The sequence below is a fragment of the Euprymna scolopes genome, chromosome 17 (genome assembly GCF_053919585.1).
Source record: "Euprymna scolopes isolate OS-2025 chromosome 17, ASM5391958v1, whole genome shotgun sequence".
Lineage (NCBI taxonomy): Eukaryota > Metazoa > Mollusca > Cephalopoda > Sepiida > Sepiolidae > Euprymna > Euprymna scolopes.
In genome coordinates, this window is record NC_136498.1 from 31,095,542 (window position 1) to 31,167,630 (window position 72,089).

Here is a 72,089-nt window from a genome sequence, read left to right on the forward strand (position 1 = left end):
CTAGGTATGCTGTACACTTTAACCACCATATTTTCAGCCATATTACAAAACAATGTCTAACCACGCCTCTCCTGAGTCGACATTGTTAAATACGAGTGGCAAGTGAAGTACCTGTACAGGACGACTGGAAACAAATGCCGATATAAGCGGAGAGCACATACAGCGCCTAGAATTCCCAAATGGTCACCCATCTGGTACTAACCAGGCATAACGTTGCTTAACTTCGGTGATCTGATTAGAACGGGTATGTCAAGGCGATTTTTCCGTATATAACATGGAAACAGTACAATACCTATGCTTTTGCATGTGGTGTTAGTTTTTACTTTAAGTCGGAAAACACCGGCTAACCTTTTCTAATTTATGTATACAGGGTTTTCATAAAGTCTCTGTGCACTTTTATTTGTGTTTGCAATAGAAATTATCTAAAAAAAAAGGATTAGAAATAAATAAATGTATATTTTTTATGGTTTCATTGAAATTTTCTTTACGTTTCAACATGTCATTCATCATTAGCAATACAAAGGATAATCGGATTTTGCAGTTCACAAAAACATTTGCCAAATGATCTAGAGTAATACAAGAAATTCCATTATTTATTTTAGATTTCAAATCTTCTAATGAACAATGTTGGTTGTGGATACGGAGTCGTTTCAAAAGTAATATCCTCAATTTTTTAAAGAGTTGAAGAGCTTCGAAGGAGGGAGGAGTACTATGAAAACAGCTAGTTTTGTGTCCCATAATTTATTTCTCTACATAGTTACCTCCATAAGTGATGTACTTTTGTCACTGATAAACGATGGCTGTGCATGAACGTTTGGAGCGTGCTTTGATATAGGTTGGTCGTTCACAAAGTAAATGCTTCTATTTTTTTAAACTAAAAATCTTGAAAATATATAAAGAAGGAAGCGGCACCATTGAAACAAGCAACATTTTGTGCCACATAATTTATTTTTCGACATTGTAATTACCATTCTCCATGCACCTTTCCATTGATGGACAATGGCTAATGTATGGCCATCCGAAGCGCACTTTGTCATACGAGAATCTTTCCAAAAGTGAAACCTCCTATTTTTTTTAAAACTCCAAATGTTAAAAAACGGAAGTGTTACTATTAAAACCAAGGACCTTTTGTGGCCCAGAATTTCTTTTATTACATATTTACCTCGATTCGCAATGTACTTTTACCAGCGATGAAGATTGGCTTCCGGAACGCACTTTGGCAGATAACGGCCGTTCCAAAAGTAAATCCTGCCATTTTGTAACTTATAAAGTTGAAATGTTATGAAGACAGAAGTGGTACTATTGAAACGAGTGACATGGCAAAAAAATAAACACTAAGATAAATATTGTTTTCAAGATTAATGCTTTTTTATATCTACAGATGTCATAGTGCTGAAATAACTTAGTGTATCTCATAAAAATTGCATCTAACAACATCGAAGCATGCCACGACCAAAGGAGCATCATATCTATAAGAATTTCTGCGAGGACGAATCATTGGTCAACACAAAAATGGGCTAAGTCAACGCAAAATAGCAGGAAATCTTTTAATCCGTTTCTACTGTTGATAGAATGATCTTACAATTCACAAGAGAAGACAATGAATGCATAAAACCTCATCAAGGTCACCCCGGGCCCTCTGAAACTACCTTGCGTCTTGTGAAAAAAATGTTGAAAAAAATCCTCGGTGCATAGCCTATGACATTGCAATACAAGCTGGTGTCAGTCCCAGAACAGCTGTCAGTTATCTTCAGAAGCTATGCTACTATAGTACAGCCGCGAGAAGGAAACCTCTTCTCCATTCTGCCAATATAAGTGCAAAAAAGATATGGCCCATGAGAATGTAGAGATACCTATATCAGTGAAAGAGTATGTGTATGGAGGCTCCTTCAGCAAGAGTTTGCCTTAAAAAGAGTGCAGCCATAATGTTTTATTATTACATAAAAGACTCTTACCAATATGCTCAAGTAGTAAAATGAACCAAGGTAACTTCCTATTTATAAAAGACTTGAGCTCCTTGTCACTCTGTTAGGGTGACACAATATTGGTTGAGCCAAAATAGTAATAATAAACTTCCATGGCCAAGTCAGTCCCCGGATATGAATCCATTTGAAAACCTTTAGGGCATATTGGACTGGAACCTTCACACAAAAAAGGAAACCATTATCTAAGCCTGAACTTTTAGCATAATTGCATGGCAAAAATTCTTCAAAATGATATTCATCTACGAATCAATGGCATGCCTAGAAATGTCCTAGTGTTACAAGAAAATAGCCCTTTTCTTGTAAGTAAGAAAAACATTAGAGAGACCGAGAATCGAACCTTGTAAGCAAGGTTCAGAAATAGATTCAGAAATGAAATTTAGCATTGTTCAGCATTGTTTCATAAAATAGTTTAGGTATGCTGTAGTAAAAGGAATTTTGATTATTAAATTCTTTTTATGCAAACTGAATTAAAATAAGGTCATCGAAAAAATAACGAAAATTAGTAAATTAAAAAGATATATTGAAAAACAAGTTAGGTCGAAAATAGGTTAGTAAGAATTCTTTGTCTGCAGAAATGGTGTGAGAACATGTGCGAACCACGCATGTTCAGGCCACGTGGGTTCACGTTTTTGGACACACGTATGACGTCATGGCAGAAATGAATTGTCAATATAGGAGCTACCGTCGAAGATGAGTTAGAGTCGAAGATGAGTCAGACAGAGAGAGAGACAGAGAGAGACAGAGTTCAGAGTTGAGTCTGGGTTGAATCAGAGGAGGGTCCCCCTTTAAAAGAGAAGGGGAAAGTTTTAAACATGTAGAAACAACTTTGAATTCCTGGATGTGATCATCATTTTGACCGGTCAAATGGAATAAAAGAACATCTCATATTTTGTAACTGCCGTCTTCGTGTCGTCTTTCTACCAAATTGAATGTAATGTGAAATCATTTATATCAACATTGTTCCCACTCATCTTTATAATGAACATTGTGTATAACTCATCTAAGTAATGTATCCCTCTCTCCATCTAAGTAATGAGTGTTCTCTCCGGTGTTAAAGAACTGACAATCTCATTCCACTCTAATATATGTTAAAAGAAGGAATATCCACAGAACTGTAAAAGATATAAATGTCTTTTCTCTTCTCTCTCCCTCTGTAATATCTGTATAAATGTATCTTCCTCTCATCAATATGAATGTCACCATCCGTCTCTCTCTAATATCGTCTTCTATGCAACACATAAAGAATAAAATAAAATTTGAATTAAAATAGTCAATAGTAGGTTAAGCTAGAAAATATAACCCTAGTAAATAAAAAATGAGATTAGGATAGACCGAGATTCGAACCTTGTAAGCAAGGTTCAGAAATAGATTCAGAAATGGAATTTAGCATTGTTCAGTTCACATAAAATAGTTTAGATATGTTGTAGTAAAAGGAATTTTTATTGTTCAATTCTTTTTATGAAAACTGAATTAAAAGAAGGTCATCTAGAAAATAACGAATAATAGCATTAAAAACATATTAGGTCGAAAAATAGGCTAATAAGAATTCTTCGTCTGCAGAAATGGTTTGGGAACATGTGCGAACCACCATGCTCAGGCCACGTGGATCGATCACCTTTTTTGGACACACGTATGACGTCATGGCAGAAATGAATTCACAATGTAGGAGCTAGAGTCGAAGATGAGTCAGACAGAGAGAGACAGAGAGAGACAGAGTTCAGAGTTGAGTCTGGGTTGAATCAGAGGAGGGTCCCCCTTTAAAAGCGAAGGGGAAAGTTTTAAACATGTAGAAACAACTTTGAATTCCTGGATGCGATCATCATTTTGACCGGTCAAATGGAATAAAAGAACATCTCATATTTTGTAACTGCCGTCTTCGTGTCGTCTTTCTACCAAATTGAATGTAATGTGAAATCATTTATATCAACATTGTTCCCACTCATCTTTATAATGAACATTGTGTATAACTCATCTAAGTAATGTATCCCCCTCTCCATCTAAGAAATGACTGTCCCCTTCGGTGTTAAAGAACTGATCAATTTCTCTCCACTCTAATCTATGTTAAAAGAAGGAACATCCACAGAACTTTAAAAGGTATAAATGTCTTCTCTCTTCTCTCCCCCTCTGTAATATCTGTATAAATGTATCTTCCTCTCATCAATATGAATGTCACCATCCATCTCTCTCTCTAATATGGTCTCCTATGCAACACTAGCATTAAAATAGCACCGGGAATGTCAACGAAGTATTAGTTATTAGATTTGCGATCATTTATTTTTTAATTTTGTTCTATAAATTTTATGTTTATTGAAATAAACTGTTTCTATGAATGTCTATTCTTTTCTGTCACGTCCGTGTATTTTCTACATAGCCACCGCCATTCTCAATGCACTTTTACCAGGAATTCAATGACATATACCCGTATCTGACGCACCTCCATGACAGGTGTTGCTTTCTCAAAGCATCACACCGTCAATATCTACAACAGATACATGAAACTTTCAGGCCATGAATGGATACGTTAGTCATTAGAACAATGCATTTTGCAATCCACTCTGATCTGTTCGGGCGGAATAAAAATAGGAAGGTATAGTTTTGGAATACTCCTCCTAAATACCTGATACTATGACATTTTTACAGATTATTTCTATCCTAAATATAAATAAAGTTAGACATTTTTAGTCACCACGGACTTTATGGCAACCCTTTATTTTAAAATAAATTATTTCGTTCACAGAGCTATTGATATATGTGTGATAACTAGTTGCCAAATGCTATTGTTCCTTCGAGCATTTCCCAAATATAGCGACAATATTTCTGAACAATCCCTTTTTGTGCAGTTGGTTTTCGAAATGACTGAGAGGAAAGTAAGCTGGAATAAATTCCAATCTTCTGAAATTCGCATCGGTAAAATTATTCACTTTTATTCTATGTTTGATTCTGGGGCTACCAGATCAGGCTGTCTGAAGATACCGGCTTTTTATTTTACGTTTTCCATAAGAACTTTGCAGGCCGGATTAAAAACCTTGACCTGCGGGCTGCACTTTGGAGATTCCTGAAATATAAAAATATGGTAACATGGAACGTAAGTAAAAGTTAATCTGGACTATTAAAATAAAAACAAAACACAAAATTATTGAAAAATCTAAACATATTACAAACAGAAAAAAATAAGAAAGAATTGTAATTCTTGATTATTCAGATTACTATTCTAATCTTGAGTGCTAGTTTCACAACGTTCCAGCCGTTGTAACCGCTAACCTTTTTCGAGTGTATCTTATTGAACTCGGGAATCTGTTTTTATCGAACTCAAGGACGTGCGGCGTAACGAATAAAGTCCTACATATATTCAGTTCGAAGTGACACTCTTCTGAAGGTTGGACGTTCAACTGTCAGTGTGGGTGACGGATTAGCTCCCTCACGGATTCAAGGTACATATATTAGATCTACTGATGTGCTTGTGTAACATCATTTCACTTCCAATCATTTCTTTTGAGCCATATCCACCGTTTCTTGGATCTCCTTTAGGATTTACATAACTTTTCTTTGTGCAGTATGTCTTCATAAGGCATTGTAAGTACAAAATACGGTCACGGAAAAGGCCATGCTTTGGGCGATAACCTTATGTCAATAACCACATTTTCTGTAAATTCTGTAAGAAACAACTCATTTAGTCTACCTCCGCAGGAAAGTGAACAGCTTACCATCTGTTACATGATAAGGGCTGTCCCCTTTTACTGTAAGTATAAAAAAAATAGAGAAATTTAGTTAAAATGAAAATGAAATAGCATAGACGAAATTCGAACCTCGTAATTTAGGTTTAGAAATAGATTACGAGAGAGAATTAGCAATGGAATGTGAAAACAAACCATTGTTTAGCTTAGAGATAAAATAGTTTCAAGAAAAGAATGTGCGTTGTCAATTCTGTTATGAAAATTCAATTGAGGAATGCAACTGTAGGATAATTTAATAAACATGTTTTTAACATATTGGAAATATAGGTTACTGGGAATATAGGTTAAAATTCCTTTTTTAAACAAAGAAAAAAGTTTTGGACACGCATTTCCAGAACACGTGAAAGAAGACATGTTTTAACATGTGTATGACGTCATGGAAAACGGGAAGTTCTCGATATAGTTAGAAACTTTAGAGAAACTGATGGAGAGTCAGAGGGAGTTTGAGGACGACAGACGATAGTCGGCAGTTGGGATTCGAACGTCTAGAAGCGAGACGGTCACTTTTGAAACTTAGAACGTGAAGCTTTGAATTCTTGACTCAGAAAACCACGGCCAGTCGGGAGAAGAAATAAACCCATCATGTGTTTTTATAAACGTCGTCTTTGTGTTGTAATTCTCCAAAGGTAAAGTGAAAATTGTTATTATATGTCTTGTATATCATGGGTTTTAAAATGTCATTACATACACATCTCATATCTACAATGTGATCACTAAGACTTTCTCCTCACTCTAAGAGCTTCAACACCTCTAAGTATGAACATTTAATATATATGAATCGCTTTATAACACGAACAATCTCTCTCTTACAACATCCCTCTTAATAAGACTCTAAGACTCTCTCTTAATAAGTCTCTTAACATCTCTCTCTTTCTCTTAATAAGACTCTCTAAGACTCTAAGACTCTCTAACATGCACTTTTAATAGCAACGAATAATACCAAAAGGCAAAGTGAAAATTGTTATTATATGTCTTGTATATCATGGGTTTTAAAAATGTCTTTACATACACAATATGAACACTAAGACTGTCTGAACACTGTTTCCTCACACAGAGCTTCTATTACAAATCTAAGTATAAACATTTTATAAATATGAATCGCGTCATAACACAGAACGCAACATCTCTCTCTAAGACTCAACAACATCTCTCAACAACAAGAACAATAAGAATAATGATAATAATAAGACTCCTATATATAACACATCGAACATCTTCGAAGTCATTAACCAGACCATCATATCGTTCATCTTTGTGCAGTATGTCTTCATAAGGCATTGTAAGTACAAAATACGGTCACGGAAAAGGCCATGCTTTGGGCGATAATCTGTTCACTGTAGATACTCACTACTTGGTCCACATTGTATCACATGAAGTCTTGTATCTCATATAAATTAAACCTTTGATTTTGTATTGATCATTTAATGATAAAATTTTTATGGAATTTACATTTCCAATTATTTTATCAAATTTGATGCGTAGCTCTGATGATTTTTTGTGCAAAGTTTCAGCTTAATCAGATTAATAGTCTCAAAGTTATTATTTTAGTAGGAGGGTGTCGATTATGTGGGTTAAATCATGAAAAATGATTGTCGAAATTTGTAACATATCCAAGAATTTTGAAAAATTATGAAATGTGAGTTATTTGATTGGTGTGTTTGTAATGAAATAACCAGCGTAGACAATGTCTCCAGGTTATGATTTTAGTATGAGGAAAGGGATTATGTGGGTTAAATCATTAAAAAATGATTGTCGAAATTAGTAACATATCCAAGAATTATGAAAAATGATGAAATGTGAGTTATTCGATTGGTGTGTTCGTAATGAAATAAACATTCCAGATGATGTTTCAAAGTTTTTATTTTAGTAAGAGGTGGGCGATAATGTGGATTAACTCATGAAACATGATTGTCGAAATAATTAACATATCCAAGAATTATAAAAAGTGATGAAATGTAAGTTATTCGATTAGTGTGTTTATAATGAAATAAACAGCCCAGACATAGTCTCAAAGTTATTATTTTAGTAAGAGTGGGGCGATTATCTGGGTTAAATCGTAAGGACAGACAATGTCTTTAAGTTGTTGAAGTTTTCATGACTTCATCTATCTATCTATCTATCTTCTACTTATATATAAAAGCACTTTGTCTGTGTGTGGGAGTTCGTTTCCTACAAACTCCAAAACAACTAGGCCGATTTTTAAAAAAACATTCGCACATGTACCTTTTGTGCTTGGGAGTGGTTGTAGATAGATTTTGTATCGGAATACCTCTGATAAGTATCCAAAATCGATAATCGAAGAAAACTGATTAAAGAAAAAACAACTACATTTTGGGCAAATTTTACACTTTTATGCAGCCTACCAACACAATTGCATTCAAGAAGTTTGATTACCACACAAGCAGAATGGCTCGGCTTATAAAATCAACGGTAGGCTCTTTGATAAGAGAAAGGCGTGTTCAAAATGAACGTTTCTGTTTAGAGTATAATTGGACCATTGTATTTAACTTTTGCATTTTAAACTTAATTCAAGTCAATATATAAAATTAAAAAATACATTTCATAAAATCAACAGTAGGTTCTCTACAGTGCAATGTAAACTACAATAAATTGTGGACTAAATCACTATCGGGATGCATGTGGAGCTTCCTCCAAGTGCACAGCGGTGAGTTCCTGACTAGAGCAGGCAATCAATTGATTTTATTGACGAATGAGCGATTTCACCGATTTCGATGACTATAAAAGTATTAGAAGTGTGGAACATTTGTTAACCCTCTTTTAAATCACGAACAACGTCGGGTCGCCCTGCTAATATAATATAAAGAAATAAGACTTTGAACCATCCTTACATTCTCAGGTGGAAGTATATAAGATCACAACTGACTAATGTTCTTATTATATTAAACATATCTTTATTTTAAATATTATTAAACCTTTGTGCTAATATAAACGACTAATACACTACTGTTATAGATAAAGTTAAACTACCTATCACCAAATAAAAAAATATAAATCATTGAAAAATACGTTGCCAAATGGGAACATCCACATTGGCAGGAAGCCTCACATGAACTATTATGAAAGAAGTGTGTCTGTCTGTGTCTCCCTGTCTGACTGATATCGACCATTTGGGACTATAGGCGGTGAATCATAAGCGCGTTACGATCGGATATTTTGATTTATGCGTCTATTTGTTAATTATAAAGACCAACACGATCGATACTTTGCGATGATATATAATATGTGAGATGGCTGTATCTATGTCTATCTGAGATTGCTAAGTAGGGGAAATTGGCTATAAATGGTATTTTACATACTTATGTTAATAATGTACACGCATATATATATATATATATATATATATATATACATACATATATATATATATATATATATATATATATATATGTATATATATAATTATTTACCATAATAATTATCAATTAAATTATTTTATATATATATATATATATATATATATATATTTTGGCAGCAAGTCATTATTACTTGAATGAACACGACAGAGTAATTTTTTTCCGATTTTTTAAAAATATCTTTTCAATTCGCCGAGCGGTCTTTTTTATTCATTATGGCACCCAAATGTTATTTTTGAGTGCCATAATATATACTATGCTAGCTGAAATAAAAGTGACCGTTCGGCGACTTGAAAAGATAACTATATATATATATATATATATATATAGAGAGAGAGAGAGAGAGAGAGAGAGAGAGAGAGAAAGAGAGAGAGAGAAAGAGAGAGAGAGCAGTTGCTTTTTACGTGAGAATAACTAAGTAGTAAGTTATAAGAATAGATATGGCAATTAAGTTACAAAAAATGGGACGTGGAAAAGTCTTTGTAGCTTAATTGCTATATACATGTTCATAACTTACTATATATAGTCTTAAATAGTTTAAATAAATACATAAGGCTAGTCAGAATCAAGAATAGATTTGACAGAGACCTTGCTGTTGTGATCTAATTTTAAAAATGACACCTACTTAATTTAATATGTACATATAGATATATGCTTAGCTCTATTTCACTGAACGGTGTTGGCATATTAATGATTGATTTTCTTATTTAACTCATTTAATTCATATGTATGCATATGTACATCTATATCATTAGGTTATATATAAATTTACTCTAATATATGGAAAACGAACAAATTGTTGATATGTTAACAGACGTTTCGTCTTTATTGAAAGAATATCTCAATACGTCTAATTTGAAGAAAAACACAAAAGTTTGTAAATACATGGCTCGTTTATGACGTGAAATCTTTTAGATACATATTTTTCTCGAAAGAAACAAATACATTAACATTATAAATCTAATATATAAACGGTTATATATCTGTCTGTCGGTCTGTCTTCCCGTCTGTCTCTCTGTCGCCATATTTTCTATCTTCTCCGAAATTAAAAGTCGTCTTACAGGAAAAAGGGCTGTCCCCTCTTCCTGTAAGTAAGAAGAACATTAGATAAGTAGAAAATGAGGGTATAGTGCTGAAAAAGCTCCAACCAGAACTTGCCCCCATACTTACAGAGCGTTGCCTTAAGGAGAAGTGCCTTCCAACACCATGGAAAACCTCATCAGTATGCCCTGTATTTAAAAATTCAGGCGAAAAGTCATCTCCCTCTCAGTACAGACCAATAAGTCTCCCGTGTGTCATGAGTAAGTTGTTGGAATCCATATTAAATAAAGACGTATCTAGGCTTCAGCCTCTGTCCCATCGACGAGATATTGCATCCCTCTGTCTTTTCTACAAATACTTTAATGGTGAATGCTCTGACGAACTGAAAACACTTGTACCTCCTCGACGTAACTATCCCCGACAACCCTTTACAGTAGAGATTCTTAGGTGCAAGAACGCCGTTTACTCCAATAGTTTCTTCTCCAGAACTGCAGGTCTTTGGAACTCCCTTTCGGGATTCTGCTTTCCCAACTGTACTGATATGCAGAAGTTCAAGTGTAATGTGAACAAACATCTTTCTACTCATCCCCCTTCATAATGTCCCTGCAAATTATGTCCCTGATAGTAGCCCCCTGCTTTAAAGTTGCACTGTGCCTTGTTTGGGTTGAAAATTGAAAAAAAAGACAAAACAAAAAAAACAACCTCAGCAGAAATAACCTTCTTAGTGACATGCAATATGGTTTCCGCTCCGCAAGATCTACAGCAGATGTGCTAACGGTTATATCTCATAGGATTAGTGAATATCTTTAAAAATGCTTCATTTCCAGGACAATTGCTCTTGACATATCGAAGGCCTTCGATAATGTATGGCATAAGGGCCTACTTCACAAGATTTCCAGCTACGGAATCACTGGTAATGTTTTCTCAATCATTAAATCATTTCTCTCCGATAGGTTCATAAGAGTAGTGGTTGATGGGCAGAAATTAGAGGCCAACAGTATTAATGCTGATGACACGACCATCTATGGCAACACATCAAAGGCTGTAAATGATAAGATTCTCTCTAATTATCTCTCTTCTGATCTTGAGCGCGTGGTACAGTGGGGGAAAGAGGTGGCTGGTTACTTTTAATGCATCAAAAACCAAGCTTCTATCTTTACATCATCAACGCTCTGATCCACATCTGGCATCAATTGAAATGGATGGTTCTCGTCTTGGGGAGGCTCTATGTTTAGACAAGCTTTTGGGTTTGACCTTTACTCCTGATCTGGAATAGAACACGTACATCAGGTTTGTTGCCAAAGACGCTGGGAAAATGGTGGGATCCTTCTACCGCTCCAGAAGATATCTCACTACTGATGCAATTCTCCATCTATATAAAAGCCAAGTACGTAAAAGGATGGAGTACTGCTGCCACATCTGGGCAAGATCTTGCCTTTACACAGTACAAAATAGACTTCGTAGCTTAGTGGGGGGTGTCCTTTTCTCTTCCCTGCAGCCTCTCTCCCACAGAAGGGACGTTGCGAGCCTGTCTTTGTTTTATCATTATTTCCCTAGCGAGTGCTTGTATGAGCTCCAAGATCTCGTCCCCCCTCGCAAATGTCTCACGAGAAACACCCGTCTGGCTGAAGCAACTGTCAATGATTTTCCCCACTTCTTATCTGTTCCTAAATCAAAACGTAGATTCCATGAAGTACACAACTGTGGAGCTCTCTTCCGTTTGCCTGTTTCCCACCTGACTACAACTTGGATGTCTTCAAGTCCAACATAAACAAATTCCTGACAAACAGCCCTCTTAAGTAAGATACTTTATCAAATCTCCAATACTAATGATTACAACAATACTATCTCATTGATTACTATACACGCAATAACTCTTATCCCTGACTGGCCTCCGGGCCTTGATAAGTGGTGATATTCATGTAAAAAAAGGCTGAGACTCGAACCTTGTAAAGAAGGTTCAGAAATAGAAATTGGAATGTTAGATTTTTTTTGCATTGTAGAAAGGATTTGATTGTTCGTTCTTTTATGAAAACTGAATTAAAAATGTCAGCTAAAGAGAATGAACAATACAAATAAAAAAATATATTGTAAAAAAATAGGTTAGGTTAAAAAAATAGGTTAGTTGAAAATTCTTTGTTCGCAGAAGTGTGTTTTGGACAAACGTATGCACCAGCCACGTGAGTTGGTCACGTTTTGGAACCACACATCTGACGTCATAGCAAAAAGGGAATTCTCAATATAGGAGCTAGTTTTAGCCAGATCAAGGCAGTCGGGCAGTCAAGCAGAGAAAGCACAACAGTTAAGTCTGCTAGTCAGAGAGAGAGAGAGAGAGAGAGAGAGAGAGAGAGAGAGAGAGAGAGAGAGAGAGTTGGAGTCAGAGTTCTTGGAAGCGAAGGAAAGAACATTAAATTATGTAGATCTCGAATTTGAATTCCTGACGTCATTATCATTTCGACCGGTCAAATGAAATAAAGAATCACCATCGATTTTTGTAATTGTTGTCTTCGTGTCGTCATTCAACAATTTAAGGTAATATGTTACTCATCTTAATATTAATTTTGTATAACCCCAAGTAATGTTCCCCGTCCTCCATCATAATATTGATTGTCCCCTCTAACGTAAAAGAACAGTATCATACAAACCCTTCAATAATGAATCCCCATCTCTCATCGTCCCTCTCATCATCGTCAATCCTGTATTACATGTACCTGTTTTATGTTCCCTGTCATTTCTTGATATATGATCCCCAATATGAAACCCCCTGCTATATAACAGTCGTAAAGCGGGGCTAGAGGCCTCAAATAATTGAATTTTTTTCGGGCTGTTCTTTTACAGGTCTTTAGCCGACTAAAATTGTTTTTAGAGGCTCAAAAGGGGTAAAAATTGAAAACAAAATCGTTAAACATTTGTACATTCATCATAGTTTATTTTTAATTCTTAATTTTGAATCGGTTTATATGAGTGTCTTGTTTGTACAGTGGTAACGTCACCAACTTTGATGCTACAGTTTCGATTCTAGCTTATAGCACCTAAATACTTCTTTTTACTTTTGAAATCACGACTCTATAATAATATATAAGAAATCGGGAAAAATTAAAATATCATATTTAAGCATATTCTATGCCCGTCCAAAGCCGATCGTCCCCTAGTATATATATATATATATATATATATATATATATATATATATATATATATATATATATATATATATGCGTGTGTGTGTATGTTTGTGTGTGTGTGTTTGTGAATTGAAATGAATGCTTTTAATATCAAAAGTGCAAACATTTTGTAAGCATAAAAATAACTTATGATCTTTATTATTAGCTTGCTGATTAAAAGAGATATATCTAGGAAGCAGTTTCTTTCTGATACATGTTATATAAATATGTATATATATAAAAGTGGGAATGTGTGTGTGTGTGTGTGTGTGTGTAAGGAGACTTCTCAACCTATATAATCAACGGGTTGTTGGTCTACAGACTTGAAATTTGGTATATAAGATATTTAGATATGTAGAAGCCTTTTTAATTGGCTTTTAGCGAAAAAAAAAAACAAGCAAAAAAAAAAAAAAAAAAAAAAACGGGCTAGATTTTATCTGTTTGCTAACTCTTTCAGGGATGCGCATGCGTGAACAGCTCACATTACAGAATACTTATGTAAAGAATAAGTAGATTGAAAAAACCTCAAAAAGAAAGTATCGCGCTGGTATAATGGTTATATTACTTGACTTATTGTATTAGGGTTTTAGTTTCAATCTGAACTCGAGTATCTTTTCTTTACTTACAAGATATAAACGGCTCAGAAAAACATAATACTCGTATGCCTATGTCTCAGTTTCTGTATGAATAATTATATAATATTTATGCATATTATACGATTATATATATATATATATATATATATATATATAATTTTATTCAATTTAGGTAAAAAAAAAACCATAAGTCGCTGCAATAAATTTACTATTTCAGTCTTAAAAGACATTATCAGGCAAGAAGAGACTTCTGGTCTTAATCGAGGCCAGTCATTTATCGCCTGACGATGTGTTATTAAACTGAAACAGTCAATTTATTTTAGTGACATAGGGTTATTTTGTTTATCTACATTGAATAAAATAATATCTTGCTCCTTTTTTAGGGAGCACTATCAACAATCTTATTGAAATTAAATAACTGTTGAGTTTTTTTTAAAAATCTGATCTATATAGGAGAGGTTAACATTTGTACTGCTTTCAAGAATAACAATACATTATAAAACAAAATAAAGTTTCAGGTTCAAAGTTTCACGTTTACAATAGTCCAAGTACGCATGTTTGAACTAAAGTCGAACACATATTTGAGGAAGGAAGATTTCCAGAAATATCAAGCGAAACAGAACTTTCATCAGACCATATTAACGTGTCAGGACATAATGCAATATTGAAAATATAAACAATATCCCCACGCCCTTATATATATATATATATATATATATATATATATATATATATATATATATATATATATATATATTTTATTTATAAAAAGTGAAATCGCGTAGCTTATTGTAACGGTGCTTCTGTTTGTCTCGACCCATTACACCTCTGCATTCCATTGCCTCCTCAAAATTACCCCCCGCTTTTATTTGTCTGCCCACAGTATATATATATTATTTCATGATATGTATTTTTAAGCCGTAATTTTACCTCGATTTAGCTCTGTGTAGCAAGGTGCAAAAAAAAAAAACCCAAAAAACCGGTTAGCTTGCTCTTTCAAATTTAAAATCTTTTAAAAGTCATTATATTAAAATTTCGTCTTTATTTAGCTATTATAGAATTCTGTACCCCCAAAAGCTATATATATATATATATATATATATATATATATATATATAAGAGCAAATGTGTGTGTGTACATTTGTGTGATATATATATATATATATATATATATGTGTGGTGTGTGTGTGTGTGTGTGTGTGTGTGTGTGTATTTAATGTAACTTAATTTAATACACTTTTATGAGGATCTAAGTGTACAAAATGGAAATTTCTCTCATCATACACTGTTAGTGTAGTTATATGTTCACTAAGTTCTATATCTTTCACTCTTCATTTTTATCTTGATTGCTTAGAAGTATTTTAAAGCCCCTTTAACCTATTATATAGTACCAAGGTGACTTATTATTATTATTATTATTATTGTAATCGATTTGTGACATGCACTTCAGTTATTGCATTCATAATGTTTCCATTCGACCAGTCACCTGACTATTAGTGTATGCACTAATTCAAATAAATTGTATTTTTTCTGGTCAAATATTCGAAGACGCCATTATTCTGCGTCTTTTCATGACCTTACAACATCTTATGAATAAAGTGTATATACCTTCACGTTAACTTATGGAAAAGTACCTACCATTTTCTCCGTTTTTTTTTTTTGTCGAACAAAAATCTTTTATTCATAACATCATTATTCAGTAATTTACCCAACCTTCCATGACTCGACGTCACCTTTCAAATATATTCCATTATCTATCATCGACATCCTGGCTTAAAAAAGAAGCCGATTCGTGTTTCAATGCGCATCTCAAACGAACTTTATAAAACGACTAATACAAGGGTAAAGAATAAAATGCGCATTTTCTTTAACTCATAACTTTTTTTTTTAATATGCATGTTATCTAAGGAAGAGAATTGTCTTGTAAGATTAAGGATGATTTATGTGTCAAAAGTTGATCACGCAAATACTCGTCGTTCACAAATATCTTTTCACTTTGTAAAGAAAAGATGAAAGCTAGACAGACGGAAATTCTGATGGTAAATTAACTTTATATATAAGTTGCACAATATGACAGCTGATATAATTAATTACACAGTCAAACAACATCGCAGCTCAAAAGAGCCGTAACAGCCATCAGACCGGAAGTTCAAGACTTGAGTTAAGCCTTCATTTGGGCTAATTGCTTGAATATATCAGAACTCAGGATTCGAAACCCAAATCTCCTGTTTGCGAGGAGAGTACTCGGTTACTTGAGCAATCGTATCACACACAAAAAATCTATTATCTAATACAGATCAAGCAAATTGCGGCTAAGTCCGATTATGGAATGTATCTAATTCGTCTCGAACAAGGGGTGTGGTCATATAACCAACGAGAACTCTAGCCGATGACTCACAAGTAGGAACTTTACACTCGCTAAGACGAAATTCCTACTTGTGAAATATCGGCTTGGGTTCTCGTTGGTTGGATGACCACACCCCTTGTTCGTTAAGCGATATTGAACCTTGTCAGTACAAGATGAGTGAGAGAACTACTGCACCTCACTGAAAGAAAAACCACACAAAACAAGTGATAAGGGACTACTTGTGAATTTAATATTTCCTTGAGACATTCTGTCTCGGAAGAAGACGGGTCTAACCGCCCAATATGCGTGACACACTAAATTCCATTCATCTGAGATGAGAAATGTTTGTTTCTATTATTTTGATTAAGTGGACGAATGTTCTAATCTTGTGTGTTATTTCCACAACGTTTCGGTCGATGTAAACTCGGACCTTCTTCAGATGTATAAGTCGCCGTGTTTGATATTGGGCAAAAAGTTTACTTTGTACTTCTGAGATTTCGTATTTAGATTTTAGTTAAAAGTACAATTAGAACCAAAAACGATAGAAAATTATCAAAAACATACTAGGATATATCATTTCTAAATTATTTATAACAAAAAATTTAGAAATAAATGATTCACAAATAATATTTCGTTGTGTTTTGTTTGATAATTTTTATTATTTTTAGTTTTTGATTTTACCTTTAACTAGACTATAAATGTTGTATAGCTGGAATGGTTCATATTGGGGATCATATATCGAGAGATGGCAGAGACATGTAACGGGCACATATAATACAGGATAGACGATGATGGGAGAGAGAAGTAGATGACATTTATACAGTTCTGGAATGTTTCTTCTTAACACATATAGCGAGGAGAGAGGGTGATCAGTTCTTTTTACACAGAGGGATATAATCATTACTTATGATGGAGAGACACATTACTTGGAAGGAGGTTATGATCAACACATTACCTTCAACTGTTGAATGACGACACGAAGACAAACAGTTACAAAAATCAATGATATTCTTTATTCCATTTGACCGGTCGAAATGATGATTGCCGTCAGGAATTCACATTAGATTCTACATGGTTAAATGTTCTCCCCTCGCTTTTAAAGGGACCCTCCTCTGAATGCTTTTGCTGACTGTTCGAACCTCTCTGCCCGACTGCTCTCCGGCTTACTCATCTGCTAATCCTAGCTTCTATTATTGAGAATCTCCCTTTCTGCTATGACGTCAGATGTGTGGTTCAAAACGTGATCGACTCACGTGGCTAACCGTTCTCCAAACACACTTCTGCAACAAAGAATTCTCACTAACCTATTTTCAACCTAACCTATTTTTCAATATATTTTTAAATTGTATTGATCATTATTTTTTAGCTGACCGTTTTAATTCAATTTCCATAAAAGAATGCACAATTAAATTCTTTTTACAAAACAAACAATATCTAAACTATTTCATATGCAATTTAACAATAGACAAATTCTAACGTTCCATTTTCTGAATCTATTTCTGAACCTTACCTACAAAGTTCGAAGCTCGGCTTATCCTAATCTCATTTTCCACTTATCTGTAGTTCTTTTTACTTACAGGAAAAGGGGACAGCCCATTTTCCTGTAACATGAATACAAAACTTCATAAGTATTTGCCAATTTTAAACATGGCAAGATACACCTGAAGAAGGTCCAAGGTTACTTCGACTGGAACGTTGTAAAAATAACAATCAAGCTGAAAATATTAGTCTAATTAATTCAAACAATACAAACTAGGTATGAATGTTTTCATATTTTCTTTAAGATTATTGCATTTCAATATACATGTTTCACCCATTCATCTTTTTTCATATAATTTATAGTTGTTTTCTTTATGATTTTGTTTATGTAAGCATCGCTGTAGTTTCTTTTGATTGTCTGTTTTATGTAGCTGTCAGCAATGATGCCGTTTTACTACTACTACTACTACTACTACTACTACTACTACTACTACTACTACTAAGAATATTAAAAACAATAATAATAGCAAAAATAATCACAATAATAACAAAAATAAAACACAATAATAAAAAACAATATTAACAGCAGTAATAATAAATATAATAATAACAAAATTACTAATGGTAATAACAATAATTGTAACAATAACAACAAAAACAATAATAATAGTAAAATAATAAAGAAACGTAAAAGTGATAATTGTAATAATAATATTAAAAACAATAATAATACTAATAAGAGTAACAATAAAAATGAAAATCCAATTATAATTACATTACTACTATTACTATTACTACTGATACTACTAATATGTATAATAAAACCAATAATAATAATACCGCCCCCCCTGGTTCCGCCACTCTCGGCTGAAACCACAACAAATGATCAAGAGGAGTCAAGAGGAGAAAGTGTATGAATCAGATTTTCATTGGAAGAGTTAAGGAGAAAACTAGGACAATTGGGTTGTTGAATAATTAACATTGTTAAAAGTTAATTGGTTATTATCGATCTATCTGTCTATCTCTCTATTTATATATCTATTCAATGATATTCTTAAAATAGTTTATATTGGGAGTTATTTGCTGTTTATAGAATAAAGTGTAGCAAAAATGTTTACATAAATTAGCTAGGCTAAATATAAACAAAATAACCTTGAGAAAGTATGTAAATATGAACTGTAATATATACCCGTGTGATAACTCTCTGATACAACATGACTCAGTTTATACGTCGATATCATATCCTCTGGTTAAACAACATACATACACGTTATACGTTTATAACGGGTGATCTTATAAGAACAATATCCCCCACCTCGTTATGTAATATGACTTTTTTGATATCAATCCACCTCCTTATTAAACAGACTGTCTTTTCACTATCCAAGCCCCAAGGTATACGAATGACAGTTTTCAGCGATAAATCAAGGGCAATAAACAAAAATCTTTTGCAATAGTTAATGATAGTGTTAGAAAGCACTGGAAATCTGGGGAAACTTGTCACTCGGACTCCAGGGAACATCACAGTTTTTGTCAATAAGCGATCGCTGATCATAACCTGTGAGAACGACGATTATTATTATTAATAATAATAATAACAATAATAATAATAATAATAATAATAATAATGATAATAATGATAATAATGATAATAATGATAATGATGATAATGATAATAATGATAATGATGATGATGATAATAATAATAATAATAATAATAATAATAATGATGATAATGATAATAATGATAATGATAATATTTATAATGATGATAATGATAATAATGATAATAATAATAATAATAATAATAACAATAACAATAATAACAATAATAAGCGTAAGAACAATAATAACAATAATAACAATAATAATAATAATAATAATAACAATAATGACAAAATAATAATAATAACAATAATAATAATAATAATAAAATAATAACAACAACAATGCTAATAATAATGCTAATAATAATAACAACAATAATAACAACAACAACAATAACAACAACAACAACAACAACAACAACAACAATAATAATAATAATAATAATAATAATAATTATTATTATTTGTACTCACTTTGGCAGACCTCCGCTGAATGTGTGCGAACAGGAATGGGACCTTGGGGAGATTAATGTCACCAAAATTTCAGTGAAGACCAATGGTCGCTGCCAACGAGAAATCGATAGTAAGTGGCTGTTGGGATAATGCAAATAAATTTGCAAATGTTATAGATAGAGATGGAGAGTACTAGAAATATGAGGAAACTTGTTGCCTCTCAGACTTCAGAGAACAACACAGGTTATTCTTAAAGAGAAATATTTGATGATGGCCTGTGTGACTCATTAGATAACAACAACAACAACAACAACAACAACAGCAACAAAAACAACGACAGTAATAATAATACAACGCTATTAGAAGTAACCACATCAAAGCTAAAATAGATAAAACACAGAAAATAATAAAGTAGACTTTGTGGACACAACGAGAAACTACATAATTAGTGAATGCAGTAAATTAGCCCAAAAAAATACAAAGACAGACACGACCGCACGACCGCATGGGAAAGTCAGTGGAAGCTATGCAGACGACTGCATCTCGAACAGACAGGCAAATGGTTCAAACACAAGCCGAAAACTATACTGGAAAGTGAAAACCACAAAATACTTTTGAATATGGAGATATAAACAGATAAAACTATCCAAGCCAAAAGACCGTCGTCATAATAATCAACAAGAAAAAAAAGAACCTGTCAAATTGTAAGTTTTGGCGTCCCAGCAGGCCACATAGTGCATAGCAAAGGGACAGAAGAACGAAACAAATATACGGAGTTTGTCAGAAAACTAAAAAGAATGTAGAACTTGGAGAAAATCAACGTAGTACCAATTTGTAGGAGCATTATGAACAGTTTCAAAGATTAGAAGAAATCAAAATCAGAGGGAATGCTTGGAATATGCAACAAAAGGAATGCATAGGCTATGCAACGCTGATAATACAGAAAACAGCGGAAATCTTAAAGAAAACCCTCGAATGCAGAACATAATCTACAAGAATGACAATAGCTAACCGGACATATAGTAAATGCAAATGAAGTAAAATAAAAATCAAATCAAGAAAACAGAAGCTGCAAAGTTGTAGACTGATTACTACCTCCTCATTCCCTTTTCCCTCTTCTTTCTTATATAACCCCTTAGACCTTACCTTTTCCCTACCCATATTCCTTTCCTCCCCTCACCTCTCAAAAAGAGGAAAAAAGAAAAAAATATAGTCGAAGGATAAAGGAGGATGGAACTGTATTAGTGCGGAGGAGACTGAAACGTTGCCACCCAAATTACAGTGAAGACCAATGATCATTCTCAGCGAGAAATCAACGATAAGCGACTGTTGCGATAGCACAAATTTATTTGCAAAGGCTATCGAAAGAGGTTAGCATTATTGGAAATCTGGAGAGACGTGCTGTTACCCAGACCCCAGGTAACACTATCGGGTTTTGTCAGTGAGCAATCGCTGATGATGACCTGTTTGAGAACTCGTAGTGCATGAAATAATAATAATAATAATAATAATAATAATAATAATAATAATAATAACAACGACAACAACAATGATAATAATAATAACAATTATAATAATAATAACAATAATAATAATAATAATAATAATAATAATAATAATAATAATAATAATAATAATAAAAACTTTCTTTTCGCCAGTTTACTGCAAATGACCATAAATAAATTTTACAGCTTTCGGAAAGGCTATATTAAAACCCATGTCCACTTGAAATAACAATGATGGCTTCATCCGGTCACACCTTGGCGAAGATATTGATTTAACTTCGATCGCTTATCAGTTTTAATGGGCGCAGTCATTGGAGAATATCGGCGTAAAGTCCGTTTATACGTCTCCATCGATCGCATCCTGAAGTGGACCTGGCTTGTTACCTTCGTTGCAATTGTTAGGTTGGGGAGGCATAATACTTGCAAACAACCTGTTCTTGTCGACTTACAATAATTGACGACTAACCTTATACAAAGCAGATGCCAATTAATTGCATTCTTTGATCAAATAACCTCCATCCGGCTATTAAATATTCGTACAATACGCGTGAAAGCTTTTTGTATTCAGCAAAGTGAATCATTAAACATACCAATGCAGCACAAGACATCAATAACTTTAGCAAAAACACATAGATAATAATAATGACAACGGCAATATGACTACCACAGTCATTTCTATTTTGATGATTGTTAAGGGGGCCCCAAGAGCACTTCCAAATCCAACTATACCGTGCTTTTGTTCTCCTTCACTTCAACCACTATTTGAAATAAATCGATGGCATTACGGCAGTTTTTCCAACATTCTGTATAAAAGCAATGTTTTCTTAAAAAACTACTACATAATTACACTAACAATTCAGTAAAAAACAATTTCCTAATAAAAATTTGACCAGTTGACCCTTGAATAATAAATATGGTACTCTACATTTTATATATAACACACCCGAGACAACGCCGATCAAGACAATACCAACTTAATGAATCTTTGTTTATTGGTTTGGGAACTTTAAGTGAATATACGAACATACAAGCACACAGACAACTGCCCTTTATTTAATTGATAATGATTCTGCTGAAGGTAATTTGTTGTTAAACTAGTTGCATTTGTTCATAAACTTCACGAGTATTTTACCTAAGGACAGTCGTGTCTGCATGAGATCCTCTTAATTTGTCGCACCTATTTGTTTACCTTTCAGAACTGCAAGCAGCATGGTTAAGCGGTTGCATACAAAGTCAGGAAAGGTTTGGTCCAGAGCACGCACAGGAATGGGGCGGAATCAACGTTGCCACGTTCATCTTACTGATTTGCGGCCATACACCTACTATATTCTTGTTTGTTACACGCAGAGGTAGAGACAACCAAAGGACGACGGATCCCAATATTAAGCCCTTCTAAATCTTGATCAGAGCCCTATTAACAATCCACGGAGACAGGGGCGACGACGAAAATACCGATGTAATAAAGGACACCAATAACTAAAGTTTATCGCTTCCTCATCGCGGTAGGAGCACTGAAAACGTGATAGTGTCAGAGCTACCCAGCCGATCAAACCTTCGTCGACTTCGTATACAACTGCAGAGCCTAACTGCTCTCAATGTCAGGCGCAAAACCCTGCAATTCTGCAGTTTACCAAATAGCTGAGACCCACAAATAGGACTTCAAATAGATCAGAAGTACGGTTTCCGTATGCCCACTGTAGAACTACTCTTAAAAAAGAAGTATATATATGACAATGTTGGTTGCCGGGGAAACTTACTTGGTTGAGAAACCTCCTGGAACGGCAACCAACTCCCTCCCATGGTTTTAGACACGATCAAACGATAGGCATTTGGACGGTAGAAACATCAATAGGTCGATGGCATAGACTATAATCGGCTGGCATGGATCTCTTCTTGCGTCATCTTTGCGTCGTTACGGGCAGCATTTCTATCGTCGGGATTAAATGGCAGAACCGCCTCTCTGTTGCTGAAAATTAATACTTGTACAAAACAGCGAATAAAGCTGTTTTTTTTTCATATAAAAATGTAATTCTTTTATTCAACATTGGAGAAGCATATTTAGTTAAGACCCATTGAGACCTGATGCGTGCCACTAATGGCGTTCGCAGCCAAACTATTATGCGTGTGTCGCGCACAATATCCAAGCTTCGACTGTTAAAACTAGTGTTGGAAATTCCATTTCCTAAATTAAACCATTGAAATATAAAAAATTATTCAATTATAAATAAATATATATAATATAAGTCTCACCAGTCTGTTTAAATGTATGTATGTATGTATGTATGTATGTTTCTCAAAAACTTACGACAGAGACGACAGATTTTCACGAGATCGATATCGTTTTGAAGCTCAACGCTGCGGACGAGAAATATCGAAAAATTAGCTAAAAAAACAAATTCTTTCATCAACCCAGGCTAGTATATAATAAATACAATTATAATTCAATTCTCCTCTCTTTCAATGTAGAAAGATAGGGAAAAACAGAAACAGAGAGAGAGAAAGAGAGAGAAACACACACATACACACACACTTGAACATTGTTTAGTTTTTGTACGACTTTATGACGAGTTCTTTTTGGTTTGACTATTCGAATTCTGGAGTCTTAGATCGTTTTGACACAACCGAGTTTCATAACACGTTTCTGTCAAATCTGGTTGGTATATTCTCACATTTTGAAAATCACACATCCCCTGCATGACACACACATGCTTCCCCACAGTACATAACTAGTTATGCACAAGATTAATTAATGTAGAAGCCCTCAGCTCACTAAAAAGGGAGAATCTTCATTTTGCCATACAGACATAATTACATAGAAAAATGCGAGCATGAAAAGTAATATGGTTAAAAAATATGGTTACTTAGAAAAGTAAAAAGACTATTTGTTAAAACTGGAAAAGAAAAAGAAAAATATAATAAATTTATAACTAAAAATATTGCAGCATTAAGAATTGGTTATATAATGCTAAATTGAATTAAAATATCTTAATGCTGCAATATTAAATTTTTTAATATCTTTTACTAGAATATGTTAGCTTTTTCTTTTCCAGTTTTAACAAGTCCTTTTATTTTTCTATGTAATCCATGATTTTTCCAAGATTTGTTTTGTAATAATATTTATTTATTGTGTTTTAAAATTATCTTTTTTATTCATTTGATTGGTAGACATAATGAATACTGAATCATTTTATCATGAAATAATTTATTTTTAATAATATTACGAGAGAATATATGTTTTCAAATATTTATTGTTAAATATTTTTCAAAGCCATAAAGTTTATGTTTTCTATAAAGATCAATTCATGTTTATATAAATGTCAATAAATAATGATTCTTAATGTAAAATAAACAGTAGAAGCAGCAAATACGATTCTAAAAATAAAAATTAAAGATAGTAAAAAAAAGTGGAATTTTCAAACAAATATTTGGAACAAACTAAAGAACTAGTGTTGAAAAATCCATTTTCTTAATTAAACCAGTCCAATATAAAAAAAATTAAGTCCAAAAATATTTTTTATTGGAATAATTATTAAAATAACTATCCTCAGTTTAAATTTTAAATAATCAATTCAGAAATAAATAGATAGCAGAAAGTAAATTATATTTCAACAAATCTTGAGAAACAGTTAAAAAAATTAAAATCTATGATATAAATCTCACCTATCTGTTAAAATGTATGTAGAAATGTATTTAGGTATTTATGTTTGTATGTCTCGAAAAAAATTTCGACAGAGGCGACAGATTTTTCAGGAGATCGATATAATTTTGAAACCTGACCCTAAAGCGACAAATATGGAGAAATTGGCTAAAAACATTAATCCCTTCACCTTCAACTGGGCACTTTCTACAGGGCAGGGTAACTTTTTTCGCCGATATTTTCGAAAGTCATCGGCCCTTTTCCATTTTCTAGCCCTAATTTAAACCTACATAACTTCAAGTTTGGCGATGGGCGCCACAGCAGAGGCGTCACCTATTTTTCACTTTCTTTTCCTCCTTCGCGTTACAGGTTCCATCCGGCCTATCTACTAACACTTTTTTTGCGCTCGTAATTTTCCTTTTTTTTTTTGCTCAACAAACACCCTTACACACACCTCCAATTTCTTTTCCGCCTTTGCGTCACGGTTTCGAGCCTTCCTACTACAATTTTCTTTTGCTCAACACACACCGCAAAACACTCGGGCCACGCCAGGCACCCAGGCTAGTCTATAATATAAATCTCAAACGTCTATTAGGTTTCTATGTCTCGCTAAAACTTCAACCACATAAACAAAATTAGTATTGTTTGAAAGTTCAGTCTCTCGGCCGACAAATATAAAAAAATTGGTCCAAAACATTCATTTTTCACCGTCAACTGTGCCGTTTAAAGAGGTTCTAAATAAGTAAAACTAACACTTAACCATATATTCAAACACGGTAATGTTTTAATGATAACAATGAAAATAGAATTATAAACACCACAGCCATTTCTACTTTTATAAAATAGTTTCTACTTTTATAAACAAATAGATAATGAAACTTAGGCTATATCCCTGATTCGATATTTTTACCAATAAAATTCCAGATAAAAATATGTGTTACAGTTTGTGCGAAAACAGTCACCAAAAATAACTATAAGCAGACGAAAAAAATGGACTATATTTAAAAAAAGAACAAATACAGACATTCAAAGTGAAAATGTATAATACCCGTATAATATAATTTATATACTAAGAGAGTTTAGAATAATTCGGTGTTGTTCATGATCGTGGAATACATTTTTCAGATACTTTAAAGGAGACCTTTAATAATACACTACCCTTATTGCCGATTGCGGGTTTTGCATCATATCAATCCAGACACCATCCGTTACCTGACTCCGGACGCGCCAAAGCGTCTTCTTTAAAGCTATTAACTGCGTGTTCTATTACTTTCTGATTATTTCCTTTTAACGACACGTCAACCAACATCAGCCAAGAAACTTAAGTAAACGTGAAGTTGTTAAGATATGAATACAAAAAGTGAATCGTATTTTTGAGTTAATTCGTTTCAGAGCTGTTTTGTTAAAACAAAATCATAGTATTTATTTGACAAGCAACCCACCTTTACTTTCTTACCTTAATATAGATTTATAAAATCCGAAAATTTATGATGCTACTTCTATTTCCGGTTTAAACGCATGAAGTATTGTCTTGCGTTTTCTACTCATGTTATTCGTATTGTTATTCTCCTTGTTCTTCGAAATCCTGAAACAAAGCGGCATTCACTCTAAGCAGGTTAAGCCGGATTCTTCTTAAACAGGAAGTTCTTAGGGAATACTAAATCGACCAACACTTACTAATACTAAATCAACTCCTAACATTTTTGGCATCAAACTTTGAACGTGTTTTAAACAATCAAATCTTGACATATTTTAATGCTTTTTTGTTTATTATTTATATCATATAGTATGCTAAATTAAAATACATTTCTTTTACATATATTTAAAAATATCAAAAACTTCTATAAAAAAGGCAAACCTTCCGACCTTCAAATTGTTGGAGCTCGTATATCAGGTGCTAGTGTAACAGAAACTGCGCGAATGCTTAGCGTTTCAAGAAGCACTGTCTCAAAAGTAATGACTGCTTTTAAAGGAGAAGGAAAAACGTCCCTAGAAAAGCACAAGTCTGATCGACAGATGAAAATGTCCGAAAGAGCCCGTCGGACTTTTAAGCGGCTTGTTAGAGAAGATCGTAATACCACGACTCCTAACATCAATGCAGAGCTCACAAACATTTACAGGACATAGTTTCAACAGTAACTGTTCGTCGAGAGCTCCACAAATCTGGATTTTACCGAAGAGCTGAAATGAGAAAACCTATACTCTCAAAGATAAATGTTTCAAAACGACTAGAATCGTGTTACAATCTCCAAAACTGGTCCCTCGAGCAGTGGAAAAATGAGATTTTCTCTGACGAAACACCGTTTTCTTTATTTCCGACCATCGGTCGAGTCTACATTTGGAGTCAGCCGAAAGAAGCATTTTATCCCGACTGCCTTCTCCCAAGCGTAAAGCATGGTGGGGGTTCTCTGATGATTTGGGGCGCTATTTCTTGGAAATCCGCTGGACCAATGATTACTATGCATGGAAGAATTAACAGTCAAGACTGCTGTCTGATAACGCCGCAAAACAATAAACAAACAAAAATAAATAAATACGACTCGGCATTTTTTAAAAGTGCAAATGAAATTGACTTATTCGTGGTTCTTCCAAAACAATACATTTCATTATTTTTAATACCTTGGCAGCTCCGTATACGTTTTTGCCCCCCCCCCACCACGATGGCGTTAGCCAGCTCTTTCTCTCCCTCGACTTTCATACGCTTACCTGAACCGGCCGTACTTTGTTTCTCTCTCGACTCCATGTGGAGTATTTTTTCTCCATTTATTCTAACGTAGGCTCGCACACACTTGCTAATTTTCACACGTGCTTTAACGGATGCTGCTGCTAATACATTTGCTAGCCAGCAATTCCCCGGCGGCTGCTGATCCAGTCCCACGCACTCATATGCACTCTGTCTGTTACAGGTAGAGTATTATTGGCAATGTCTTCAGCCAATAATTCCAAAAACAGACTGACCAAAAACTTTGTTTCATTGCTTTACTCTATTTATTTACTCATTCTGAATATTAGGTTATCCTTACCCGCTATCTTTCGTGGGGTTCAGTTTATTTCACAAAGTTTGTATCACTTCGACTTGCATTTAGTTCGATCCTTATCAAAATTAAGCTGATGTAATCACTATTCAATATGAGGCCATCCATTATGAAGTAAGAGCAGAATAATTATATTAGCTTTTGTAAACTTTACAGGAAGACGTCGACATGAGTCCACATACATACAGGGTCTGGTATTCCCAAATGGTAAAACCCATCTGATATTGATTAGACGCAACGTTGCTTATATTCAGGGATTTAGCAAGAACCAGCTTGTCAAAATGTCCAAATATGTTTAAGAAAGCTTATGTCTGTAGATATGATTTTCTTGGGATAAAGGTGCCGCTAAATGTTAAGGATTTTTCCTTTCACGAGGGAATGGGGTAATAGATCAGGTATAATAGTAAACATATACGAGTCACATCAAATTGAGTTATTGATAACCCTCCCCCGACAGTAAGTTATGCCACAAAGTGATGACGCAGAGATTGAAAAGCCACCGCCAAAGGGAGAGTGCATTCTTATCTACAGAAATACCTTGGCAGCTCCGTTGGCATGTAACGTAGCCGTTATTCTTTTTCAACGGTGTCGTTACATTCTAGCATTCGAACACACACGCCGTACCTGGGACAGTCGCATGGGAACATAAAAGGAAAGAAATTCCACTCAGCTTTTTCAGTTGAAATAAAATGCATTTTTTCATAGTTGTTCCAAAATAACACACTGCCTCTTGTTTTAAAAGTCTGTTTCGCTGGCACACGCCTTTTCTGGTCCTCGCAACGTGGTGCATTTTTCTGTCTCTTGTCCTTTCCCTTCTCTTCCTTCGCTGTGACGTCATATCGCATACCGGGCTGGTCATTTGCGTATGTGTCATACTGCTACTGGTGCTAACACGCGTCAGCGTCTCTATTGCAGACAGTCCCCAGCTCCAAGATACTAGCAATAAGCAACCTTTTCTAAAAGCGCGAGAGAGTAAAAACTGAAAGAGTGGACGTGCTGGGAGTGCCCTTCACTTCAGACAAGAGAGCATGGCCAGAAAATGTTACAAATTCCCATCCTCTATCAGACTGATCGTCGAAGACGTATCCCCGATAGGTTTAAAAACACCAACGGCGTAAAACGTAGAAATAAACAATACATTCCAAAGTTAGAATAGAAAAGCAATCAGAGGTTTGGGCGGATGTAGTCAACATCACACAAGCAAGACACCAGAGCGTCGCCTTCACCATATCGCTGAGCTATATGACATATATTTCGAATAAGAATTGATAAGCAATTGAAATTCAGTCTTTTCATTCTTTGCATCTGATTAATGTTTCCCGGCATTTCTACTTAAATATTGATTCTCTAACACTAACCGTATCTACAGCCAAAATTATTGATTTCTCTCCTCCGACGTTGATTTGCAATGCAATAGAATGAACGTATTAAATATCATTTCAATGTCTCTCTAGAAACACAGTCACCGAAATAAACTTTCGAACGCAACAAAACCTGCCTTTCCATCACTTCTACTTTCCATCATGGTAAGACATATTAATCTCTCTATTCACTCGCATATATATATATATATATATATATATATATATATATATATATATATAAATATATATATATATATATATATATATATATATATATATATATACTAGCGGGCTACAAAGTGTTACTCAGGGATTCATTTTTGCCCCCCCTCCATACTTAACGTCATGTATGACATCATAGCATGTTTATATATATACGAATTTATAAATACACAATGATATGACGTCATCCATGACGTAATTGTGAACAAACTAGCCAACAAAAACAGACAGTAAAATGTATGTATGTATATGTATGTTTATGGAAAAATATGGTTAATCAATTATATTTCACTATTTATTTGTACCATTTAATTTATGAAGCTCGATGTAACGAAAGAGCATCTTATGTGTATAAAGTAGTAGCATTCATGTGTGTGTGTGTCATATTCCAAAAAATTAGAATACCTGCAGAATCATATTCCGGAAATATCATAATTTCTCTTACTATTATACTGTATCTGGTAGGGAGGGAAGAGCTACAGTAATGTTGAAATTTATGATGAAACAAGGGTTGCCTAATTACTATCCATGCCAATGCATTTATGTAATTTTTGGAAAACATGCTGAGTTCTCTTCCCGTGGTGTCGGTATTTGCTATTTAAAAACATTATCTTTCATCTAGCAATTAATGATATGGATATAAAATTTTCAATGATTTTTTTAAAAGTGCAACAGAATGTATTTTACATAAAATAAATCCAAGGTATTTTTTGATTCAATTTAAATTACATTTTTATACCTTACTTTGTAAAATTTATAAAAGTGCCCTTTGAAGATAAATAAATTTCAAATTGAATCTTGTACCATTATTTTTAAAGACTATAGTAAAACATTTTGTTTAACAATTTTCATGCCTTGGATGAAATTTTTTCTTACTTGTATATATATATATATATATATATATATATATATATATATATATATATATATAGTTTAGACGATCACGATACAGTTAAGCTGTCTGAAAGGATGATTGTGTGCATAGTATATATATATACATATAAATAAATATATAAGGTGTCTGGAAACATATAACATCTACTTTCGAGATTTAAATATTATATAAATATTTCTTTACGTACAGAGACATTTTGCCTAAAGTTATAACTTTCTCCAGATTAAGCGGGCTCTGTTTCCGGAGGCAAAGGTAACAACTCGTATCGATTACGACAAAAATACATTTAGAAAGAAAGCAGAGGTCAAAACGATGTTCATTTATTTATTTCGTCGACCGAAATATTTCTTTATCTATTTTCGCTGAAGAAAAGATGAAATTTAATACGCCCAAATATACGTCGAAGTAGACACGTAAATATTTAAAACGCTGCTCGGAAAATTTATAGATATATACTTGCATAGCTCTTTGTAAACAAACATATAGAGCACCGTGAGGTAGCAGTCAATGTTTATATAAAACTATTGGAGATCTCATTTGCCAACAGCGGACGTGACGTAGTCTAGTGGTTAGAGCGACTATTTGATAGATTGTTGTAGGTTCGGTCCCTAGCGAAACAATGCTTGTGGATAACTAGGTATAGTCGGCAATATATATATATATATATATATATATATATATATATATATATATATATATATATATATGCGTATATATATATATGGCAAAAATCGAATTAGCAAATACCTGAATATATATATATATATATATATATTATTGAATTTTCACCCCGAATAAGGCACTTTGATGTAGGAGGCTACTATCAGGGACATAAGTTGCAAGAATAGTATGCAGGGAGTTTAATAGCAAGATGTTTGTTCGCATTATATTTGAACCTCGTCATGTTATTTAAAGTCGTTGTTTTTGTTTTACGGCATATCAACCTTTTTCAGGTTATTTAATGCCGAATCTAGTTATTTTGAAGAACGATTTTTAATGGAGTATATATATATTTTTTAAGTCAGATTCTATTTAACTCATAGTTGGGACTCTAACAGGTACTACGACTCCGGGTCAGAGTGGACCTGGGAGCAATGGCAATTAAAGGGTAGCTCCACACTCCCTAAGGCCCGCAAGGTGGGGCCTCACCATCGGATATAGTTTTAAGTCATATCAAGAACCGAGTTAAGTTAGGGGAAGCAGGAACCTGGAAGGGAATTCCAAAGTCTAGCAGTTCTGGAAGGAAAAAAATATTAGAGTAAAAGGCTTTCTTACATCTAGGGATCTCTACTGTGTAGGAGTCGAATTTTGTCTGCTTGTCGGGTTTGTCGGGGGGGGGGGTTCTGTCGGGGGGTATAAGGGATTGTAGTTCGTCAGAGCATCTACTATTAAACTACATGTAAAACAGGCAGAAGGATGTAACATTTCGTCGATGGGACTTAGATGACAGTTCAGGTTGAGGACTCTCTTTTGAACCCCGTCCAGGAGTGAGAGACTAGTGGCAAATTTACCAGCCCAAATATGACAACACTACTCCAGCTATGAGCGAATGGTTGCCTTATAGAGGTACAGGATACTTTCAGGCGTAAGTAACTTTCTAGCACGGTAGAGAGAGTCCACCTTCCTCGCAGCAACCGTAGAAATGCCATCGATGTATATGTTCCAGCTTATGTTCACTGTGAACGTTAAGCCGATGAGTTTGAACGAAGTACTTTCAGGTAATGTATCTTTAGCCATAAAGTTTAGACTATTGGTGGTTGAGAAAGTTTTCTTGTAATTATTAAAGGAAACGGACTTAGTCTTGGCAGTATTAAACGTTACCATTCATTTTTATCTCATTCTACTACAGACTGGTCTTCTTCTAGGGTTATATACAGCTTAATCATACACACACACACACACATATATATATATATATAAATTCATATTCCTGTTTGTTTGTATGTATGTTTATGAAAATTGGATTAATATATACTTTCCTAATAAATTGCATCAACTTTATTTCATTTAATTCTTTATATAGTATGATTCTTTCAAAATATACGCGGACGATGTAACCTCATTTGCATATTACATTAATATAAATCGATTTTACTAAATAGCTGCATGTTAGTTACTGTTTATAGCGAGAGACTTGCTTAAAGTGTTGTATTTAAGATTATTATTTAAAGTAGATTAACATTGATAATGTATTTAATTTAATTTATTTTGAATTATTATTACCGACATCGATTGTTTTTGGAAACTAGTTTCGATTTATTTCCCCTGGGCGTAATCTATTGGATGAAATACAATATTTTCCTTTGAAAGGTCTTTAAACTGCGGCAAATTATGTTTAATAGATATTGGAAAGTGTCTTTACGAAAAAAGCCAGTTGTTACGCCCTTCTATTTCTTAATAATAGCCCATTCTCCCAAGAATTCTTCATTAATTTTGGTTACAGGAAAGAGGAAAAGAAAAAAAACCCAAACAAACCGAGTTATGTTTTCATCAACTTTTCGTCTTTATTTTGAGACTTTCTCTGGATATAAATCACAGAAAATAGAAAAGTTTATGCATACATAATTCGTTTTTTTTCTCTTTTCACCCCCCCACATATATATTTACACACACACACACACACACACACACACACACACACACACACACACACACACACACACACACATATATATATATATATTTATATATACACACACACACACTAGCAGTATTACTCGGCTTTGCTCGGGGGTTGCTTTGTAGCCTTTTTTATGCTTCTTTTGATCTGTATATTTGGTAATTGCAAAAAAATTTTTCTAATCCTTAAATTATTTTAGTAAATTCCAGTTATATTGACACCTTACTGATTAACGTAGCCACCACACAATAGATGCAACGTGCCAGCATCAATCCAATTTCTCTGATTTGTTCCTTTAGCAGCTATTCTTCCAGTTCAAACTAACTACTTTGGCGAGGTTTTGGAGGCCATGATTTCTTACACTGTATGCGAAAGAAACAACAGGATACATTATCGAATATCTATTTGTTGTAAAAATTTATGTGGTTGTCACTGTATAGTTCTACAATTATGTGGTTGTCACTGTATAGTTCTACAATTAATCAATTGGGTCGCAAAATACATTATCTTATGTTGCCGTTAAAAACGGAAACATAATTTAATTTTGCAATTTTTCAAGTCTTATAAAATTCTTTGCAGTTAATGAACATTTTATTTTAGAAATCTACGTGCGGAGTTGGAACCTACAGATCAAATCATGCAAAAAAACAAAAAACAAACGAAAAACAAACAAACAAAAAACACACAATCAACTTACCCACAGTAGAATTTTCACGGCCCGTTGTTCTATCATTGTTGCTAAGCGACGACATGGGAACATGGTAGTGCTGATAGAAAATTAAATTACGGTTTCGGTTATCGATTATCGGTAATTATTGGGGGTATTCTGAGGCAAAACTTTACTAAGATCACTCCCAGACTCATACACTAAAGTTCTGTAAATTTTAAAGAAAATCTGTTCAGCCGGTTCGGAGTCTGTAACGATCGAACTCACACACAAAGTTGCATTTATATATATATATATATATATATATATATATATATATATATACATATATATATGTATATATAATTTTTTTTCAAAAGTTTTATGTTTTGGCTTCGATTTAAGCTGATGCACACAAGTCATATGGGTATATTTTTTATTTTTGAAATCACAGCTTTTTAATATATAAAAATCGATATAAAAATAAATCTGTATAATTATATACGAAATCTGCACAAATTAAAACATATTTAAGCATATTTAACGATCGGGCGTTCCTGCTAGCTTAGATAAATACTTTTGTAGTTTGAACAAAAGAGCTACAATAATATCAAGGCGTCTCTATTTACGCCGAACATCAACAGAATGCCAACATCAATATATTACATATGAAAGAGTCCGCTGTGGAACTTCCAAAGGTCCCGCTAGTATTACATTAATTTTGAATTAATTTTTCCCCGGAATGAGACGGATGGTATACATTCTCTGTCTCATGACGGGTTAAATTAATTTCACCAGTAGAACAGCTTTGATCGAATGACTTGCCTCATTACGAAAATTAAAATCAAGATGTAATGACACTAAACTTTGTGGCTTGAATCCTTACTTCCATTTTACTCTTATGTTTAGCAAAAATTGTTTAGACTCTGCTTTCTAGATGGCATTCAGTTTTATATGTCTCAATTGAAAGAGAGACACTTATTATTAATAGAGATTACGTATCTGTTACGAGGGGGGTGAAATAAGTAATGGCCCTGACCTACTTTCAGTTGTCTGATCTGGCTGAAATTTTGCATGTGCAATGATTTTTATCTCTACGGTTTATGTGGCAAATTACAGCTCTGAACTAATTGTGGTTTCTCTTTTACAGGTGTTTGAACTGAGTCAGGTGTAAAATTGAGCCTATTGAATATCGAGCAGTGATCCGATTGTTGTATTTGAAAGGACGCACACCACAGGAGACTTTTGATGAAATGAAAGAAACTTATGATAATAATGCCCCATCACGTGACATGTAAAACGCTGGCATCGTGAATTCAAACATGGCCGGAAGTCCGTGGAAACAGCTCCCAGACCTGATCGCCCTCCTTCTGCCATTGATGAGGCATCTGTCCGTCAAGTTGAAGCTGCCATTTTGGAAGATCGGCGCATTACTATTCACCAAATGGCCCAAGATGTCAAGATTAGTACAGGGTCTGTGGAAACTATCATTCATGACCATTTGCATATGCATAAGGTGTCTGCCAGATGGATTCCCAGGTTGCTTACACCATTCCAGAAGCGAGAACGCGTCGAGTGCTCGAGGATGAATTTAGAGATGTGCCAAGAAGATGAGTCAAAGTTTTTCAAAAGACTGATTACACAGGATGAAACCTGGGTCCATCACTATGATCCAGAGCCCAAAGCTCAGTCAATGCAGTGGACGCACTTGGAATCACCACCCCCAAAGAAGGCAAGGGTGCAGCCTTCCGCTGACAAGGTCATGCTCACAGTCGTCTGGGACCAGGACAGAATAGTGATGACAGATTTCCTGGCAAAGGGTACCACAATTACAGGAGCCTATAATGCTTCACTTTTGAGGAAATTAAGGAAAGCTATCAAAATCAAGAGGCGGGGAAAAATCAGCTAAGGTCCCCTCCTCTTGCAGGACAACGTCCCGGTCCACAACTCGCACGTCACCAGATCAGAAGCACGGACGTGTGGTTATGAAATACTACCCAATCCCCCCTACTCTCCTGACATTGCACCCTCTGATATTCACCTCTTCCCAGCCATGAAGTTGGTTTTGAAAGGAAAGCGTTTCCCAGATGATGCAGCGTTAATTTCTGAAGTCACGTCGTGGTTGGAGGACCAACCTGGGGTGTTCTACAAAAACGGTCTCCAGAACTGCATCAAACGATGGGAGAAATACATAACTCTGGGTGGTTCCTATGTAGAGAAAGACTAATAACTATGCCAAGTTTCGTTGCTCTACTTCTATGGGAAGTGTGTCAGAGGCCTTACTTAATGCACGCATCGCGTAGAACCTGAATGCATATTTTATTAGTTGTATAACTGCACTATCGCACTATTTTCTAATCTTTAATTCAGTTTATTTACTGTTTCAAAATAATATACTATATTTTTATGCTCAGCTGAGAACGTAATGGTAATGCAGAATATTCAAACTCTGATTAAAATATCAAGGTATTGTTATTGAAAAGTATTTTGTTGTAAAGTTTTGAAGGGAGAAGTAAAAGACATGAAAATAGGAATTATTTGGGAATATATTAAAACAAATATGCGTTTTATATTATTTTTTTAGAGCAACGCATCTTTGCCCGAGAATACATTTAAAAAATATGTGTTTCATTATAATGTTGACGTTGAAAAACAAGGAATTTGGTGTTATCTGAGAATACGTTATGACAAATACGTGTTTTCTGATAGTGGAGAGGAGTCAAGAAGGGACAAGAAACTTTGAATAGTCTGAAATGCATTTAAACGAATTTCTCTTTGATTGTTGTGCTGATGATAAAAAGATAGAAAACTTGACATTGCCTGTAAGACTTTTAATTAATATACGTTCCTTGTATTGCTGAGTGACGAGCGGGGGTACAATATACTCGAATTTTTTTGCAATATATTAAAACAAATTAGTGTTAATGGAGGGGACAAGAAACTCAGCGTTCATTGAGAATGCACCAAAACAAATATGTGTTTCAGTATATTGCTGAGAGGTGAGAGAAACAACTAAACAAAAAATATCCGGTAGACGTAAGTATAAACATTATATTTTACTTATAAGCTATAAAATGCATTCTTCAACAAAAAGATCGTTTATATTGGTGTCATTTATTTACTAGTGGGTATTTCCTATATCAACCACACACATCTTCACAGAGTGTCTCCTACGCGAGACATGCTCTGATGGAGTTAAACGCGATGATGATGATGATGATGATGATGATGATGATGATGATGATTCATTTACTATTTTACGACATTGGTTTTACGCTCACTTCTTCTTACACAGTCCGTTCAATAATTTTTTTTCTATCATTTTCTTTTTAATATTTTCTCGCTCTCAATATTATGATGAAACACATATTTGTTTTGATGCATTCTCATATAACGTCGATTTTTTTGTCTCCATTATAAAATTATAACTTATTAAACTCATTTAATGTACTGTGTTCCAAGGTAATGCTTACTTTCTTGTCCGATTTTATATATGCATATCATGCTCGTTGATACAAAAAATCTAAAAAAATTCGGCTTGATACAGTGAATATCTTTTCAAATTTCAATATAGAATATAGAGAAATAAAATTGTGGCTCATCCATACGTTGTCAGGCTGAGGTATGCAGTCTCACATTATCGCTGGTTAATACGAACGTGATAAGTTTTAAAAAACGATTTACAGTTAAAGTTTGAGTATATAATAACTGATCGCGTCTCTGAACGATTTATGGTTCTCTTGCTGCTCCCTTATGTATGCCTCATATAAATATAAATAGATATAAGTTCTTTGTTCTGTCAGTCTGAAGTGTATGAGTAAGCCCAATGCAGTCAAAACTTCCATTCGCCGATCATTCGCTCAGTAACCGCTGTTATATAACGACGACTACACAGCATGGTATCACTAAGTTCGCCACACACCGAATACAAGAAACCTGATATACAGCTATTCATCTAAGTGGGTTCAGAAACACCAGGTGTGCACTAAAGTCATCTATCTCGGCTGTTTCTTATCTCGTCATTCAACCAGTGAGTTTCGGTCTTTCCCCTTCTTCACTTCTTGGCGTCTGCGTTTTAGAAAGATAGGATCTTCCAATTTTTGTGTGACGTCACAGTCACACGTGATTCTCACAAGTCTCGCAACTCATCACATTATCCTGCTTAGTTTTTAATACATGTCCTTATCTTAAAAAATAGCCTATGGCATAAACATGATTTTTTTTTTAGGATTTAGGATTCTAGCAAACAGATCAGTATCTTCAAATATGAACTTCTAGCTTCAAGCCGATTTGATAGTATCAGGAAAAATGTTTTTAAAGAACCCAGTTAAAATCAGTTGCTTTCACATTTCTTCTTTCTGTTGTAAATTTAATTTCAATTACTAATTAATCTTATATTATAAATTATCTATTTTTTGAAATCCTTTGAGATCAGTATTTTGTGCATTTATTTATTTATTTATTTATTTATTTATCTATCTGCGGACTGTTATCCTCATCTTTATTGTTGTTGTTGTTGTTGTTGTTTCACCACGTTTCGGCCAACTCATCCTCGGGCCTTCTTCAGGTGATTAACCGCGAGGAGATAAAAATGCTTAATCTCGTAGCTATATCCCCATCCCCATTTAGTACTGCCTTCCATAGTTGTTGTTGTCTCATCGCGCTTTGGCCATCTCAACCCCTGACATTATTTCGGGGCTCGTGGCACAGTGAATAGAGGCGTTGAATTCCTACGGTTCTAGGTAAGCATTGTCTGAAGATAGCGGTTTGGATCCTACCCAAAGCAGGCCAGGAGATGAGTTGGCCAAAACGTGGTGAGACAACAACAATGGGAGGCAGTAATTACTGGAGATATAGTTACGAGATTTAGCATTCTTATCCCGTCGCAGTTAATCACCCGAAGAAGGCCAGAGGATAAGTTGGCCCAAACAGGGTAAAACAACAACAACAACAACAACAACAACAACAACAACAGCAACAGCAACAACAACAACAACAACTATGAAGATGAGAATAACAGTCCGCAAATAAATAAATAATCTCATACTATTCTTTATTTTTGTATATTTTGGCAGCAAGTCATTATTCAAGCACAGCTTATTAAACACGATTTTTTCCGATTTTTTCTGGATATCTTTTCGATTTGCCGAGCGGTCTTTTTTTTCAATCGGCATGCTGTACAAAATGGCACCCAAAAGTTGTTCAGTTGTTGTGGTCTCATCGCGTTTTGGCCGTCTCGAACCCTGACATTCTACTCAAGCGCTTTCTATCAGTGCGTCCGATTATCATTAGGAGCGGTTGTTGTTATCATTTTCTTTTTCTTTTCCTTTGAGGCTTAGTGTATTTAAAGTTTTTTTTTATTGGTTAAAGGTGAGTGCAGGATGGTTAGGGGCGAATTATTTTTATTTTTATTTTCGATTTTCTTATTTTATAGTTTATTCATTTAGTTTCTTGTTAGTTATTAAATACTGTTAGTATATTTGTCCCGGTGTTAAATGAGATCCGGTTAAAAAGGGGCTTTGATAAGTATGGCTTCTAATCGTCGTGTGCAATTGTAAAGGTATCGAATTTTATTATTCTTTATTGTCTATTGTGAAGTATTATGTTACCAACAAAGACTTGTGGAAATTCCAATGTGCTTTCTAGAGTAGTCCCTATGGTTTGGCGTTAATAAAATATGTATTTAGAAATAATAAATATCAGGATAAATACAGGGTGCGGCAGAAATATCTCCCACATTTTAGCATGCGATCTTCCTAGTCGCGCTCGTGCAGTTTTTGAGCAATCATTAATTTGCATGGATGGAACTGCATATCAGTGTGCAGAATTCTTCTGACTCTTCGATCAGACGGCACCAAGGACAAAGTATGTTTGCGAGCTGAGATTGTAGGAGAATGAGTTACAGAAAGTTTCACAACTCGAATGCTGTCCGGCGTTCGAGCGCTTCAAAGCATTCCATGAGGCTTTCTTTTATGTGTCGAACTTGTAGCTCTGAAATTTGCAACCCAGAGCTGTACTGATGTTCTATCTAGAATAGTGTCATGCCTTCCTAACTTGTAATGGACTTGGAAACGTCTCCGTGTTGCAATTACAGATTCAACATTTTTCGAAAACATTTCTACAGCGAACGCACGATGTAAAAAAAAACATTGGCACTCGCAAAAGTTAATTAGCAACATGTAGTTGGAAGTTTAAAATGTGCGAGATATTTCTGCCGCACCTTATACTAGTAAGAAAAAGATGACTCTTTCTCCTTTATTTACATAGTTGCTGGCCGCCAAGCGTTGCCCGTAGTACAATACGCTTAAACATGAGATTTTGATTCATGCAGATTGCATATATAATATTATAAAACAAATCATATATTAAATATTATATATTACGTGGAATAATTTGCCCGTAGTTCGCAAAAAGTTTTTAAAACATAATAATGACATTGTTGTTCAACAAATTCCGTCTGTTTTTGTTTACAATACCACGTCAGCTGATATTTGGGCTTGACAATCTTAAAAAGTTTTTTCTCTTATAGGTAAAAAGAAGACTTTTATAGGGAAATATTTTACGTTACACCCGCCAAAGTTACCCCGATTTAACGTAAAATATTCCATTGTATTTTTTTTATCTATAAGAGAGGAAATACTATATTAAGATCGAATTTTTTCGATTTTCGATACTTATCAGATGAATTTCTGTGCAAAACATATCTAAGATCACTGCCAGACATATAAATTAGCTTTGTGTAAAAATTGTAAAAAGATAAGCTCAGCCGTTTCGGAACATATGCGGAAATGACTTACACACACGTATATAAAAACGACTTTAATATAATAGTAGAGAGATAGAAATAATTGTCGTTGTCAGATAAATTATATTTAAATGAATATAACTTTTCCCATCATGGAGGTTATCTTAAGGATAAACCAATTACACTGGTAGAATCATGTCGAACTCACCGTCCTGGATAAACTGTTGCAGAAGCATGAATTTTTATTACCGTACAAGCAGATAGGGCCAGCCTATACAACCAATTGCGGATTCTTTTATAAGACAGGGGCGTGTTCGAAATGAGTGTTTCTTTTTAAAGCACAAGTTAACCACGAAACTTGAATTTTGTACTTAAAGTTATTAAGTTAAAATAATTTCATAAAATCAACAATTGGTTCTTTGATAAGACAGGGGCGCGTTCGAAATGAATGTTTCTTGTTTAGAGCACAATCGAAGCATGTTACTTAACGTTTTTATTATAAAATTAAATTCAAGCCATTATATAAAAATAAGTTGATAAAATCTACAGTTGGCTCTGTACAGTACAGTGTAAACTGCAATACAAATATATTTTTCTTATGCCAAAAAAAAAAACAAACAAAAAAAACATATAAATTACATGATCAATTTACATAACTTAAAAAATATTTTGTTTATCCAATATGTAGTTGTGCGTGATTAAAAATAATTTTTCTTCTTCTAATGCGTAATACATATTCTAACTATTGTTTCCGCAGAAACTGAAAATAATCTTTGTTGTTGTTTTTAGGTTTATTATTCATTTAAATGACAAATCTGATGAAATTGTTAAGTATTCTTTTAGTCCGTTCGACATTTTTGTTAGTATTACAAATGTTTATTACGTTAATAACAGGTGTTGCTGACAACGTTCTGCCGATGTAATTATAAATCATCATAATAATTAAAATAAAGGTTTAGGTATTCTTTTCTTATATTAATAAAAAGTCTACTTAATTATCAACACATAATAATACCTAACTATTTTTGTTTTATAAATGGAGCACAACAAAAAATTGGTGAAACAAATAACTTCTACCAAAGAAAATAAAACTGACAGCTCATCGTTAGCCGGTTTGTTTTAAAAAATGGAGGATATTAAAACTATTAAGCGGTAAATCCGATTTCAGTGTCTTTCATTATTTAGAGTGAATTTCTCATCGTAACTGTAATCAAGCGCAATGGCAGTTACTTTTCTACGTATTTGCTTTAGTTTATTACGATTTAATCTATTTCAAAGTCTTTTTTAAACAATTTCATTAGATTCTGTAATTAACAGTTTAAACGCATTAAAGTAACTTGCAATACTTATTGAAAATCTAGATGTTTACCTTTTACCCGTTAAAAAAGGGCAAACGTTATAGCCGTTAACTTATATGACGTATTTATAGAGTAATGTGATATTGTGGTAACTAATCTGTGTTAATCCCTAACTGTACATCGAAATGATTCAGTGATACATAATTCACTGCACTTTAATATAACTAAAAACCGATAAAACATTCGTACATGAATAATGTTTCATTATATAGCCATTATATAAATAATAAATTTCTTCAACACCATATAATTAACAAAATATTATTAAAAAACATAGTAGTTATGTAACACACATATATATATATAATTATATGTACGTATATATATATATATATATATATATATATATATTCTAGCTGTACCCTGCCACGCGTTGCTGTGGCTCAAATTGGCGCAATGGAAAAAGTTCCAAAATGAGAAAAAGTATGTTTCTTATAGGTTTAATTTTCCATTTTGCATGGGTACACAGTTTTTGTTGTCCCATTTTCTTAGCTGATATAGAGATTTTCCGGTTTGGTGACTCTTGAATACGTAATATAAATTGTCCATGTGAAAAAACAGTCAGTGTGTAACTGTAAGGCCCACAATTGTAAAGATTGTTCCTTGTGCTTTGTTGATGGTTATTGCAAATGACAATAAATTGGAAAGTTCAATTTCCTAAAGTGTAATGATGTATCCGGTGGAATCATAGGAATGCATGGAATGAAGATATATTCATCTGTGAAAGGTCCTGTTCAGATTGTTGTTTCTATGATATTGTTTGTTAATTTTTTTTACTGCAAGCTATGTGCCATTACAAAGCTTGGAGCGGTTTATATTTCACAACATGATAATTAGTACACCAAATTTCTGTTGCAATACATGCGGTAGCATCCCTGGCAAATATAGCTGTTGGATAATTAACCACTTTATCTGCTTTCACAACAGTGTCGATGGATTTGTATTTGACTACCTCACTTGGAATTTTACATTGAATAATAGCCTTAAGTTCATGGCCATCTTTGTATTGACCCGCAAGAATAGCTCATTCACTCAGTCAAATGGAATTCTTATAATTTGAATATCTGCAAAAACATTTAAAACTAACTATTCTTTTGATGAAATAAAATTACAGAAATTACAGAATTTAAAAGTCAAAGTATTTTGCCCTTAACTCTGATCAGCTGGCACTTTTTCGTACCCAATTTCCCACAAGTGATGCAAAAGTTTTTGTGCGGATCGAACAGTCGGCAACTGGACATGCATATTTTGAGTTAAGTTTAATGTCTTCAAATGGAAAAAAAGTAGAGTATTTGAGGCAATCATTTATTTCATCTGCTGGTGTTGATTAAAGAATAACAGGTAACATTTGTCTGAAATCTCTTGCAAGCAATATTACTGCATACCCAAATGGTCTGAAATTGCCAAGCAAATCTTGCAAGGATCGACCAAGAGCCTCAAGTGATTTTTTGCGTACCATTTTGCATTCATCCTAAACAATAAGTTTGCATTTCTGCAATATTTTTCCCCATATTGGATGTTTTGGAGATGTCGAACATGAGATTTTTGAAAAATTGAATGTTTTAAAGTAGAATAAATAATTCTTCTACTTGGCAGCAAGGTCGCAGGTATTCCTCATGCAGCAAGGGCTAAGGCTATGTCATTTTGTTACCAAATGGCTGCCAAAATCAATTTAATTAGAAACGTTTTACCAATTACTTCTAGTGCTGTTCAAGGTAGCAGTAATTTCCAAATAACTTCTATTCTCACAGTCAGTAAATTAGGTGACTAAAATAGGATTTATCCATGTTTTGACAATGCCTTATTCACTGTAATTAATTTATGAGACTAAAATAGGATGAGGGATTAGAGATGGACAGATAGAGAGGAAGATATATAGATAGAAAAGAGAAAGTGAGAGGAAAATAGAGAAAGATAAGGAGATAGAGAGATAAAGGGATTGATAGACAAACAGAGAGAGGGGGAGAGTTAGAAACAGAGAGGGATGAGACAGAGGAAAGGAGAGAGATAGAGGGAGTTAGAGGGAGAAAGGGGCTCAAAGAGAGATGGAGAGGGTGATATAGAGAGAAGGATAGATTGAGAGAGGGAAAGGGAGAGATGGATAGAGAGAGATATTAAGAGAGGAAGAGAGAGGGGGAGAGAAACAGAAGGTGAACTACACTTCACCGCTTGTTTCCTCGTTCAATAGAGAAGAAATCTTTCGAGACTGAGGCAATTTTAATGTTTTGTTATTATCCAGAGTACCCCTTTTTTGGGGTGGGGGGCTAGATTTTCATCACATTAGAAACCGACCGGGTTATCTGTACTTTCACTTAACAAATTAATAAAAGAAAAACATATTGTAAAATTTGAATTTAACATGAAAATACTACTTTAAAAATAGCACGATAACATAAGTGCATAAGTGCCACACTAGGTACTCCTTGGGCGTTGAGTTCCATGGCGACCAGCATAATTATTTAATGGTCGCTCCCTTAGCCCCCCCCTAGTCAAGGCTAATGCATGCGCACGTAACATTTTTTTATTTACTGACGTTGGCTTAGTAACTAAACGATTTATTGATAATTTCGTAACCCTTAAACGCATGCCGGAAGATTTAAATTGGTTCATTATTGTTGTAATGAAAAAAAAAGTTTCATTCAACACAAAACCAAAAACACATATTGATGATAAATGATTTATTATTGTATTCATTGAAATTTACTAATTTTTAAATAAAAAAGTAAAAAAAAAAAGTTAACAAAAAAATAGTTGCTTATGTGCGCATAAAAAACTTTTTTTTTTCTTTTTTTTTAGATTGGGTCCACCTTGGAATCACCCCCCCCCCCCAACCTCCAAATCTTAAGAACAGCTTCCGGAATAACCATCACTTTTGGAGGAGGGGGGCTAATAAACACCATTGGGGGATATTTAAAAAAAAAGTCGATAAAAGTCGTCATTTAAAAAGAAATTTAAAATCAAATGTTTGTAAAAGTGAGAAATTATTAATAAATGTTTAGTAACATTTTTCGGTGCTAATTCAGAGAGTGATCCGCGCTATTTTTAAATCGTGTTTTTTTTTATTCCAACCAATCTTATATCGAAAAACAAACAAAAAAAACCCCAAAAAGCAAGCGATCAAACTTTTTTTTGGCTTTATATAATAAAGAAAAAATGTGTAAATCAAAAAATTTGGAAGATAAACAAAATGAATTATGTTTCTTTTTTGTTTTTTTTTACTTACTAAACAGAAAATGAAATTTTTCGTCAATTCGTGGCTGTGAAATGAATCGAACTGGAAGTTCAGTTTTATCAACGGAACAGATTCGCACCACGGTTAAAAATATATTTTATTTAATATTTTAATAATTCGCGAGGTAAATTTATTTTAATAACATAAAAACATGACCCGACTCTAAAGATGGGTTGTCTGAAAATTTCAAATAAATTGGTAACGTAGAAATATGTTTTTATTCGTTTGGAACGAACCAAATTTACATTTATATATATATATATATATATATATATATATATATATATATATATATATATATATATATATATATATTCTTCCAAAACCTCTGGCCTTGATAGTGGGGAGATTAAAACTTGTTGCAATTCAGAAATTAGTATATTTAATAGCTTACAGGCTTCAAAATAACTTTAAAATTTGGAAAGATCACGGTTTACTAAAGAACTGGCGCCCATTCGGTTTGTATTTTTCCACTAAAGAATTAAGATTTCGTATTTCACTGATTAGACCATACTCCAAACAATTAAACTGCTATTGAAATATGGATTGAATAAATTAAATTGAATTGTTCTGTTGAACAATTAACATATGAATTTATCAAATTCAATATAATCTCATAGATTTTGTCCATTGCTTCAAAATATGGGCATTGGAGATTCATTTGTAATAATATTCATGTTAAACAAAAATCGCTTTTTGGTACTTATGCAGAATAGGGACTGCATTATTCCGGACAGGTTACATAAACCGCCAGAAACCCTTAACCAATAAAATCTCGACAGCTGACAATTAGCAAACAGTATTTTTTGTTTATTAATTTACTAGCCTGGATGCCCGGTGTTGCCCGGGTATTTGGAGGTGTGTGTTGAGCAAAAAAAAAAAAAAAAATTGGTATTAGGCAGGAAGGCTCGAACCCATACCGCAAAGGAGGAAAAGAACATGAAAAAAAACGTGACGTCTTTGCTGTTGTGTCCATCGCCAAGCCGAAAGTGACGTAGTTTAAATTAAGGCTAGTTAATCGAAAAGAGGGGATGACTTTCGAAAATATCGTCGAAAAAAGCGACCCCTCCCTGTAGAAAAATGACCAGCTGAGGGTGAAGAATTAATGTTTTTGCCCAAGTTTTCGATATTTGTCGTCCGAAGGATCGAGCTTCAAAACGACACTGATTTTGTGAAAATCCGTCGCCTCTGTCGAAAGTTTTAAGCAGACATACATACCTACATGCATACATACATACATACATACATACATACATACATTTAAACAGACTGGAAAGATTTATATTATAGACTAGCCTGGGTGTCCTGCGTTGCCAGGGTGCTTGGAGGTGTGTGTTAGGAAAAAAGTTGTGGTAGGCAGGCAGGGTCGAACCCGTAACACGAAGGCGGAAAAGAAAGTGGAGGTGATTGTAAGAGTGTTGGTTGAGCCCCCCTCCCCAAGGGGAATTTCTGTACTAATTTGATCATAAACTTATCAATATTTCAGATATCGAATATCTGGAAATGTCCTCTCAGCAATCAAATTCTTACTCTCTGATAAACTCATGAAACTAGCTGTTAATAGGGAAAAGTCGAAAGCACATAGTATTAACTCATATACTCCAGGTATCCATTAATGGCAACATTTTGAAGAGCATTAATGATCAAGATGTCTCTGTTTTTTTCTCTCGCAATTTCAACATGGAACACATGGGCCAATGGGGAAAAGTGTATGATTACATTGTTGTATATTGGTTTATATTAAAGGAGATGATATATTAAAACGTGTCTTGTGTTATCTAGTAGATGTAAGATATTGTTCTTTTAACAAACAGATAATAAACATATAAATCGTATTATGTTGTCTACCCAGGAGGACATGGTATTGACGTGTAAACTGAGTTATGTTGTATCAGGCTTATCACACGGGATATTTTTACAGTTCATATATAAGAAGAATAATATATGCTTCATATCTTTTACTTGAAGAGTTCTTCTGTATCTTCCCGCTTCTCTGTGACGAACCATGAAGCGATCAGCACCATATAATTGAGACATCTGTTCTTATTTGTGAAACCATTAAAACAACTCTATATTTTTGTAATATAAATTTATTACAGTTGCCTCAAATGGTTTTCACAGGATCTGCAGTTAGTCTAAATTTCTGTGCATACAGCTCGCCCCCTAGCTGTCTGTCCACCCCTGTCTAGACGTCTGTCCGCTCTGGTGGTCAATCCTTTACTCTCCGAATCCCTCCAAAACTAACTACATCACGTGTTCTCCCACGTCACCTAATTATGTGTCTCAGACCAACCTAATGTTTCCATCTAGTTATTTGTTTATCCAAATCCAAAAGAATGTTCACATCTCTTTTCTATTTTCGCATTCCTTTTGCGATTTACACGTCAATCATTTCTTCCTCAATTTAATTGTATATTCTTCTAATCATAATAACTGATCCATCGAGCATCCGTCGCTCAAATCAATTAATAAGAATACAATGACAATAATAATAATGTTTTGACCATTGCTTCCGCTTGCCACAGTTAACAGATACTACGCTATGATCACAGCCTAAAGGGTCATAACATTACACTCGTTTCCCACCTATTTTCAAAAATGTACGGCATACATTTTTCCTATACACCCTATTTTCACCTTATTCTTTACACCTGCGAGCCAGCAAAATGTCAGATAATAGCTCCGCTATGCATTTTAAATATATGTTCATCCTTTTTTCAATAAATATAAGGCGCAGACGTATGTTTTCTATGTCTCCCATCTTAAATAATTTATTCGGCCGGACCCTTTTTCACGACCCATATGGCATCATTCAGGGATGTGGGTAAAGTAACCCCATGTTCGTTAACAGCTGTCATTCAGCCAAGTCCAATATCAAGGCGCCTCCCGCCTTATCTAAAAAAAAAATTGCCGACATCTCATCCGACAGATTTTTGACTTCTTTTATACAGGCGTTATTCTTTAAGTCTTTAATTCACAATGCGGGAACATTTTACTTCTAAAGTTCTTACGTACCAGCGGCATATATTCTATCTTTTTTTTTTATTATTCATTCTCCTACTTCAGATTCACTACATAGTGGCCACGTCACCACTACACGTCCGCTCTTGTGTTGGAAGTTCTGTTACTCCTAAGATTGGGCATTTTCAATCAGCAGAAGCTCACAAGCAGCCCTATCTGCAAGCTTACTCTATGTGGGTGCATTCTATCGCGCACCCTCGTTGCAGCTACAACAAGCCTTTTAAGCCCATAGGCCTGCAGTACTCCCATCTTTATTGTATGCGAAGAATATGATCTTTCAACCAGTAACACCGGTCAGCTTAATCAAGCTACATACAGACGGCGAAAATAGCATTTTTCATAATCGAAAAACCTATTAAAAATATCCCCCTTGCAGGGTCCTGTGAATCTCTTCCCCCCCCAAAAAAAATAGTTAACCGCCTACGTAAATTTAATCCTGTCCCCTTTTTAAAATTCTAATTTGACTAGACCGACCATTTTATCTTAATTTAATCTTCTGATTCATTCTTTTTTTTATTAATTTATATTTTGCACACTCCTGGAAAACAACAATTATACATTATATAATACAATATCAAATCATCAATACACATTTTTTCTAACAATGAACATTAACTTCTAAGTAATTACATAAAACAGCCTTCTTCAGTCCTTAAAAAAATGTTAAAAAATGCCGTTAAAACTGGAAAAAACAATATTCACGATTTACAGAAACTGTCCATTGCTTCTGATCTGAAAAAGAGCATCAATTCTTTTTTCTTTTCTTTTTTTCTTTTTTTTAACAAGTTAAAAACAACCGATGGCCATTTCATCTATAAACTTCTGCAACGGTGGAAATATTTCAATCATGATTGACACAATTGAAAACAATTTCATCTGTGCGTGCTCCCGTTACATTTTCTTACTCTCTCTCTCTCTCTCTCGCTCTCTCTCTCTCTCTCATCGGTCATTGTTTTAAACAGAATAAGGTAATTCTTTTTTTCCCTTCTAATTTTTACATTAAGTGATATTTTTCTTCTGTTCATAACGACCTTATTTCTAATACGATAAACATTTTTTTCTTAACGATTTTCTATATATAAAGTTTTACATCTGTGTGTCTGTATCTTTCTTTTCTTTCTTCGTGAAAAGATTGTACGTGTGTATAGCTTTTTTTCTATTGTTCTTTCTTTTTTTCTTTTTTTTCCAGACATTTTATTGTGTTTTATGTGTTTATTTTGTTTTTTTTTGCTTGACACGAAATCTCCATTCCAATTTCAGGACCTGCTTCCATGTTGTATTTTTCACATCCCAGGTTCGATATTGCATCGTCGATGCGAACTGGTCAACGGACACCAAAATCAATATATGTTGTATATTGGTTTATATTAGAGGAGATGATATATTAAAACGTGTCATGTGTTATCTAGTGGATGTAAGATATTGTTCTTTTAACAGACAGATAATAAACGTATAAATCGTATGTATGTTGTCTACCCAGGAGGACATGATATTGACGTGTAAACTGAGTTATGTTGTATCAGACTTATCACACGGGATATTTTTACAGTTCATATATAAGAAGAATAATATATGCTTCATATCTTTTTCTTGAAGAGTTCTTCTGTATCTTCCCGTTGCTCCATGACGAACCATGAAGCGATCAGCACCATATAATTGAGACAACTGTTCTTATTTGTGAAACCATTAAAACAACTCTTTATATTTTTGTAATATAAATTTATTACAGTTGCCTCAAATGGTTTTCACAGGATCTGCAGTTAGTCTAAATTTCTGTGCATACAGCTCGCCCCCTAGCTGTCTGTCCACTTTGTTTAGACGTCTGTCCGCTCTGGTGGTCAATCCTTTACTCTCCGAATCCCTCCAAAACTAACTACATCACGTGTTCTCCCACGTCACCTAATTATGTGTCTCAGACCAACCTAATGTTTCCATCTAGTTATTTGTTTATCCAAATCCAAAATAATGTTTACATCTCTTTTCTATTTTCGCAATCCTTTTGCGATTTACACGTCAATCATTTCTTCCTCAATTTAATTGTATATTCTTCTAATCATAATAACTGATCCAGCGAGCATCCGTCGCTCAAATCAATTAATAAGAATACAATAACAATAATAATAATGTTTTGACCATTGCTTCCGCTTGCCACAGTTAACAGATACTACGCTATGATCACAGCCTAAAAGGCTATAACATTACAACATTAAATATGTAAAAAAAATCAAGATACCCTCCTTTCACCACGGCCGTTCCAATCTACAATTCTTCCCAACTGAAAAACGGCTCTAGCTGATTTTATAAGCTTTTAGGACTGACCTTCACTTCAGATCTGAAATGGAAAAAATCAAATACGTTGTCAAGGTCGCTGAAAAATAGTTGGATCATTCTTCTGCACCGAAAAATATTTCATTCTTAACCTTTGTTTAATAATAATCATGTTGACACATTATCACGTCAGTGAAGTTTAGCAACGAAGTTCCCGGTCAAATAGGTAATCAATTAGAAATCCGAGGCGCTGTATGTGTTCAGATAAGCACATATGCATAATACCCTTGCCTTGTACTTTTCCCGACCCCCCCCCTCTTGGGTGATGTATAGCATCTATTAGCCTCGTTTTGATATTCTGGAGAGTTACCATACAGGAAGGACACAGATGGTGTTCTTCAGTCGAAGTGAAGGAAAGAATCCACGAAACGTGGAAAAAACAAACTAGATCAAGGAAGTCTATGGGCTCTGTACAACAATCTTCTATTTCAATTATAACGCAAAGAACCTGAAAATTCAGATAAAATATTAATATCCGTACTATTTAGACTACTGTTCACATGCTGAGTGCCATTTTTACAACGTTTCGGTCGATATAACCTCTGACCTTCTTCAGGTGTATCTTGTCGAGGTTTAGATAAAGAGTGGGGGGAATTATTGATATTGTTTTCAGCTAGACGAGTGTGTCTTGTGAAAGTTTGGCGTGTGGAGATCATAGATTGAAGCTCAGTCGAACACTTGCCGTGAAAATAACGATACAGCAAAGACAAACTTGCAGCATCTCTTCTTTGAGGAAGAGGTAATATTAAAAAACAAAACAAAAAAAAGCGTGTAAATCCTAGATAATTCCTGGTGAATTAACCGATTTAATCAATGAAAACAAATGGTTTCAATTTAATCTTCAGTAAAAACGATATTATATAAGTTTTCCTTCACCTTAAATTATAAGGGATCTGCCCTATGAATCGTATTATTTGTGGAAGGGAAAATAAAATCATCTTTAAATTGGTGTTATATTTATTATTTCGCTATTTTATACTGACAATTACCGATTACTGCTTATAAGTAAATTCACACAAATGACAACTCAGGTGAAATTTTGACCCGACTTTAATGCGTCTGCGTCGAGGCAGACGATTGGAATCGGATTTAATTGAAGCCGGAATAAAATAAACCGTTCGTTTTGCTCCGGGTCTTTATCGAATTTTACTTAGTGCCGTCAAACATCGGAAATTTTAAAAGCAAAAAAAAATAAAGTAGCATCAAATGAAAAACGTTTTGGTCATGATGTTATATTTCTCTGAAAGGGGCTGATAACTCAGATTATCATAACATTAAGAAATGACTGTCTACTTGATATCTTTTTAATTTTTTAATTTTATGATATCTATATATCATTTCTTTATCATTTTGCTTAACTCAAGATGAGGGCAAAGGCGTAAAATATAAATATTAAAGAAACAATTTTAACACAGAGAACCTAAAAAACACTATTAATATTCTCTATTATTTGCATTTTTCAGACACTCAGGATGAGAACAATAGTCCGAAGAATCCAAATAATATGAATTCCTAGTTTTGTTCAGGAGTTTATAGATTACAAGACTCGTGAAATATCATATTAATACTACTGTTTGATTCTTTGTTGAATTTTACCAATGTTTCTATTGAACTCAGGAATTAGTACGAACCCCTTTATTTACTTCACAGTAGTAGTGTGGTATCGTTTCTACAGCCATGACTGGATACAGAACCTAAATATTTCACAGTTGTATTTTTCGGACGCCCACACTGAGGATACCACTTTTGCAAATGATTTTTCTGAGTACTCTAGCCAATGTGTCAGGAGTTCTTGCGGACAGTTGTAACGTTAATTTGGTAGCCTTAAACGTACTAGAACTATCCGCAAGAACTAATAGCGCAGTGATTAAAATACTTGGAAAATCAATTATAAAAGTGATATTCTCCTGAAAGTAGAAAGTTCAATTCTCAAGGGGCCGACCAATACAATTGTGAATTACGTTAAGAAGGTAGGAGGTTACATCGACCGAACAGTTGTACAAATGACACTCAAGATGAGAAGAGTAGTCTGAAAAACTCAAATAATACGAATAACCAATCCTCATCTAAAAAAATTAGAATCGTAATATAAATATTGGTCTCGAATAATATAATGACACGAAGCAATACTTTCTCATTTTCAAACAACATCCATATTTAAATAGAAAAATTGTTTCAAATCAAACACGAAATCAATGCAAAACCTCTGAAATTTTTGTTTAAACTCCTTGTGATTTTGCATACTTCGCATGTGCTAGAATTACCTAAACATTGTTACACAGATACGAAATCTCCAAGATTTTAAACAAAAGAGAAAGAATTACAGATACACAAACACTGCTTGACCCACAATTACAGGTCATACTCTCTCTTACTAATGATATCTACAGTGTTTGAAACATGGTTTATCTTGAGAAAGCCGGATAAAAAAATGTCAATTGTAACGTGAAATATTAGTCTCTTTACGCATGTTTCCGTACGAACAAAGTTACCTACACCATTTAAAATAACTAATATTTTCTTAGCATAATCGATTGATGATGTAACACCTGTTAAAGCTAGTCTAAAAGACTTGGCCTGTCGTTATTCCAATTCGTTTATAGATTCAGGTGATTTTATTTGCTCCAGCACACATTTTTTTAACTCATGTTCACCCCTTACAAAGCATATCACCACTTGGACGTAAGGGGCTACTATTTGAGACCACGTCTAGGAAAGATTAACAAGATATTTGTTTATGTTACATTTAAATATCAGTACAGCCAGGGAAGGGAAGTCAAAGTCTAGCTGTTCGAGGTAAGAAACTATTAGAATAGAACGCTTTTTGGTATTTAAGAACAACAGTGAAAAGGTGAGATCTTATTGCTAAGCGTTTTTGTCGGGGATATGTACGTCTAAGGGGTACAAGTGAGAACAGTTCATCAGAACATATTCCATTATAATATTTGTAAAACAGGCACAGTGATGCAACATTGCGGCGATGAGATAGGGATTGGAGCTTAGTTGATAAAGTGGGGCCGATTAGGTTGACCAATCTGTTTTAGACATTTTAAAACCATTAAGTTATTGATTGATTGGTTGGTTGGTTGTTTTTGTTTTATGGCATATAAACTCTTTTCAGGTTATTTAATGCCTAATACAAAGATTTTGAAGAAAATTTTTTTAATAGAATATATTTGTTATTTTCAAGTCGGTTTCTATCTAACCCATAGTTGGGACCCTAACAGGTATTACCAATCTGGTTCAGAGTGGACCTGGGAGCTATGCCAATTAAAGGGTGACTTCATACTCTTAAAAGGCCGCAAGCTGGGGCCTCACCACTGGATATAGTTTCAGGTCATATCAAGGAGCTAAGTCATTGAAATCAAAGACACATATTTATATATGCAAACCGGATAAAAGTGTTGGTGTTGTTATCATGAATATTGTGAATTATATCCTGAAAATATTAGTTATTTTGAATGATGTAGATAAGTTTGTTTGATGTAGATAAGTTATTTTGAATGATGTAGATAAGTTTGTTTGAATGATGTAGATACGTTTGAATGATGTAGATAAGTTGGTTTGATGTCGATAAGTTTGTTTGAATGATGTAGATAAGTTTGTTTGATGTAGATAAGTTATTTTGAATAATGTAGATAAGTTTGTTGTAATGGTGTAGATAAGTTTGTTTGATGTAGATAAGTTATTTTGAATGATGTAGATAAGTTTGCTTGATGTAAGTAAGTTATTTTGAATGATGTAGATAAGTTTGTTTGATGTAGATAAGTTTGTTTGATGTAGATAAGTTATTTTGAATGATTTAGATAAGTTTGTTTGATGTAGATAAGTGTGTTTGATGTAGATAAGTTTGTTTTATGTAGATAAGTTATTTTGAATGATGTAGATAAGTTTGTTTGAATTATGTAGATAAGTTATTTTGAATGATGTAGATAAGTTTGTTTGATGTAGATAAGTTTGTTTGATGTAGATAAGTTTGTTTGATGTAGATAAGTCCTTTTGAATGATGTAGATAAGTTTGTTTGATGTAAAAAAGTTATTTTGAATAATGTAGATCAGTGTGTTTGAATGATGTAGATAAGTTATTTTGAATGATGTAGATAAGTTTGTTTAATGTAGATAAGTTTGTTTTATGTAGATACGTTATTTTGAATGATGTAGATAAGTTTGTTTGATGTAGATAAGTTTGTTTGATGTAGATAAGTTATATTGAATGATGTAGATAAGTTTGTTTGATGTAGATAAGTTTGTTTGATGTAGATAAGTTATTTTTAATGATGTAGATAAGTTTGTTTGATGTAGATAAGTTATTTTGAATGATGTAGATAAGTTTGTTTGAAGAAGATTAGTTTGTTTTATGTAGATAAGTTATTTTGAATGATGTAGATAAGTTTGTTTGATGTAGATAAGTTTGTTTGTTTGATGTAGATTAGTTTGTTTGATGTAGATAAGTTTGTTTGAATGATGTAGATAAGTTTATTTGATGTAGATTAGTTATTTTGAATGATGTAGATAAGTTTGTTTGATGTAGATAAGTTATTTTGAATGATTTAGATAAGGTTGTTTGATGTAGATAAGTTTGTTTGATGTAGATAAGTTTGTTTGAATGATGTAGATAAGTTTGTTTGATGTAGATAAGTTTTTTGAATAATGTAGATAAGTTTGTTTGAATGATGTAGACAGGTTTTATTTACTGATGTAGATAAGTTTGTTTGATGTAGATAAGTTTGTCTGATGTAGATAAGTAATTTAGAATGATGTAGATAAGTTTGTTTTATGTAAATAAGTTATTTTGAATGATGTAGATAAGTTTGTTTGATGAAGATAAGTTATTTTGAATGATGTAGATAAGTTTGTTTGATGTAGATAAGTTATTTTGAATGATGTAGATAAGTTTGTTTGATGTAGATAAGTTTGTTTTATGTAGATAAGTTTGTTTGATGTAGATAAGTTATTTTTAATGATGTAGATAAGTTTGTTTGAATGATGTAGATAAGTTATTTTGAATGATGTAGATATTTTTGTTTGAATGATGTAGATAAGTTTGTTTGACTGATGTAGATAAGTTTGTTTCATTTAGATAAGTTATTTTGAATGATGTAGATAATTTTTTTTGATGTAGATAAGTTATTTTGAATGATGTGGATAAGTTTGTTTTATGTAGATAAGTTATTTTTAATGATGTAGATAAGTTTGTTTGATGTAGATAAGTTATTTTGAATGATGTAGATAAGTTTGTTTGAATGATGTAGATAAGTTTTATTTACTGATGTAGATAAGTTTGTTTGATGTAGATAAGTTTGTCTGATGTAGATAAGTAATTTAGAATGATGTAGATAAGTTTGTTTTATGTAAAAAAGTTATTTTGAATGATGTAGATAAGTTTCTTTGATGTAGATAAGTTATTTTGAATGATGTAGATAAGTTTGTTTGATGAAGATAAGTTATTTTGAATGATGTAGATAAGGTTGTTTGATGTAGATAAGTTATTTTGAATGATGTAGATAAGTTGGTTTGATGTAGATAAGTTTGTTTTATGTAGATATGTTTGTTTGATGTAGATAAGTTATTTTTAATGATGTAGATAAGTTTGTTTGAATGATGTAGATAAGTTATTTTGAATGATGTAGATATGTTTGTTTGAATGATGTAGATAAGTTTGTTTGAATGATGTAGATAAGTTTGTTTCATGTAGATAAGTTATTTTGAATGATGTGGATAAGTTTGTTTGATGTAGATAAGTTATTTTTAATGATGTAGATAAGTTTGTTTGATGTAGATAAGTTATTTTGAATGATGTAGATAAGTTTGTTTGAATGATGTAGATAAGTTATTTTGAAAGATGTAGATATGTTTGTTTGAATGATGTAGATAGGTTATTTTGAATGATGTAGATAAGTTTTTTTGATGTAGATAAGTTATTTTGAATGATGTAGATAAGTTTGTTTGATGTAGATAAGTTATTTTGAAAGATGTAGATAAGTTATTTTGAATGATGTAGATAAGTTATTTTGAATGATGTAGATATTTTTGTTTGTTTGATGTAGATAAGTTATTTTGAATGATGTAGATAAGTTTGTTTGATGTAGATAAGTTATTTTGAATGATGTAGATAGCATTGTTTGATGAAGATAAGTTAGTTTGATGTAGATGAGTTTGTTTAAATTATGTATATAAGTTTGTTTGATGTAGATAAGTTATTTTGAATAATGTAGATAAGTTTGTTTGAATGATGTAGATAAGTTATTTTGAATGATGTAGATACGTTTGAATGATGTAGATAAGTTTGTTTGATGTAGATAAGTTATTTTGAATGATGTAGATAAGTTTGTTTGATGTAGATAAGTTTGTTTGATGTACATAAGTTATTTTGAATGATGTATATAAGTTTGTTTGATGTAGATAAGTTTGTTTGATGTAGATAAGTTTTTTTGATGTAGATAAATTATTTTGAATGATGTAGATAAGTTTGTTTGAATGATGTAGATAAGTTATTTTGAATGATGTAGGTTAGTTTGTTTGATGTAGATAAGTTTGTTTGATGCAGATAAATTATTTTGAATGATGTAGATAAGTTTGTTTGATGTAGATAAGTTACTTGGAATGATATAGATAAGTTTGTTTGATGTAAATAAGTTATTTTGAATGATGTAGATAATTTTGTTTGATGTAGATAAGTTTGTTTGATGTAGATAAGTTCTTTTTAATGATGTAGATAAGTTTGTTTGATATTGATAAGTTATTTTGAATGATGTAGATAAGTTTGTTTGAAGTAGATTAGTTTGTTTTATATAGATAAGTTATTTTGAATGATGTAGATAAGTTTGTTTGATGTGGATAAGTTTGTTTGAATGATGTAGATAAGTTTGATGTAGATAAGTTATTTTGAATGATGTAGATAAGTTTGTTTGATGTAGATAAGTTATTTTGACTGATGTAGATAAGTTTGTTTGATGTAGATAAGTTATTTTGAATGATTTAGATAAGTTTGTTTGATGTAGATAAGTTTGTTTGATGTAGATTAGTTTGTTTGATGTAGATAAGTTATTTTGAATGATGTAGATAAGTTTGTTTGATGTAGATAAGTTATTTTGAATAATGTAGATAAGTTTGTTTGAATGATGTAGATAAGTTTAGTTGATGTAGATAAGTTTGTCTGATGTAGATAAGTTATTTAGAATGATGTAGATAAGTTTGTTTTATGTAGATTAGTTATTTTCAATGATGTAGATAAGTTTGTTTGATGTAGATAAGTTATATTGAATTATGTAGATAAGTTTGTTTGATGTAGATAAGTTATTTTGAATGATGTAGAGTAGTTTCTTTGATGTAGATAAGTTTGTTTTATGTAGATAAGTTTGTTTGATGTAGATAAGTTTATTTTCAATGATGTAGATAAGTTATTTTGAATGATGTAGATAAGTTATTTTTAATGATGTAGATATGTTTGTTTGAATGATGTAGATACGTTTGTTTGATGTAGATAAGTTTGTTTGATGTAGATAAGTAATTTTGTAATGATGTAGATAAGTGTGTTTGATGTTGATAAGTTATTTTGAATAATGTAGATAAGTTATTTTGAATGATGTAGATAAGTTTGTTTGATGTAGATAAGTTGTTTTGAATGATGTAGATTAGTTTGTTTGATGTAGATAAGTTATTTTGAATGATATAGATAAGTTTGTTTGATGTAGATAAGTTATTTTGAATGATGTAGATAAGTTTGCTTGATGTAGATAAGTTATTTTGAATGATGTAGATAAGTTTGTTTGACGTAGATTAGTTTGTTTGATATAGATAAGTTATTTTGAATGATGTAGATAAGTTTGTTTGAAGTAGATAAGTTTGTTTGAATGATGTAGATAAGTTTGTTTGATGTAGATAAGTTATTTTGAATGATGTAGATAGCATTGTTTGATGAAGATAAGTTAGTTTGATGTAGATGAGTTTGTTTAAATTATGTATATAAGTTTGTTTGATGTAGATAAGTTATTTTGAATAATGTAGATAAGTTTGTTTGAATGATGTAGATAAGTTATTTTGAATGATGTAGATACGTTTGAATGATGTAGATAAGTTTGTTTGATGTAGATAAGTTATTTTGAATGATGTAGATAAGTTTGTTTGATGTAGATAAGTTATTTTGAATGATGTAGATTAGTTTGTTGTAATGATGGAGATAATTTTGTTTGATGTAGATAAGTTATTTTGAATAATGTAGATAAGTTTGTTTGATGTAGATAAGTTATTTTGAATGATGTAGATAAGTTTGTTTGATGTAGATAAGTTTGTTTGATGTAGATAAGTTATTTTGAATGATGTATATAAGTTTGTTTGATGTAGATAAGTTTGTTTGATGTAGATAAGTTTTTTTGATGTAGATAAATTATTTTGAATGATGTAGATAAGTTTGTTTGAATGATGTAGATAAGTTATTTTGAATGATGTAGGTTAGTTTGTTTGATGTAGATAAGTTTGTTTGATGCAGATAAGTTATTTTGAATGATGTAGATAAGTTTGTTTGATGTAGATAAGTTACTTGGAATGATATAGATAAGTTTGTTTGATGTAAATAAGTTATTTTGAATGATGTAGATAATTTTGTTTGATGTAGATAAGTTTGTTTGATGAAGATAAGTCCTTTTGAATGATGTAGATAAGTTTGTTTGATATTGATAAGTTATTTTGAATGATGTAGATAAGTTTGTTTGAAGTAGATTAGTTTGTTTTATATAGATAAGTTATTTTGAATGATGTAGATAAGTTTGTTTGATGTGGATAAGTTTGTTTGAATGATGTAGATAAGTTTGATGTAGATAAGTTATTTTGAATGATGTAGATAAGTTTGTTTGATGTAGATAAGTTATTTTGACTGATGTAGATAAGTTTGTTTGATGTAGATAAGTTATTTTGAATGATTTAGATAAGTTTGTTTGATGTAGATAAGTTTGTTTGATGTAGATTAGTTTGTTTGATGTAGATAAGTTATTTTGAATGATGTAGATAAGTTTGTTTGATGTAGATAAGTTATTTTGAATAATGTACATAAGTTTGTTTGAATGATGTAGATAAGTTTAGTTGATGTAGATAAGTTTGTCTGATGTAGATAAGTTATTTAGAATGATGTAGATAAGTTTGTTTTATGTAGATTAGTTATTTTCAATGATGTAGATAAGTTTGTTTGATGTAGATAAGTTATATTGAATGATGTAGATAAGTTTGTTTGATGTAGATAAGTTATTTTGAATGATGTAGAGTAGTTTCTTTGATGTAGATAAGTTTGTTTTATGTAGATAAGTTTGTTTGATGTAGATAAGTTTATTTTGAATGATGTAGATAAGTTTGTTTGAATGATGTAGATAAGTTATTTTTAATGATGTAGATATGTTTGTTTGAATGATGTAGATACGTTTGTTTGATGTAGATAAGTTTGTTTGATGTAGATAAGTAATTTTGTAATGATGTAGATAAGTGTGTTTGATGTAGATAAGTTATTTTGAATTATGTAGATAAGTTATTTTGAATGATGTAGATAAGTTTGTTTGATGTAGATAAGTTGTTTTGAATGATGTAGATTAGTTTGTTTGATGTAGATAAGTTATTTTGAATGATATAGATAAGTTTGTTTGATGTAGATAAGTTATTTTGAATGATGTAGATAAGTTTGCTTGATGTAGATAAGTTATTTTGAATGATGTAGATAAGTTTGTTTGACGTAGATTAGTTTGTTTGATATAGATAAGTTATTTTGAATGATGTAGATAAGTTTGTTTGAAGTAGATAAGTTTGTTTGTCTGATGTAGATAAGTTTGTTTGATGTAGACAAGTTATTTTGAATGATGTAGATAAGTTTGTTTGATGTAGATAAGTTATTTTGAATGATGTACATAAGTTTGTTTGATGTAGATAAGTTATTTTTAATGATTTAGATAAGTTTGTTTTATGGAGATAAGTTTGTTTGATGTAGATTAGTTTGTTTGAATGATGTAGATAAGTTTGTTTGATGTAGATAAGTTATTTTGAATGATGTAGATAAGTTTGTTTGAATGATGTAGATAAGTTATACGGAATGATGTAGATAAGTTTGTTTGATGTAGATAAGTTTGTCTGATGTGGATAAGTTATTTTGAATGATGTAGATAAGTTTGTTTTATGTAGATAAGTTATTTTGAATGATGTAGATAAGTTTGTTTGATGTAGATAAGTTATTTTTAATGATGTAGATAAGTTTGTTTGATGTAGATAAGTTATTTTGAATGATTTAGATAAGTTTGTTTTATGTAGATAATTTTGTTTGATGTAGATTAGTTTGTTTGATGTAGACAATTTTGTTTGAATTATGTAGATAAGTTTGTTTGATGTAGATAAGTTATTTTGAATAATGTAGATAGGTTTGTTTGCATGATGTAGATAGGTTTTATTGAATTATGTAGATAAGTTTAGTTGATGTAGATAAGTTTGTCTGATGTAGATAAGTAATTTAGAATGATGTAGATAAGTTTGTTTTATGTAGATAAGTTATTTTGAATGATGTAGATAAGTTTGTTTGATGTAGATAAGTTATTTTTAATGATGTAGATAAGTTTGTTTGATGTAGATAAGTTACTTGGAATGATATAGATAAGTTTGTTTGATGTAAATAAGTTATTTTGAATGATGTAGATAATTTTGTTTGATGTAGATAAGTTTGTTTGATGTAGATAAGTCCTTTTGAATGATGTAGATAAGTTTGTTTGATATTGATAAGTTATTTTGAATGATGTAGATAAGTTTGTTTGAAGTAGATTAGTTTGTTTTATATAGATAAGTTATTTTGAATGATGTAGATAAGTTTGTTTGATGTGGATAAGTTTGTTTGAATGATGTAGATAAGTTTGATGTAGATAAGTTATTTTGAATGATGTAGATAAGTTTGTTTGATGTAGATAAGTTATTTTGACTGATGTAGATAAGTTTGTTTGATGTAGATAAGTTATTTTGAATGATTTAGATAAGTTTGTTTGATGTAGATAAGTTTGTTTGATGTAGATTAGTTTGTTTGATGTAGATAAGTTATTTTGAATGATGTAGATAAGTTTGTTTGATGTAGATAAGTTATTTTGAATAATGTAGATAAGTTTGTTTGAATGATGTAGATAAGTTTAGTTGATGTAGATAAGTTTGTCTGATGTAGATAAGTTATTTAGAATGATGTAGATAAGTTTGTTTTATGTAGATTAGTTATTTTCAATGATGTAGATAAGTTTGTTTGATGTAGATAAGTTATATTGAATGATGTAGATAAGTTTGTTTGATGTAGATAAGTTATTTTGAATGATGTAGAGTAGTTTCTTTGATGTAGATAAGTTTGTTTTATGTAGATAAGTTTGTTTGATGTAGATAAGTTTATTTTGAATGATGTAGATAAGTTTGTTTGAATGATGTAGATAAGTTATTTTTAATGATGTAGATATGTTTGTTTGAATGATGTAGATACGTTTGTTTGATGTAGATAAGTTTGTTTGATGTAGATAAGTAATTTTGTAATGATGTAGATAAGTGTGTTTGATGTAGATAAGTTATTTTGAATAATGTAGATAAGTTATTTTGAATGATGTAGATAAGTTTGTTTGATGTAGATAAGTTGTTTTGAATGATGTAGATTAGTTTGTTTGATGTAGATAAGTTATTTTGAATGATATAGATAAGTTTGTTTGATGTAGATAAGTTATTTTGAATGATGTAGATAAGTTTGCTTGATGTAGATAAGTTATTTTGAATGATGTAGATAAGTTTGTTTGACGTAGATTAGTTTGTTTGATATAGATAAGTTATTTTGAATGATGTAGATAAGTTTGTTTGAAGTAGATAAGTTTGTTTGTCTGATGTAGATAAGTTTGTTTGATGTAGATAAGTTATTTTGAATGATGTAGATAAGTTTGTTTGATGTAGATAAGTTATTTTGAATGATGTACATAAGTTTGTTTGATGTAGATAAGTTATTTTGAATGATGTAGATAAGTTTGTTTGATGGAGATAAGTTTGTTTGATGTAGATTAGTTTGTTTGGATTATGTAGATAAGTTTGTTTGATGTAGATAAGTTATTTTGAATGATGTAGATAAGTTTGTTTGAATGATGTAGATAAGTTATACTGAATGATGTAGATAAGTTTGTTTGATGTAGATAAGTTTGTCTGATGTGGATAAGTTATTTTGAATGATGTAGATAAGTTTGTTTTATGTAGATAAGTTATTTTGAATGATGTAGATAAGTTTGTTTGATGTAGATAAGTTATTTTTAATGATGTAGATAAGTTTGTTTGATGTAGATAAGTTATTTTGAATGATGTAGATAAGTTTGTTTTATGTAGATAATTTTGTTTGATGTAGATTAGTTCGTTTGATGTAGACAATTTTGTTTGAATTATGTAGATAAGTTTGTTTGATGTAGATAAGTTATTTTGAATAATGTAGATAGGTTTGTTTGCATGATGTAGATAGGTTTTATTGAATTATGTAGATAAGTTTAGTTGATGTAGATAAGTTTGTCTGATGTAGATAAGTAATTTAGAATGATGTAGATAAGTTTGTTTGATGTAGATAAGTTATTTTTAATGATGTAGATAAGTTTGTTTGATGTAGATAAGTTATTTTTAATGATGTAAATAAGTTTGATTGATGTAGATAAGTTATTTTGAATGATGTAGATAAGTTGGTTTGATGTAGATAAGTTTGTTTTATGTAGATAAGTTTGTTTGATGTAGATACGTTATTTTGAATGATGTAGATAAGTTTGTTTGAATGATGTAGATAAGTTATTTTTAATGATGTAGATATGTTTGTTTGAATGATGTAGATAAGTTTGTTTGAATGATGTAGATAAGTTTGTTTCATGTAGATAAGTTGTTTTGAATGATGTAGATAAGTTTGTTTGATGTAGATAAGTTATTTTGAATGATATAGATAAGTTTGTTCGATGTAGATAAGTTATTTTGAATGATGTAGATAAGTTTGTTTAATGTAGATAAGTTATTTTGAATTATGTAGATAAGTTTGTTTGAAGTAGATTAGTTTGTTTGATATAGATAAGTTATTTTGAATGATGTAGATAAGTTTGTTTGATGTAGATAAGTTATTTTGAATAATGTAGATAAGTTTGTTTGAATGATGTAGATAAGTTATACTGAATGATGTAGATAAGTTTGTTTGATGTAGATAAGTTTGTCTGATGTGGATAAGTTATTTTGAATGATGTAGATACGTTTGTGTGATGTAGATAAGTTATTTTGAATGATGTAGAGAAGTTTGTTTGATGTAGATGAGTTATTTTTAATGATGTAGATAAGTTTGTTTGATGTAGATAAGTTATTTTGAATGATGTAGATAAGTTTGTTTGATGTAGATAAGTTATTTTGAAGAATGTAGATAAGTTTGTTTGATGTAGATAAGTTTGTTTGATGTAGATAAGTTTGTTTGATGTAGATAAGTTTGTTTGAATCATGTAGATAAGTTTGTTTGAATGATGTAGATAAGTTATTTTGAATGATGTAGATATGTTTGTTTTAATGATGTAGATAAGTTTGTTTGAATGATGTAGATAAGTTTGTTTGATGTAGATAAGTTGTTTTGAATGATATAGATAAGTTTGTTTGATGTAGATAAGTTATTTTGAATAATGTTGATAAGTTTGTTTGATGTAGATAAGTTATTTTGAATGATGTAGATAAGTTTGTTTGATGTAGATAAGTTTGTTTGATTTAGATAAGTTATTTTGAATGATGTAGATAAGTTTGTTTGATGTAGATGAGTTTGTTTTATGTAGATAACTTTTTTGGATGTAGATAAGTTATTTTGAATGATGTAGATAAGTTATTTTGAATGTTGTAGGTTAGTTTGTTTGATGTACATAAGTTCGTTTGATGTAGATAAGTAATTTTGAATGATGTTGATAAGTTTATGTTATGTAGATAAGTTATTTTGAATAATGTAGATCAGTTTGTTTTAATGATGTTGATAAGTTATTTTGAATGATGTAGATAAGTTTGTTTAACGTAGATAAGTTTGTTTTATGCAGATAAGTTATTTTGAATGATGTAGATAAGTTTGTTTGATGTAGATAAGTTACTTGAAATGATGTAGATAAGTTTGTTTGTATGGAAATAAGTTATTTTGAATGATGTAGATAAGTTTGTTCGATGTAGATAAGTTCGTTTGATGTAGATAAGTTATTTTGAATGATATAGATAAGTTTGTTTGATGTAGATAAGTTATTTTGAATGATGTAGATAAGTTTGTTTGAAGTAGATTTTTTTTGTTTGATATAGATAAGTTATTTTGAATGATGTAGATAAGTTTGTTTGATGTAGATAAGTTTGTTTGAATGATGTAGATAAGTTTGTTTGATGTAGATAAGTTATTTAAAATTATGTAGATAAGTTTGTTTGATGTAGATAAGTTATTTTGACTGATGTAGATAAGTTTGTTTGATGTAGATAAGTTATTTTGAATGATTTAGATAAGTTTGTTTGATGTAGATAAGTTTGTGTGATGTAGATTAGTTTGTTTTATGTAGACAATTTTGTTTGAATGATGTAGATAAGTTTGTTTGATGTAGATAAGTTATTTTGAATAATGTAGATAAGTTTGTTGGAATTATGTAGATAGGTTATATTGAATGATGTAGATGAGTTTAGTTGATGTAGATAAGTTTGTCTGATGTAGATAAGTAATTTAGAATGATGTAGATAAGTTTGTTTTATGTAGATAAGTTATTTTGAATGATGTAGATAAGTTTGTTTGATGTAGATAAGTTATTTTAAATGATGTAGATAAGTTTGTTTTATGTAGATAAGTTATATTGAATGATGTAGATAAGTTTGTTTGATGTACATAAGTTATTTTGAATGATGTAGATAAGTTTGTTTTATGTAGATAAGTTTGTTTTATGTAGATAAGTTTGTTTGATGTAGATAAGTTATTTTGAATGATGTAGATAAGTTATGTTGAATGATGTAGATAAGTTATTTTTAATGATGTAGATATGTTTGTTTGAATGATGTAGATAAGTTTGTTTGAATGATGTAGATAAGTTTGTTTGATGTAGATAAGTTGTTTTGAATGATGTAGATAAGTTTGTTTGATGTAGATAAGTTATTTTGAATGATATAGATAAGTTTGTTCGATGTAGATAAGTTATTTTGAATGATGTAGATAAGTTTGTTTAATGTAGATAAGTTATTTTGAATGATGTAGATAAGTTTGTTTGAAGTAGATTAGTTTGTTTGATATAGATAAGTTATTTTGAATGATGTAGATAAGTTTGAATGATGTAGATAAGTTATTTTGAATGATGTAGATAAGTTTGTTTTATGTAGATAAGTTATTTTGAATGATGTAGATAAGTTTGTTTGATGTAGATAAGTTATTTTGAATGATGTACATAAGTTTGTTTGATGTAGATAAGTTATTTTGAATGATTTAGATAAGTTTGTTTGATGTAGATAAGTTTGTTTGATGTAGATAAGTTTGTTTGAAGTATGTAGATAAGTTTGTTTGATGTAGATAAGTTATTTTGAATAATGTAGATAAGTTTGTTTGAATGATGTAGATAAGTTATATTGAATGATGTAGATAAGTTTGTTTGATGTCGATAAGTTTGTCTGATGTGGATAAGTTATTTTGAATGATGTAGATAAGTTTGTTTTATGTAGATAAGTTATTTTGAATGATGTAGATAAGTTTGTTTGATGTAGATAAGTTATTTTGAATGATGTAGATAAGTTTGTTTGATGTAGATAAGTTATTTTGAATGATGTAGATAAGTTTGTTTGATGTAGATAAGGAATTTTGTATGATGTAGATAAGTTTGTTTGATGTAGATAAGTTTGTTTTATGTAGAAAAGTTTGTTTGATGTAGATAAGTTTGTTTGAATGATGTAGATAAGTTTGTTTGAATGATGTAAATAAGTTATTTTGAATGATGTAGATATGTTTGTTTTAATGATGTAGATAAGTTTGTTTGAATGATGTAGATAAGTTTGTTTGATGTTGATAGGTTGTTTTGAATGATGTAGATAAGTTTGTTTGATGTAGATGAGTTATTTTGAATGATATAGATAAGTTTGTTTGATGAAGATAAGTTATTTTTAATGATGTAGATAAGTTTGTTTGATGTAGATAAATTATTTTGGATGATGTAGATAAGTTTGTTTGATGTAGATAAGTTATTTTGAATGATGTAGATAAGTTTGTTTGATGTAGATAAGTTATTTTGAATGATGTAGATTAGTTTGTTTGATGTAGATAAGTTATTTTGAATGATGTAGATAAGTTTGTTTGATGTAGATAAGTTTGTTTGATGGAGATAAGTAATTTTGAATGATGTAGATAAGTTAGTTTGATGAAGATAAGTTATTTTGAATGATGTAGATAAGTTTGTTTGAATGATGTAGATAAGTTTGTTTGATGTAAAGTTATTTTGAATGATGTAGATAAGTTTGTTTGATGTAGATAAGTTTGTTTGATGTAGATAAGTTATTTTGAATGATGTAGATAAGTTTGTTTGATGTAGATAAGTTATTTTGACTGATGTAGATAAGTTTGTTTGATGTAGATAAGTTTGTTTGATGTAGAAGAGTTATTTTGAATGATGTAGATAAGTTTGTTTGATGTAGATAAGTTATTTTGAATGATGTAGATAAGTTTGTTTGATGTAGATAAGTTATTTTGAATGATGTAGATAAGTTTGTTTGATGTAGATAAGTTTGTTTGAATGATGTAGTTAGGTTTGTTTGATGTAGATAAGTTTGTTTGATGTAGATAAGTGTGTTTGATGTAGATAAGTTTGTTTGAATGATGTAGATAAGTTTGTTTGATGTAGATAAGTAATTTTGAATGATGTAGATAAGTTTGTTTGATGTAGATAAGTAATTTTGAATGATGTAGATAAGTTTGTTTGATATAGATAATTTTTTTTAATTATGTAGATAAGTTTGTTTGATGTAGATAAGTTATTTTGAATGATGTAGATAAGTTTGTTTGAATGATGTAGATAAGTTTGTTTTATGTTGATAAGTTGTTTTGAATAATGTAGATAAGTTTGTTTGAATTATGTAGATATGTTATTTTGAATGATGTAGATAAGTTTGTCTGATGTAGATAAGTTTGTTTTATGTAGATAAGTTATTTTGAATGATGTAGATAAGTTTGTTTGATGTAGATAAGTTATTTTGAATGATGTAGATAAGTTTGTTTGATGTAGATTATTTTTTTTGATGTAGATATGTTATTTTGAATGATGTAGATAAGTTTGTTTATGTAGATAAGTTATTTTGAATCATGTAGATAAGTTTGTTTGCATCAGCTCTACTGAAACCTGCGACAACACTTATAAGAAAAAAATTAAAATCCAGAAGCGCCTTTTATACTTTCATACTTTTATAAGAAAGGATATTTTTCTAAAGAGATATGTGACAAAATACGGCTTTCTGGTTCACTAGGGCCTCGACTTTATGGCCTTCCTAAAATACATAAAGAAGGTCTTCCGCTTAGACTCCCTAGCTCAGTGGCTACTGATTATTATAGAAGCAGTTCATTCCCTACCCATTGAATATTGCATTACGAAGAACATTTTACTCTACATCATACAAAGAAATGTTATTCACGAATTCAAAATCTAGTGCGCTGCTATGTGAGTTGAACCTCCTAAAATTTGCAGATACGTATCAACCACTATATACCGGCAGAAATTAGACTGGGCAAGTCACGTTGTTTTTGCCATTCTTCTGGCTTTGAATCTGCATTGGCCAACATCTGATAGAAATCCAGCTTGTGCCAATGCATATAAAATGGATTGCTTTTGAGTATTGCACCGGGTTGACTCTCAAAATCATTTAAAGATTTTGGAGTCACTCTCGATTATTTAACGCAAGAAAAAATGTTAAATCATTGGGCTTGCTTGGAGATATATTGCAATGGTTCCCATACCCTCCTACATCTAAATTGTACATATATTTTATGTTCTTGCATATACGAACTCTCATTCGTTTTTTTACTAGTATATCCCCAAATATTTGCTCTTGCGCGACAATTAAATTTGTTATTTTACATCTCTTGATATATCAATTATTAACTCTTGATGAGTTTGTCGGTAAAAGATACCCCTAACGTTTTTCCTATATTTTCCCTAAAGCGTTGTATAGTTTTTAGTTTAAAAAAGTTATTTAAAGCTAAATAATATACCGTTTTTTCCAAAATGTAGATTTTATAGTAATAGAAACTTCATATATATCTTAACAAATGGATACGTAAATCGTATCTATTAATCTTTTGAAGGGCGTAGTTTTTGGCAAGCCTGTTTGAAGCCACGATGATTGAACGCTGGTTGTGGAGTTAGGTTGCTTTGAGTGATTTCTACGTTTCCATCCATTTCTATTAGTAGGAGTAATTAGCTCCTTTTATCGAATGGTTTCATTATTGGTTTGGCATGTCTTTCATAAAATAATAATAATTTATTGTAAAAATGTTCGATTTCACCACTAGATTTACGCAAATTGCGTACACCAGGCATATTACGCATTGAGATTATAAGAGTTAGTTTGTCTAATCACGAAGGCGGCACTCCTAAAATTAAGACTGAAGTTGTTTAATAAAAGACATTTCAGATGCAATTATATGAAGTTTTACGAAATGAAGAAAATATTAATGTTTACTGTAATCAATTTCTTATTAGAGAAGAAACAATCAAAGTGCTCCTCAATGGCCGCACGTCAAAACAACAGGATATATATGCGGTTGTGTCAGAGGGGGTCGATCTTCGGACATTTATTATCCATGATATTCATAAATGATCATCCTGATATTATTGTCTTCGAGATGCTTACACAATGCTCTATAACAGACATGAGAGAAAAACCGATGGACACATATCTAAGGCAAGGCTGGAACATTAGAGGAAGCTCTACAATATGTAGTGTAATGAAGACGTACATGCTTTTTTTTTACATGGTAGTCATCACTTATCAAGGTCTGGAAGTCACGTGGGGATAAGGGTTATTGCGTGTACAGTAAACAATGGGATAATATCGTAGTAATCGTTAGTAATGGAGATTTGATAAAGTGTCTTACTTAAGGGGGCGGTTTATCAGAAATTTGTTTATGTTTGACTTGAAGACATGCAAGTTGTAGTCAGGTGGGTAACAGGCAAACGGAAAAGAGTTCCACAGGCATGCACTTCTAAGAAATTAGCTTTGTTCATAGAAACATTCGGCACTCAAGACTAAGCTTTTACCCTTTAAAAACTAGAAGAACCCTCCTCGTTACCATGACTAATAATATGCTACCTGAAAGCTCTTAGTTCAAACTCCTCGACTAAACATTCACATGAATTGAAACAGATGAGTTGAGGACATTACTATGGTTACTGTGAAGAAAATAGATTCTCTCTCTATTATGATAGAAGATTACTTACCCCTGAGAGTATCTAATATCTCTACAAAGCAACTGTTTACCCATGCATGGAGTATTGTTGCAACATATGGGCTGATCATTCTACCACTATTCACTCCTGCTTAGACAAGGCGTAAAAAGTGTTTCTAACGCACTATCAACAAAACACCAACCCCTGTCACATCGCCGAAATATTTCATCCCTGTGCTTGTTTTACAAGTATTTTAATGGAATGTGTTCTGACGAACTCGACGCATTTGTATCCCATCGACGGAAATAATCCTGACTTACTCAGCAAGCAGCAAACTCACACCCTTACACTGTAGAGATTCCTGGATGTCGGAAACCTTTATACGCAAATAGTTTAATCTCTCGGACTGCTAGATTTTGGAATTTACTCCTGGTTTCCTGCTTCCCTGACTGTACTGACACGCAGAAGGTCAAGTGTAATGTGAACAGGCACTTTGCTGTCCAACTCCCTCCATAGTGTCTATGTAGTTGTGATCCCAAATATTAGTTGATACCTCAAAGTGTTAGGAGTAAATAACACTAAAATAATGTGTGTTTTATTTCAAAATTACGAAAATCAAAATTAATCGTTCAAATCTTACCAAATTAATTGTTCAAATCTTACCAAATTAATGGTTCAAAATCTTACAAAATTAATAGTTTAAATCTTACAAAATTAATGGTTAAAAAATACAATAGTTCAAAATAAATATTCATTATCAAATATTCAAACACATTTCATGTTTTGTTTTGAGGCTTGACACCTCTTGTCGACCATCTTTGTTATGTCATCCTGAAATTTTTGTGCAGTCTCCAGTTTTATCAGAAATTACAAGTGATGATCAGTCAACCGAAAAGACTTGACATGAATAATTATAAATCACTTTTAAGTTTTTGCCTATTAGCCAGGCGCAGAGGTACTATCACAGGGATTCGACAGAAACACTCAGTTATAGATCTTGTTTCCTGACTAGGGCAATGAACGCCGTTTTCCCCACTTCTGACACATGCCACCTCTCTAAACTAGATACTTGGGAGTAATTGCGTGCCACATATGCCAGTGCAATTAGATTTAGTTGACTTTCGTCTGATGGGTTGAGGGTATCGGATTGACAGTTCCTGGCTGCTGTTTCCGACTGGTAGTACAGGAGCCCTAACTCTTAAGCAGCGCTTAGAGCGGCTGCTCCATCAACAGTAGATATAATATCGGGATATTTGTGTTGCCATGTTGCGCATGGAAAGGAACCCTGCACTCATCCCCGGTGGATTTTCCTGAAGCCACAATCTTAGTTAATGAAAGGTCAGCTGGTGGTCTACTTGTGTTGCATCTATGGTATCCTGCATAACCAGTTGTTCGACACCCCCTACCTAAACTGACACTCTTAAAAAATGACAGTACAATAAAAAATTACGCTTCAACCAGGCTTAGGTTCAAACAAAATCAAATTGCCTCCTCCCTTGAGGCTTGCATTTACGAACATCCGTAGGCTTAGAACTAATTCAGATAGTGTTGAAACATTTCTGCTAACAAACACACCAGATATCTTAGTAAGGACTCTGACAGACATATGCACGGACTTGGAGTCTATATTCTTAATACTCTCCCCTTGACTAGAGAAACAAACCTATAATCGGACGATCAAGCCTTTATGTGCTTTAGACTTAACATGCAACATAACATTAGCTACTTGTATTTTCTCTACCGCTCTCTCTCCACCCACTCTAATAAACAAAGTATCTGACAGCATAGATACAGCACTCTCCCTCGACACTAGTGCACAAATACATATATTTGGTGACTTCGATGTCCACCGAAGAAACTGGCTTGGATTCTCTACTTACACAAACGCAGCCGGTAGCACAACATATAACTTATCTATATCTCACTCTCTATCACATATGATTACGTTTCCAACTCGTTTCCCAGACCAGCAAAAACAGCACACATCACTTCTAGATCTGTTTCTGATCACAGTTCCCGATGATTGTGTAACGAATGCCCACAGTCCACTTGAGAACGCTGATCATGCAGTGATAATGATCGAAATAGCCCTAAACTCTAGAGCCAAAACGGAAGAGCCATTGCTCAAAACAACGATATATTATAAAAAGGCTGACGGGAAAGTACTCAGGGATCTCATCAGAGATGCCTCATGGGGAAATATCTTTTCTCTTCCTGCTGAACAGTGCGCAAATGAGACCACTGAATGGTTCAAAACGACAATTGAAACACATGTTCCCACGCGGAAATTTTATAACAAGTCCC